Below are 72,089 nucleotides of genomic sequence, written 5' to 3'. Positions count from 1 at the left end.
TTTATAAAGAGAACAGTAAGAACCCTTCAGATGTAACGGATAACATGCAATCTTTCATTTCTTAAATGGAATTCGAACCCGTGACATACAGATTCAGAATGATGGTAATTATGAACTTGATTCCCTGTAATGTTGGTTTGTCAGGTTATTTTAAGACGCTATGGAGACTGATGGAATTACTTAGCATCGCATGATATGAGAGGATGATTATGTAAGGTGAACTGGAAAAGACTGGGGAGCAATCGGCCCCGGCCAATCGGATGGTGCTATCCTCACATTCGCAAGGAGGATCCGAGGAAAACAACGAAAGCTCTGTCAGTATTGCGAAACCCAATCCTGCTTTCCAACCTGCTACTCCCCGACGGCGAATAAGATTTTTACCCCTGTGCTAATCCTCTCGATTACTAAAAAGGGTAATGTTATCCCTGTAAGAGGCTGTGGAGGCCCATAGGGCTGTGAGACCTCGAGGCTCCCTCCTTTTCCAGATAATCGACTCACAGACGGGTTGTGAGCCTTACTCGCCGGCCGCCCTTTATCCCCAGGAAGATTCCTGATACTCATTCATGCAAGGTTAAAAGGTAAAGCTATTCCTCTAGCAGTTCGTGGAAGCCCATAGGTTTGTGAGACGTCGAGGATCCCACATTTTCTAGACAATTGGTTCACAGGTGGCATTACGTTTGTCAGCCTTAGTCGCCGGCCGCCCTTTACCTCGCAGGAAGATGTTTGATACTAATTCTATTAAGGCCATACTTCGGCTGGAAAGACTGGGTCAACTGAGAAATCCAATTACCTCGACGAGTACTGAGCCCGCGACCTTCCGCCTTGTAGCATAGTGTCTCAAGCAACTTCGTTACTGCGTGCCCCCGAACAAAGGGAGTAGACATTTATATTAGCGAGCAATTCACATAAAAATCCAATATATAAACAAGTTTTGACGATGAATGTGTTGTGACTAACACATCCGTGTACAAGAACTGGTCTCTCAGTGCTGGGTTTTTCTAGGTTGGAGAATTCTTCTGATCTTCTGACGTTAATTATACCAATTTATCCAGTGATGCTCATTACTGATTGCCCAACTCATCAGCACAGAATATTGAAGGCAGTTCATAGTAAGTTGCAAAATTGGTTTCCATTCATTTATTTACATAGAGTTCTATCTTATGGGCTATAACGCAGTATAGTCTGTTGAAAGTGAACCACCGTTTGGAACAACATGTCGCTTCCACCTTAGTGGTCCAAGAGTCAGCCACGCAAGAAGCAAGCAACAAGATCCGGTTTCTTGCTTGCCTCGCACTTGAACCCTGAAGATGTGGGCGACATATCCTCCGAAATGTCTGATTACTTTTCAACGGCTTACACAGCGTTATATCCCAGAAGTAAATATCTTCACATCCACCGCTGCGAGAGCCTGAAATCCAGCATAATTACTTACCAGGCAAAGATACACGATTCTTCGCAACTGAATGTAAGAAGTTGTCCATGACGCCAGTGGACATATAAAAGACAGGAAAGAAGCAATAAAACTCGTAATACATTGTCCTTCGCTGAGGGAACCGGTTTTGGAATGACGAAAAAATTATTACTCTATTATAAGACTTGAAACCTCGTCCCAGTAAAAATATTTGTAGATGAAGTCTTCTCAAAACATTGACTGATATTTTTACATCGATAATTGGAAATGAAAATGGCCGCGTCAGAAGGTATTCTTTCCATATTCCTAATAAACACAGATTCAGCAGTTATAACATCGTCAAATGACCAATAAATCGATCAAATATTAAATAATGGAAAGACATGAACTAACAAAACACAAAATAGGTTTTTACATTGATCTGTATCTTTATTAAATTTCACCAGTCTATAATGTATGGACTTTGGCGTACGCGATTTACTGTCGTGCGAAACCTAGACTTCCACTAATCAAATATTAATACTGCATTTATTATTTTGTCTATGAGAAATGAGTGTGGGCACGCAGTAGCGTAGTTGATTGAGGCATTATGATACAAGCCGGAAGGTCTCGGGATCGAATCCCGATCAGGTGGATTTTTTTTTAATTTACCTAATCCTTCCAGCCGCACTATGGCCCTAGGGTCGACTCAGCCTCTAACTGAAATGAGTACCAGGAATATTCTTGGGGATAAAGGGCGGACGGCGCGTAAGGCAGACAACCCTACCGCCATCTGTGACCCGATTGTCTAGAAAATCTGGGACTCTCAGAATCTCACAACCCTGTGGGCCTTCACAGCCTGTTACAGGGATACCTTTACTTTTATGAGAAAAGAGTCATATATATTAATAACAACCCTCTCATGCCATCCAGTGCCTTATGACATCTAGAGCTGACGGCGTCAAACAATGAATTGCTGTGATGATGATGATGATGATGACGTAACCACTAATAATCATCCAGAATATAACACTCGGATGTGAGTTAGGGTCAACCAAAGACTATCCTTAAATTTTACCAGGTAACTGTAATGTTTACGTAAAAGGTCGCAAAACGAAAACTTATTCAGTCCCGGAGAATGAAATGTGCCCTCTCTGTTGGAATATATCTGTAATGATTGACACGACCACTCATAGTAATTGACCAGATCATTTCTTTATGAATAAACACGTTAAAATAATCTGAGTGTTGTAATTCTTTCGAGTTTCATTAAATGTTGCATATCCATATTGTAACGTGTTTCGTTACTGAAGACGCCGTAGAGATCGTTAATTGGTTTGTTCAACAATCTACAAGAAACGGCTACAATTAATTATAACAATGTTACGGGTTTCCACAATTTACAAACCCTACAACAAAATCTCTTAACACTATCTTCAAGAGTCTTCACGTATTAATAACGCGGGAGCTATACAAGTCTCCCTGAATTACACACTCCAGATATGACTGGTTATCACTGATTATCGCACACGCGTCTGTAGCTCGTAACTTGCGAACTGAGAACTCGTTGATAACGCACTCTCACTCGTAACACGCCGCTGGCTAGTAGGCTTGCTCGGAACTAACTCGTAGGTAGCTGCATTGAGAACTCACTCTGAATAGCTCCAGGATTAACTGTGAATAGCCTTCGCTGCCCCTCATGTAGCCTCGATCGGACAATACAGAAAACGGCCACGTAATAAGCACCCTTGTTGCCTGGCGCTGTGTTGCCAGTAACGCTAGCGGTAGTAACCGCTGTTACCACCGTCGTCTCTCGCAATCCTGTTTACCCGTGCTGCCCTTGGTGACGTCATCGCTGTTGACTCGCTTTGCATAGCGACCAGGATGCTAGGACTCGGCTAACTTCGGCTCACTTCGGCTTCGCTCGGCGCATCACGGCTGGCGGGGGTGGGGGAGGGGCGTCATCCATAGCTCAACATGTCACAATATTAAGAAGATTGCATATTGTTCCGAGTTGGCAAAAAATAAAATGTGGCAAAACGTAAATGCTCTGGTGATAGAAACTTGTTTCCTAGGACTGGTAAAAAAGTAAAAAAACAAAAAAGGTAATCTTTAAAGCTATCCCTGTACCAGGCCGTGAAGGCCGATAGGGTTGTGAGACGTTGAGGGTCCCACATTTTCTAGACAATCGGCTCATAGATGGCGGTAAGGATGTCAGCCTTACACGTCGGCCACGATTTACTCCCCAGGAATATTATTTAATTAATTCCTGGTACTCATTTCTGTTAGAGGCTGAGTAAACCCCAGGGCCTAGTGCGGCTGGAAGGTTTAGGTCAACTGAAAAAAAAAATCCAATGACCTCATCGGGACTTGAACCCTCGACCTTCCGGCTTGTAGCATGATTTTATAAACCTTACTCCAAAGTCTTAAATGTTGAAGCACTGCCCTCGCATATGCCAGCAAGAATAAATATGGGTTTATATTAAATACTTAGAACACTGCTCCCGCATTTCTTGCGCTTTTAATATCAAGTGATATAAGGTAAAGATAAAGTTGTCCCTGTGCTTACTTAATTAAGCACCACGCCATGAAGGGGTATGGGGTGTTGAGGCATACCTCCACCATTCTTGACCTCGGCACTAGATGAAGGACAATGTAAACTTCATGCCCTGGCCGCTTTACCCCGGAGGAAAGAGCCTCTGCTACATAAGACATAAAAGGCTAGGCGCGCCCCAGAGACAGTCTGGACGCTGTGAAATAAAGAAAAGTCTTTTGCCTCTGCTGGGAATCGAACTCAAGCTGTCCAGCCAGTAGCCTTTCACTATACCAGCTGAACTATCCCAGCTCTCAGTGTTAAGGTGCTGAACGACATTTCGACAAATGAACTCGAGGGTGCAGCTTCGGCGTTTGCATAACCATCACAAAATATTTGCCCCTTATTCCATAATGCAGTAGAGTATTTACTGAATTGTCACACCTTAAGTAATTAATTTCTCGTTATACCTCGCGTAATATTTCTTTCAATTTTTCAGTGAACTACAACTTTAAAACTGTAGGTAAATTGCTACATTTTATAGTTGAAGTATGCTTACCCAAAGATTTAGTTCGAACATTTAGAATGGATATATGAAATTGAAGATAATTTCAACTATCACCGGTTCTACTAGCGCCATTTGTCACCCACATCAGCAAGCTGGAAAACAATACCTTGTTCTCCACGGCATACAGAGCCTTTACTGCACATCTAAAATTATTTATTTAACAGTTCGAACCTCGAGCTATTTATATGTCTGATTTCAAAGAACTGAAATGTTTCACAGTTCTTAACTTCCTCTGAACAACAGTATTCACAATGAAAAGAAACTGAATACACATCTGAAGCAACCCTCGAAAAATTAATAAGTATTGACCCGCTTCGCTAATTCGTGAAAGAAGTTGCCGGCTCCACATGGAGCTAGCAATATTGTCACGTGTTAGTGACTAGACAAAGGGGTTGGATTCACTGTTGAATTTATTAAATACTTATTACTCGTAAATACAAATAATTATGACTCTCTCATTAATTTAGGAAATACTCAAGTAACTGTAGCTGTAAAAACTCCCGTCTTTTCACCAGTCGTTGCTTGGTAGTGGGTAAAGAATACCGTGGCCTCTCTCAGTCTTTATTGGAAGTGTTAATTGCGGAATACATATTTGAACTGTACATTGGGTCATTGTCAGGTGTTATGCATCTCCTTCCATCACTTCCCTTTGCAATCGACACATCACTTCAGTGTGGCCCACACTCCCCGCTCTACAGACTCTTCCTTGACAGCCTTCAATTTTGTTGGCTACAGATCCAGAGGTCCGAGTTCGATTCTCGGCGCTACCAGATCTTTTCGGAGAAGTAGTGGGTCTGGAACGGGGTCCACTCAGCCTCGTGATGATAACTGAGGAGCTATTTCAAGGAAATAGCGGCTCCGGTCTAGAAAACCGAAATTAACGGCCGTGGGGATTCGTTGCTATGACCACGCGACACCCTCTATCGGCAAAATGATGGCACTAAAACTTCGCCGACAAGCGGCGGTCGCTCGGTCGGTATAGTTCACTTGCGGACTGAAATCACGGAGTTTCTCTGTATACAGGGATGGCCAACCAGTCCTGCCCAAGGTGATCCATTCATCTTCACTCATGTCATCATTTCTTCCCTTCTTCCTTCGAAATGAACTCTTGTGTCTTGCGGATTAGACGAAGAAGAAGGTGAAGAATTTAATAGTAAATGCTGATCTAAGGTCTCTCTCTCTCTCTCTGCTTCCTTCTGGATCTGATTCATATTCTTGAGGTGCGAATAATTTCTTCTAGGAATTCACTTTGGAGAAAACTGCCTAATGAGGAACGTCATAACGTATACTCTTCTCCATATCAAGGAGGATGAGGTAGACAGGACATGTTGCACGAATGGGGATAAGAGGAATACATATAAGATATTGGTGGGAAAGCCAAAAGGAAGGGAACCACTGGGAAGACCAAGGCGTTGGTGGATTTACAATACTGAAATGGATGTTAGAGATATAAGATGGGATGGGATTGGATTGATCTGGCTCGGGATAGGGACCAGTAGAGGGCTCTTTTCAACACGGTAATAAACTATAGAGTTCAATAAAATAAAGTATGGCGCTTCGTAAAAAGCTATTCCTGTAACACGCTGTGGAGACCCACGGGGTTGTGAGACGTTGAGGCTCCCACATTTTCTCTAGACAACCGGCCACCCTTTAACCCCCAGGAAGATTCCTGGTACTCATTTCTGTTACAGGATGAGTCGACCCCAAGTCCACAATGCGCATGGAAGGATTGGGTCAAGTGAAAAAAAATTCACCTCATCGGGATTCGAATCAGCGACCTTCCGGCTTTGAGCACAGTGCCTCAACCAACTACGCTACCGCGTGTCCCCTGTTTACAATGGTCTGGAAAAAAGGAGATGCATTATCGCCACTCCTTTTCAACTATGCTTTAGAATATGCCATTTGGAAGGTCCAGANTGGCTCGGGATAGGGACCAGTAGAGGGCTCTTTTCAACACGGTAATGAACTATCGGGTTCAATAAAATAAAGTATGGCGCTTCGTAAAAAGCTATTCCTGTAACACGCTGTGGAGACCCACGGGGTTGTGAGACGTTGAGGCTCCCACATTTTCTCTAGACAACCGGCCACCCTTTAACCCCCAGGAAGATTCCTGGTACTCATTTCTGTTACAGGATTAGTCGACCCCAAGTCCACAATGCGCATGGAAGGATTGGGTCAAGTGAAAAAAAATTCACCTCATTGGGATTCGAATCAGCGACCTTCCGGCTTTTAGCACAGTGCCTCAACCAACTACGCTACCGCGTGTCCCCTGTTTACAATGGTCTGGAAAAAAGGAGATGCATTATCGCCACTCCTTTTCAACTTTGCTTTAGAATATGTCATTTGGAAGGTCCAGGGTAACCAGGTGGGACTGAAAGTAAACGGGACACATCAGCTGTTGGTCTATGCTAATGATGTGAATCTACTGGATGATAATGTAGGTACCATAAAGAAAAACACACAAACCTTTAATTGACACTAGTAAAGAGGTTGGTCTAGAAGTAAACGCAGAGAAAACTAAGTACATGTTGCTGTCTCGTCACCAAAATACAGGGCAAAATCATGACATAAAGATAGATAACAGATGTTTTGAAAATGTGGCACAGTTCAGATATTTGGGAAAGCCGATAACAAATCAAAACCTGATTCAGGAGGAAATTAAAAGGCAGTTGAACTCGGTTAATGCTTACTACCATCCAGTTCAGAACAGTTTTTCCTCGTCTGCTGTTTAAAAGCATAACAATGAGAATATAAAATACTATAATTTTGCCTGTGGTTCTGTGTGGGTGTGAAACTTGGTCTCTGACATTAAAGGGAAACATTGACTTATGGTGTAAGATTTGAGGTTTTTACGGCGGTGACTATGAAGAAAGCAGTCTTTTGGGATGTGGCACCGTGTAGGTGTGGTGTTAACCGACATTTCGGAAGAACGTATCGTCTCCACCTGAAGATGACGATACGTTCCTCCGAAACGTCTGTTAACACCACAACTACACGGTGCCACATCCCAGAATACTATTTTCATCATAGACTTAAGGTGTTTGAGAACAGGGTGTTGAGGAGAATATTTGGACCAAAGAGAGATAACCACGTTAAATGGCAATTTCGTATTGGCACAATTGATGGTTTCCTTGTGCATTTTTTCGAGTCATTTAGGTGCTAATGATGTACAGTGGCGGAAATAATGAAACCCACATTTGTTAACTCTAATAAGCACACTAACAACCTACTTGCCTTTTATCACGAAATCGGCGAAAACTTTTTCTAGGGAATGCATGTCAAGGTAAGACAGTGACGAAATAAACGCTGTAGTATATTGGTAATATTTTGTTCTTCTGTGATTAGATATTCTACTCGAATATCGGCCATTATGGCTGAGGTTTTTGATAATATTTCTAATCGCTTCAAAAGAAAAAAATATTTCAAACGATATCGTAGTTATTCAGCACGAATATTTTTCATCCTAATTTGTTACATGGCATTTTTCCTTCCCTCCAATCTACTGACACGTCACTGTCACTACCGTTTGCCTTCAGTATTTCAACTCCAGCATAGAAAATACTTATCTCGCTTTTCACGGAACATCTTTGAAATACCCACGAACCAATCAACCCCAGACGACGCTGTTATATCAGAATAAACCCTTTCATCAATTCCGCTGTTGTCTCTTACACTTTACTTCCCCCAGCAACATTGGTAGCTGGTATTCGTCATGAAATTTCGCTTACGCGGTGTTGAAAATCACCTGAATATTTTCCTCAGAAACCTAACTACTGGAATAGTGTCAATGTAATACTGAATGCTGGTTACTTGCGTTGTAGCTTTGCGTAAGTAATGCGAATGCGTAAATAATAAATACATTATGAAGCTTTCGCCTTGTTAAGTACTGCTGCAAATATTCGATTATATTTCCTCTTCCAGTCTTAGAGATTTAATTATTGATGAGTTAAACTTCATTTTCACCCTTCGACGACTCCTGCATAAGATGAGTCTACGTCTATATCTTATTTATTTCCTGTGTTATTAAACGACGATTTATCCCCTAAATAAAATATAGATTGAAGAATGCCATCTTCTGTGATGTGGCGTCGTGTAGATCTCGTGTGAACCGACGTTTCGGAGAAATGTCGATTCACACAATATCTACACGGCGCCACACCCCAGAAGACGATATTCTTTATTGTCACCCCTGTGACTACAATTTATTAGCCTGGAAGGATGCGAAAGGAAGCTGTCGTTGTCCCTTTCGGCATTATCCCAGCAATTTTGCTTGCATGGCCTAGGTAAACCATAAAAATTCTCAGTAAAGTCGGACTCCGAAGCGAAAATCGAGAAGAGAAACTTGAAAATTATAAGAGTTAATCATTCAGCCTCTAGTTTCGATATGACCGAAATGTAGTACGTATTTCAGCATCATCTTGCACTATTCTCTCTCGCGTATTCTCCTCCCTCTCCCGTGTAACCTACACCAAAAATTTTAAAATTCAGAATTTAATTTTTAAAACTCTTAACTCTTTCAGATTGTTTGTCTTCAGTCGCCATATTTCGCACAACATGTTTCGGCCTAAAGGACTTTCATCAGGTACGTTAAAATCGGTTTGGCGAAATTGCTGCACTTTACATACTGTCGTAACGCTTTTTCGGATTTAATGATTTATTTAAAATTCTGAAATATTACCTTTCCTTACGCTGTGTGTATTGTTGTTTGGCGTTTGGTTTCTTGTGTGTGCAGTGTGTATTTGCATCTGTTGTGTTTTGTGTAGTTGTGTTTAAAGAAGCACCGGCTGTGAAGACGTACAAGAAGAGGATATATATCCCCACGTATTCTTAGCCTCGGAACTAGATGGAAGTGAATGGTCAACTTCGTGCCCCGGAAGTTTTACCTCCGGCAGAGGTGTCCCTGGTAGCCTCTGGGTAGGAGGCTGAATCAGCCCAGGGCCGGTTCAGCCGCTGTGGTAAGGTAAAACTAAAGTTGTCCCCGTGTTTACTTCATTAAGCACCACGCCATGAAGTCGTACAGGATATCTCCTCCATTCTTGATCTCGGCAGACTGAGGTGAGTTGTCAGCTTCAAGCCCCGGTCGCTTTAATCCTGGGGAGAGAGCCCAAGGTACCCATTGCAGAGGAAGTTGGGTGGGAGCCAGAGCGTGTATGGACGATATGGAGAAGATAAAAATCTCTTGACCCTGCCGGGAATCGAACCACGGCCGTCCAGCCCATAGACAGTCACCATACCGACTGAGCTATCCCGGCTTTTAGCTGTTGTGGAGGAGAAAAATGTCTCTGCACATGCTGGAAACTAAACCCCGAGTCTCCAGTTCTCCAGGCCGTTGGGTTGTTGAAATCCTTTAGGCATTGCCTTGTTGGCGTCTGTAAAATAACATTCAGCGATGTTTAATTTATGCTGTGCTGTCTTATCGATTAAATTCATATACACTAGGAAGATAAAACAACGCATGTAAACACAACGGGAAAGATAGAGCAAGCAATATAAAAAAATCGGTAATGCTAGTTAGGAGGAAAGGACACGGCATGTGTCGTCACGTAAGTCTGAGAATGACTAGTGAATGAGATAGCTCTTTTCTAAACGCTGTTTCTCTTCACGTGTCGAATTCATAGCCATAATTTTCATGACGTAAGTATTGACGAAATCTCTTAGCGACGTAACCTCGGCAGATGTTCACAATTTAATAATTGTATGTGAGGTAAGAGTGAGATCATGCGTAAGTCTTATTTTCTTATATCTAATTTTATGTTATTCCTACGTGTCAGGGACATCTGCTTTTAAAAGTTATAGTTATTTCAAGGTTATATTAGAGTTTTGTTTTTACGAAGAAGATACATGGAAATTTCAGGCTGGCTGTTTGCGATTGTACTCTTTACGCTCAAAGAAGTGTTGGGATTCGTGTCTGGTTCTTGGTCGGCTCAAAAAAGATGTTACCTGATCTGGATGCTTAGTGTATGGGACCGATGGGATTATGAACAAATGACTACCTCATATACACGTATTTATTTGCATTCTTTTACCGTCTCATATTCATCAATTCTTAAATTTAAAGTATTATATTGTATTGCTTATTCAACATTTGTTTTATTTTCTACATTTAAATCATTTGCACGTTTTAATATTTATTTTATTCTATATATTTCTTTATTTTTGTCTTATTTATTCTTTACATTATTGACCTTTCTACACGAAGCTTTATTCGCTTCTTTGTTGATGTTTCTTTTTTTCTTTTTAACTCTCTAGGTACTATGGCGTATTTGTTCCATGCAAGAACTGCTGAGCCATAGAAATAGTCGTTGCTAAGTAATACACGCACGCAACAATAAAACAACGGGGTTATACAACCAGTTTCTAGGCAACGGCTTGGTAAACACGCTTCCGCATAGGCAGTGACGTCACACAATACAACAACAGTGTTTTCTTGGTGTCCATGCATCTTGTGCCTGCTCGATGACACAGCAATAGATGATCTGTGTTTTCTGTGTGGTCCGTGTGAAGCCTATATAACGAAGACCTGTTGTAGCTTAGATTAGTTCAATCAAGAGAACGGGAATAAAACGGCACGCAGCAGTTCAGTTGTAGTTAAAGAGGAATTAGAAGCCGGCCTGTGAAGACTTAGTGTGTGATCAGAAGATTTAGTCACAGTGAGACTGTTTTACTTCCGTTACCGGGAAACGACTAGTGAAGACTGAGAATATATCCTATAACCATTACGACTTCCTATTATGGTCAGTGGTTATGAACCGGCCGTCGAAATAAAACTGTCCCGGGATACAACCCCTTCCACTTCATCTATCCACCGACACCTTTAATCCTGTAGATACTATTAGTTATTTGTGAAACGTGACAGCAGGACAAAAGAGTTATATCTTTGTTCCTCCCTTTTTTACTTTTTGTATTTGAACCATTTTAATTTCGTGATTTTATAGGATTGTAGTTCTGGGATGGCCTAAGAGTGAGTTCACTTTTGCTCTTAGTCATTACTGTTTATATAACCGGGTACGATTATTATTGTTATAACAGAAATGAAAGTTTTACATTATTAACAACAGTATGCGGAGTATAGTGAATACGAGTATACCAAATGCCAGATGAAAAGAGGCCACTGGGAAGGCCAAGACGTAGTTGGGTGGATAATGTTAAAATGGATCTTACGTAGATACGATGGGATGGTATGGGTTTGATTGATCTGGCTCAGGATAGGGAACAGTGGAGGGATCTTTTGAACACGATAATGAACCTTCCGGTTCCATTAAATTCTGGGGAATTCTTCAGTAGCTGCATAATTGGCGGCTTCTCAAGAAGAGCTCAACCCGATGAGTGAGTGAATACACCATCCCTGTACCGATTATCACTGGAATTGAAATTATTGTTTCTATATGAACAAGGAGTATCGATATATCTGAACGCAGTTTTATCCGAGATGTGTGGTCGTACATGTTTCAACTTTATACGTCATGTCCTAAAGTCAGAAAACTTACATCGTTAGCAGCATATTGGAATGGAGTCCTTCAGAATACTCCGTAGCCTCAAATGACGCAAATTCTGCACTCTCATAGTTCATGTACGAGTTACAGGTGTCATTCGAGGCCGCGCCATAGCTCAAGCTGTTAGTCGCTGACTTCCCACCGCGGCGGCCCATGTTCGATCCCGGGTCTGGTCAAGTGGGATTTGTAGTGGACAAAGTGGTGCTGGGGCAGGTTTTCTCCGAGTACTTCGGTTTCCCCTGCCAATCTTCATTCCACCAATTGCTCCACAATCACCCTCACCTATCATCTGGGGCTGGTGTACAGTACTGCTGGTGTCCGCAGTACAAGGGACGTAGTCCCACCCCACTAGCAATAATTCAATTCAATTCAATTCATGTTTATTTACGTGCAATAACTTAACAGCACAGTGGCCAATTACAAAGTTAGCACGAGTATATAAGGTACAGAAAATAATTAAAACAAAATACAAATATGACAAATAAATCTGTGAACATAGATCTAAAGAAGACTGAAATATATACATTTATGAAATATTACGAATGTTGCTAATACTGTTAGTAACTAAATACTAAGATAAGACCCCTGGGAGTGATAGCACAAAATTAATAACAAGTCAATAAATTAAAACCAATTACATAAGAAAATTAAAGTTAGCCGAGGTATACACATTTGTAGTGAATGAAAACACTAATCAAGTAACACCGTAAGGTTTGGTACATGCTTGTAAAATATGATTCAGAGAAACCGCTCCGTCTGCAAATATGTCGAGATCTTTACCCACCACGTTGGTAGCAAGGGCGCATCGAGAAATAATAATAATAATCGAAGTGTCATGGTGCCTACATTCTGTAATTTGAAATGCATCTCAGAAAGCGTTACTACATTCATGACATCTATTGCATTTTTATTTGCTCTACATTGCAGTACTAGTGCCAAAATGGAAGCTGCCGTCGGAACTGCAACAATTTGTGGTCAGGAGTCTCGACTTGTCAGTGTTATCTTGCAGTAGCCTAATTCTTGTTTCTTTTCAAATATTCTACAAAACCTTCTTCAGGAGACTCTTCTTGAACCGACTCCATATGGTTAGTGCTGATGGTTTATTTACAAGGTATGAAGTTGGGGAGCGGTCTCAAGTCTTGTGAAAAATGGTCTGTACCCATATAATATTGATACCTGTAGTTAAAACCGGGAACAAACAGATACATGCACATCACCGTGGCTCTGAGGAAGGAATTCTATTCCTTCTGAATCATAAATTTTGTTACTAAAAATAACCAGCCTCTTTATTCGATTTCGCAGTGAGTTGATTTCATTGAAGGTGCTGTAAATAAGAGGGAACAACTGTTGCCACATGTAGGTTTCTAATAGCATGTTATTTCACTGTGCTGCACCAAATGTAGAGGTTATTTGCAGTAAATACGATGATGGGAGTGAGTGGCAATTGAAGACGCATGTCAACCCCAATTCACTTTCATGCAGAATGTTATTTTCTGTTTGTATAACAAATTTTGATATTTTTAATTGAATCGTTGGATATTTCATTCATCAGTCAAATAATAGTGATAAATATGGAACTAACAACTATAAAATTACATTACTATTATTTTATAAGCTACACATATAAAATAAATAATGGATAATTAATTATGTTATTTTCCTACGTATATACTTATGGACCCGCATTAGCTCGGTAGATATAGCACAGACTACGATTTGGACTGTTAGATACAAGGGCCCTATTCCATTCAGGAGCAATAGACCTCTCATTTTCACATAATCTAGACCGGCTGTGAAATTTACTCAACCACCTCTCCAGTTAGTTCCGGAGGACCTTTCCCTAGGGTAAAGAAGCCGCGGCGTGAAGCTAACCACTCGCCACCATTTAGTGCTGGAGTTAAGAACACGCGAATCTGTTCCTCGTCTTCCCCATTTATTTTCATAGAGTGATGTGCAATTAATTACGGGCAAAGAGGACATTACCTTTCTAACTTCAGGCATACTGTTTCCCTTGGCACTACAGCCCCAGCGGGTCTAGGCCTACCTCCATGAACTTCTCCGTTCACTTCGGTTTTTCTAGATCTTACACATTCGGTAGGACTCATTGGGCGGGTGATCAGCTCGTCACAAAGCCTCTACCTGTACACAAACACAGAAAAACGCACACACACCAACTAAACATCCATGCCCTGAGTGGGATTCGAACCCACGATCCCGGTTTCCTAGCGAGCGAAGACAGTACACGCCTTAGACCGCTCGGCTACCGTGACCGCCACTTCACGCATATACATGATGTTAATTATACGTTTTTATAATGGTGACATGATCTTAAATTGCTTAAACGTATGTTCTTAAGCAAATTTTATGACTGCCACCTCCCCTTCTTCGAAAGCTGGCTGCCTCGCCGCACCGAAGTCATAAATGGAGACGTGTCTTTTATTCGATGGCTCATTATACTCGGGTAAACACTATATACAAACCCCCACCCACCAAAAAGAAATTATTTTGAATTTTTCGCTGAAAGTAAAGGAAGACATTGTAATGTTCCTCGGGCTACAAGAAGGGATACCAAGCAGATTCGAGTGTTTGTATGTCTGCGTTGAATTAAACGAGCCGTCAACGTCCTTTTATGAGCTTGTGGTAGTAAGTTTGAAGTGCAGGATATATGCATGAAATATCCTTACCAGTTTTACTGCAATATAGCTCATGAACAGAATGGGAAGGGATTGAGAACTAAACGCATTCAAGGAAGTTGCATGATCAGATTCATGTACAGCTTGAGTTCCCAAATATTTCCACCTGAATCCTGAACACTAACAGCTGCAACATTAGCGCCTCATGTGGAAATATTTATATGCATGTCTGGTTTCACGAGCCTGGGTCTGAGGTTACACTCCAAAGAAGATGTACCGTGTTTGGAAGGGAGCCAACAATAAAAGTGTCGCTGTACAAGTGCTTTAAGTAGTTTGATCAGACTAGCTGCATTCGTAAAAGGAAAAAATCAAGGAGACCGAATTTCAGGCGGATGAAATTCTAGCGCCTTTCGTTCGCAGCCCAAACAAATCAGAGGGGCCTTCTCTCCGACAGATACACATGTCACATGCAATAGTGCAAAATATTCTGCGGAAAAGTTTGAAATTGAGAAGTTATATTTAAGAACTCTTGCAACATGCAACTGCCCGGCATAAAAATCTCGCTGCTTGTTTTGCTGTGATTCTCAAGACTGGAAGTAAAAATTTTCACAGTTAAAATTGTCTTCAGTGACGAAGTAGCATTCCATTTATGGCGAAATATATATTGGCATAACGCAGTGGTTCTCAAACTTTTTACCTCTGAGTCCCCCCCCCCTGAGAAGAGAAAATACTCTCAGGCCCCTAGCCTGTTTTTTTTAATCAAAATAGAAGTCATTGTATGTTTAACGTTTCATTCAGTTTATTTTGTGTTTTTCTACATATTATTTAGCAGTTTTCTTACTTCAAATTAAAGTATCACAATACTAGGCCTACAATAAAAATTAGTTTTAACACTTGCAATTAACCAAAATATGTATTGAAATGAAACGATATTTAACTAACAAGTACAATATTTATTTTTTTCTGCCAAGAGAATCAAGCATTTAAATGTCAAAGTTCAGTGTAATGGATGGGCCTGCTTTTGAGAACAAAGTTTATCAAAACGTGGTGTAATATCAGAAATGGCCACTCTAACTTCTTTAGCAATATTTAGCCTTGAACGATACTTTGACTTTATAGCTGCCAAAGCAGAAAAGCCTGTCTCGCATAAGTAAGTTGTTGCGAAAGGAATCAGGATCTTCAATGCTTTTTGGCTCAAAGTTTGGAATTCCTTGCCAATATATATCCAGAACTCCAGCAAAGACAATTCCTTAAATTTACTTTTTAATGAAGTATCACTAGTGAGATCGATGAGTTGTTCTTGCTCATTTACATTCAGAGATGATGGCCCAGGAACATTTTGAATGGCTTTTTAATCCAATTAAATTTATCAAAATCATTGCAAAATTATTTTTCGAAATGAACTTTCAACATTATGAGATGATTAAGTAGGCAACTTTTATGTCCATTGGAAGCACTGGATTATCAGTGTCTTGTAACATTGACACCAGAGTAGGGAACATGTCTAGCGTGTCACTTTCCATACTGTTTTTCCAGAGCTCTAATTTTCTCATGAATGCCTTCACTTTGTCATTCCAAGAAAGTACAGTTGCCTCATTCCCTTGAAGTGAAGTGTTGAGGATATTTAGTTTCTCAAATATATCTGTGAGGTAAGCCATTTTCAATAAAAAATCCTTGTTGCTGAAACTGTCTGCCAGTGAGTGATTTTCTCCATTTAAAAAACAGAACACCTCATGCCTCAGCTGAAACATTCTCTTTAATACCTTGCCTCTTGAAAGCCATCGAGCATCGCTAAAAAACAACATAGCAGTGTGTTCGGCACCCATTTCCTCACACAGCATTTTAAAAAGTCTAGACTTCAGAGGATTTCAGAGGATGCGGCTGCTGCCGAACAATCAACGCTGTCTCTGGCATACGCGTTTTATAATTGCCGGCAAACAAAATAAGTATTGGTTATTTTGAAAGTCATGATAATTAAAGCCTGTACTCATCAAAAGTTTTTCTATATGTATTTCTATTTTTTGCTACTTTTCTAATTTATTTAGGGCAGTTTTAATTTTTATCTGTAGGAAAGTCTGCTGCGCCCCCCCCCCGGGGGTCGCGCCCCACACTTTGAGAACCACTGGAATAACGTGAGAATTTGGGCGAGCAACAATCATCGTGGGGTAACTGAACATATGAGAGAGAGCGACGGCTGCATGTCGGCGAAGTTAGTGCCAACTTTAGAGGATAGAGGGTGTCGCTTGTTCAGCGCAACGGATCCCCACGGCCGTCAGTCTCGGTTTTCTAGACCAGATTTAATGCTTTGCCAGAAAAAAGGAGGCTTTTTTGCCAAGAATACTATGACTCGGCATAGTGTACTTAGACATGAAGTAAGTAAGTAAAGTTATCCCTGTAACAGGCCGTGGAGGCCCATAGAGTTGTAAGATGTTGAGGTTCCCACATTTTCTAGACAATCGGCTCATAGATAGCGGTAAGGTTGTCAGCCCTACGCGCCGGCCGCCCTTTACCCCCAAGAATATTCCAAGAATATTCCTGGTACTCATTTCCGTTAGAGGCTGAGTCTAACCTAGGGCCATAGTGCGGCTGGAAGGATTAGGTCACTTGAAAAAAATGACATCATTGAGACTTGAACCCGCGACCTTCCGGCTTGTAGCATAGGGCCTCAACCAACTGATCCTGACGTCATGCATTTCCAAAAAGACCGAACGACTCCTCATTTCCACAGAGGAGGACGGACGTCTTAAATCACACGTTTCAACAGAAATGGATTAGCAGGAGCATGCTTATAACTTGGCCACCTCGTTCGCCTTACTTAAGCAGCTTGATGTATACGTGCTACCATTGGGTACCACTTTGTTGGAACTTGCTGCGAGGACGAGAGCTGCCATGGCCTTCCCTGACAAAGTGTGGACTAAAACGGAAATCAGATATAAACGTATCTACTGGACTACTCACGCTACCCACATTTAACATCTGTATATTGTAAGGTACAAAAATTCGACCATATCACCTACTCAGGTGGTTTACATCTTCATTTATGTGCCTTTTAGTTCATGGACAATGTTAGAATAAAATTACATAAATTTCATATGCACACCCTGTCTAAAGGAACCACTGTGTGCGTCATTGCTGTGCAATAAAACGGGTTATCTCACCGGAAACTTGTGTATGTATACGTGAGTGTTTGGCTTGCATTCATGAGACACAAACTTGGAATCTCTGCTAGGGAACCGGCCACGTTAACTTAAGTTTTCCTTTGTGTTCCTCAGTTCTTTCAGGCGAATTGTTGGGCAGTACGTTTACTTTAAAATGAGCCAGATTTCTTCCTCCCACATCAGTTTCGATCTGCTTTCATAATCGTCTTTTGAATTAGTAAGTAGGTTGGTGTAGCGATTTCCAGAGGTACAAGCTTCCATTACCGGCTGGGATACAATCAGTTCTAAATCAAATTATTCATGGTCAAAGTCACGCTGTTTTCAGAAAAATTCCAGAGTAACAGGTTCAAATACGCTATGGCCGCCTGCTCTGAGTTTCTTACGTACTCCTACTCAGCTTTCATGACCTCAACCCATCCCATTCGATCCTCTAGACACACATGACCCATATGACCTCTAAAGTTGAATCACCTTCGTTAATAACCCAAGAAGGAACGTCAAGTAGCAGATGAATCGGATTGTGATGGCGCTGTTCATAGCAAACAGAGGGTTCTCAGTCACATTTTTGTTTCTGTTCGCAGCCCTTCGAGGGAAAGAAGAAAAACTATTTTGCGATCTTCATATTATTCAGTCTTAATATAAAAGTACTGAGACTGGTTAAAGATAGGTGTAACGAAGAGGCACCATACCCGAAATTCTGTTTCAGTACGTCATGGTTAAGTTTATTGACCATGGTTTTTGCTAGGAATAACTTGAAAGGAAGGGGAACGCGGTAGCATATTTGGTTGAGGCACTATGCTACAAGCCGGAAGGTCGCTGCTTCAAATCCCGATGAGGTCATTGAATATTTTCAATTGACCTAATACTTCCGGCCGCACTATTGCCCTGGGGTCGACTCAGCCTCTAACAGAAATGAGTACCAGGAATATTCTTGGGGGTAAAAGGTGGTCGGCGCGTAAGGCTGACAACCTTGCCGCCATCTATGAGCCGAATGTCTAGAAAATGTGGGATCCTCAACATCCCACAACCCTATGGGCCTCCACGGTCCTTACAGGGATAGCTTTACTTTACTTACTTTTATAAACTTGAAAGGAATATTAATTTAGCTAATAATTTAGGACAAATTTTTCAAGAGAAATACACGTCCGAGTAGAAACCATTTGTGTATACTTGGCTTTTGAAATAAGAGAAAGGAAAATAAATTTTTGTAGTATGACGAGGCGAAGACGACAGTCACATAGAAGAGATGAAACATTACCACGCCAGTATTACGTGATCTTGAAAACCTTATAAGTCTAGCCTCTCTTGTGGCCATCAAATCGTTCTTCAAAGCAACAGCAGATTTTGCAATAGAGCCTTACAAGGCGTCACGTTTTCTTTCTTTGTATCTAATTACTAAATTCTACCTAAAATGAATGTCATATTATTCTAGATTCTGGTTATGTTTTCAGTAACAAAGCGTAAAATAATTTCTATATAAGTGAATACTTCATAATGCCAGTCAAGTAATTCAAAATGTACGCTACTTAAATTGTTGTAAACGGACACATTTAGAACAGGCCTCAAGAAAAAAAATCGGCAGAGATCTTTCCCTTCATCACAGCTTCCAGACCATGTCTGGGGGGCACATCATCCTACAAAGGCTGCTTGGGCTGTTTTCTCTGGGCTTATACAGCAGGAGCTTGAAGGTCCTCTGGATAACAATGGGAATCTGTCCAGCTGTTCTAGAGTTGTTACATGCAGACAGATATGTCGAAGTTATTAATCATATTCTCACAGCTTCATCTTTTTAACATACCGTAAATATCTCGTGAATTCTGCGTAATGGATTTTACCTGGCTGACAGCTAACGTTACAGAGCGAAGATGTTACTTCATGGATATCGTAAAATATGCAAACCGCCTTACAAACCGAACAATCATGGCCGGAAAAACATTTGTGCCACCATATTGTAGTGGGCTAGGTGGTGAGACAGGAGTTTCTCACGGCTGGCTACTCTAAGGATTTCTCTCTCCTAGGATGCCATAACTTACACTGATGGATGTGTGTGCAAAAATGGTTCCAAAGGACATGCTCACACGGCTCTCTCTGTGGGGAAGATTTTAGCTAGTAAACAAATAACTGTTCTGGATTACCCTTCCTATGAACCGAATCTAGCCTCTAGTGACTTTTTACTGTTCCTGAAAATAAAGGAAATATTGAAAGGAAGGCATTTAGTGATATTGATGACACAGAGAATAACACGACGGCAGCTCCGATGACCATTCAACAAAATCAGTTTCATATTTGTTTTGAAAGGTGGACTAGGCGCTGACATCGGTGCATAGGGACCACACTAATATTCAGCAATGAGGTATGTAGCACTTCTAACGCGACTTTATTGTCAGGCCACGTGTGAGACACGCAACACTGCGTAGAAAGGTGAAAGGCAAAGTTGTCCTTGCGTTTAATTAATTGAGCACCATGCCATTAAGAAGTGTTGGTCTGTACAGGTGTAGCTCCATTCTTGGCCTTGGTATTATATGGAGGTGAGTGGTAAGCTTCTTATCCTGGCCGCTCTACTACCGGGAAAGAACACTCGGTAACCATTGGATAGGAGGAAGGGTGGACCCCAGATCCGGTCTGAACATTGTGGAATGGAGAAGAATCTTGTCCCAGCCTGGAATCGAACCCTGGATGTCCAGTCTGTAGCTCGTAGCTATACTGACTGAGCTATCCCCGTTCATTCTAACACTATTCGACAATCTAAATATGTATGTATTTTACTCATGACACATCGGAGGCGTGTCCATGGTAGCTCCGCGTCCAAAAGGCATAAATATTGAACCGTAGATTCAGATTAGGTTCATTTCCATTCATTCGTAACGCAGCTGCCATGACTCAGGAAAGTGAGAGACAATTACAGGTTTCACGTCATGTGGCTTCATAGAAATGAACTTCAGTCCTTCATGGGAAAATAGTAGAACGAATTGGCTATTGTAGGCAACATGCGAGTTTGCCAGAATAAGCTATTCAGCTTTTTAATTTTACGATCTATTTCCACAGATGAAATTCAATTTCCCCTATGAGGAACTTGCAAGTCGAAAAAGTGTTTATATATTTCACGCCGAGCTCGTCTCTGCCTTTAGTTTATATTTACATACAGCTAGAGTATTCAGGGGTGTCTCCAGACTGGGGTGATTGTACCCGTCTGTTTGTGTGAACGTTATACGAGTCAATGAATCTGAATCAATGAAAACAAAATCGGTAACAGAGTAATAACCATGCACATGGTTTGAAGCGCCTGGGAACAACATAAACAAATACGAAAAATTATGGTTCGTGTTGCGAGTGCGAGAAGAGTAGATAATAGAAATGCTCGTTACCTTTCATTCCAGAACTATTCCAGTGAACTAAAGACCACGATATATAGAAAAAATAATTTTGTCACTCGTTTTGTATGGGTTTGAGGAAATGGCTCAGGAGACTATTCAGGTTTAAGAACAACAAATTAAGAGGGCAATTTAGCACATTACTTAACTAGGAACTTCGTGACCTGTATGGGCACATTTCATTTATTATTTTTATGAAAATATTGTTACGTGTAGGGGGTACGCGTGACGAAACGATGGGATCTAGTTCGGATTTTATTAGCAGCTTGGTTACGCACACTCTCTTAATTACACTTAAATACTGCGCTATCGCTGATTACATGCACTTCACAATTCACTGTTGCACGCACACACTAGTCCTCTCCTGGTTATGCAGTTAAAACACAGGAACTAGTGCTTCATATCACTCCAAATATTGTACACAATTACGGTCTTCAAATAACACTTTAAATCTTCACAAGTCTTCTACGAACTTCCTACTGCTGTCACTCTTACTGTTATATAAACACACTCAAACACTCAAATACTGAAACACACTCTAACACTCTCAAATACTCCCATCACTTTCAAAAATCAGAGTCACCTTGCGACTGACGGCCAGTCGGTCAGTAAGTCTTGGTGTCGGGCACTGTCTAGGGCTCATAGTGAGATATTTCTTACTGTTCAACAGTTACGGTCTTGTTTTTGTGGGGCGCCCTCTCTGACGAGGGGACGGGTCTGTCTTTTGTATAATCTGCTGCTACCTTGGCTCCTGAAAATATAATCTAGGAGAATATAATGCTTTGGGCCTTGGACGGGAGAGGCAGGGAAGGCATAGAGAATTTTGACGGAAAGAAATCGTTGGAAAACGGAAACTTTCTAAGACTAAGAAACAAACGCGAAAACAGAATTAACATTAATTTTAGGAAAATGGGTTTCTACGATGAGAGATTAGTGGATTTGCCATTTCTTATATGAAGGCGTAATTTGATTTTAGTGCTGCTGAATATTCGTGTTGTAACAGTAGATACTTAGTTACTGCTTTCTACAACAATACGAGTAGAAGTGATATTGTTGCATTGGTAGTAGACCCATTCTTCAGAAGCAGTGTTCTGACACTGTGTGAGGCTTCTCGTAAGCTGTGAGCATATTGAAAGAGAATCGATATGCAGACTTAACGTTCACGCTGCATGTTTCTGAGCGTCTTAAATTTATCTTTTAATTTAATCCAGATTGTACTTCGAAGGAATTTTGACAGTTTTGTTCATGTTTGTTAAGATCTATAGTTTCTGAATTCCATTACCCAACACTGTTATTCGTTTAAATCATTACAGATTGGCGAACAGATGTTGTGTACAATTTTAAAAAGGATTTTATAATCAACAGATTAATCCCAGAATGCCATAGATAAAAGGCAAGTTCATCAGTCAGTGATATTTAGCATCGAACCAACTAGTCCTAAATTCACATTTTGTATTATTCTCTTGAATTAAATCTAGTATACACTATACATTTACTCCAGTATTATTTATTTTGTCGGAACCTGGATAACTCAGTCGGTATAGCATTTACGTTACGACCGTGGAATCGGGGTTCGATTCATGACAAGGGCAACAGATTTTTCTCAGTTAATAGCGTCCAGATGGTTCTAAGCGGTTCTAAGGTCCACCCAGACTCCTTTACAATGGGTACAAATGGCTATTTCCGTAGGGGGTTAAGTTACAATGTGTGAAGCTGACCGCTAACATCCACGCAATGTTGAGGTGCGGCTATACCTCCACTTCCTCGTACGCCTTCATGGCGTGGTGACTGCTTAATTAAGCCCAGAGAAAACTTAGCATTTTCTTTTATTGTAACTTCATTGTAGCTCTTGGTCGTGCAGATGGTTCAGATCTCTCTATACTTCGACTTATCCCACATCAGCGCCCTTGTGACGAACACTGCATTCAATAAGGGGTGAGGGATTGGAAGGGGAGCTTTGGGTTTTCTTGTGTCCAGCATTCATTTGTTCCATAGATTTGCATTCCGATATGCTGTGACCGTATTGTTGCATATGTGGTTGAAAGTGTGAGAGGATTTGTTACTAAATTCTTCACACGAGAACAGCTCACTCGTATAATTTTCTCCCGCATTGATGATACAAACAGGAATATTTCAAGTTCCAATATGGCGCGAAGCGAGAATGGGTTGTGGTGCAGTGGGTATTCGATGTACTTGTCAAATGTGTAATCTTCATTATGTGAGTGCTACCCGATTGAATACTTACAACTGTTTTCATGTATTTATGGGCACTGGTAAAGAATTTTGTATGCGTGTCTATCGTAGAGTCCCCCAGAATGTTATTATTTAAATTTTCATGTTCTTGAGGTTAGAATGTGTTCGGTTGATATGTATTTTACTGTATACTGCAAGTTTTTTCTTTGCAGTATCCTTTTCAAATATTCAGTAAATAATGCACCTAGTGTTTTATTTAATCCGCGTGGATGCTAATGCCCACGATCAAATGACTGTATGTGAGACTTCGATTTTATTATATCACATGCCTATAATTTTGGTGTAAACAGTTCTTGCTTAATATCCATAATACATAAATGCAAAGAAGGAACAAATATGTTTGTTATAAGAAATAACTTTCAGTTTACCCCAGTAGGCGAACAAGGAAAGTTGAGTGTATCCAGAGTGGCTGAAAGCGATTGCAAAGCTGATATTTTTCAGCACCAAGGAATTACTCCGGAGTACATTGTTGTTACAACTAGTAATACAGATTTATTTTTAATGCAGTCCACCATTTAAAATTGTGGTTGTTTCCCGCTTGAAGGTTTTATTGTCATATGAGACGTTCCTCTAAAAAATTTTAAAGGTGAATGTAGCTTCCATAGTATTTAATTGTAGTCTGTAGAAGACTGTTGCAGCTCACATTAATACACATGTTGAGGTGTGGTATTTAGTACTGCTGAAACCTACAGTAATTACGGGACATGCAGTAAATTCATATAGTTAGTGAAATTTTCCAGTAATGCATTTTCTGAAGTGCAGGTTGTCAGATTGTGTCCCAAATTTACATTGTGTTAAGCCACTGAAAGGTATTTCTCTGGCAACAGAGTAAAGTGGTGTTTGTGTGTGTATTTAAATATATATATATGGTATTAAATGTATATGCTAGCTTTTACTCTTCTATTATGAAGATGAGGCATCAGGTTCCTCTGAAACTTTGATACCATTCAATGAAACTGCATGGTGTCACATCCCAAAAGAACTTCTTGAGGTTTATATTCTATAGTATATCTGTGCATTAGTATTTCACTCCCTTATCCTATTGATCTGTGGATGACTGTTGTGTCATATTCCATATTCGAAGAGTCCTGGTATGACAAAAATGCATATTCTGTTACTACTTTTCAAAATAAAAGTTAATATATTTTATTACAGTAGCCAGCAGAGATGAAGTGGGATATGGATGATAATACATTTGGGTTGTTCATGTAAAAGGAGAACAGCACTTGATATAACCGTCTTGGATTCCAATCTAATTTTGTGTGCCTACAGAGTCTGATGAGTAATTAATAAATACAAAAATTTCCTTTCTATGTCAATTAATTTTAAAATTATTTTTTAATTTCTGAATTTTCCTTATCTTTTCCCACACTCTGATCAAAATGTTTAAAGCTCTGGCCCTAAGTAAGACAGAGAGTTCATTCATCTAGTGATTCAAAGCTTTGAAGTGGGATTTTGGGGTAGTGTAGTATGCCACTCACAGTATTTTAGGGCATATTAACTCTTTGACTGTGACCTGTGACTTTATGAAAAAACAGATAGATTTATGCATTTTTTAAGTATTTTGTGATTTGGGAGTAGGGTAGAATTTTGTATTGGGACCTGGCTGGGTTGTTGAGCTGCATAACTGCATATAACTACGGGTTATCATATTGTTTGTCCCTTGGTTTTAAGATTATATAACTTTACACAGATAATGTTAAGATTTCTAGAATTAATCTGGAAATCTTAATAATATCCAGTCATTCAGGGGAGCAGATTGTGATACTGACCACTATCCGATGGTGGCAAAAGTTAAGGAGAGACTACCAGTTAGTAAACAAACAACTTACTGTGTTTGTACGGAGAGGTTCAATCTTTAGAAATTAAACAAGGTGGAGGATAAAGAGCAGTATCGTGTTGAAGTCTCAAATAGGTTCACAGCTTTGGAAAACTTAGACACTGAGGTGGATATTAATAGAGCTTGGTAAACTGTTAGAACATGAAAATTTCAGCCAAATTGAGTCTAGGTTATTATGAATTGAAGCATAAGCCATGGTTCGACAAAGGATGCTTAGAATTACTAGATGAAAGGAAACAAGCCAGATTGCAGTGGTTACAGGATCCAAGCGAAATAAATGGGGATAATCTAAACAATATAAGGCGTGAAACCAGCAGGCTTTTCAGGAATAAAAAGAGTGAATTTCTGAAAGACAAAATTAATGAGCTTTCAATGAACAGTAAGAACAAGTATATTAGAGACCTGTATAGAAGGATAAATGAATTTAAGAAGTAACTTAATGAAAATGAGAATGGTGATCTGCTTGCAGATTCCCATAACATTTTTAATAGGTAGAAGAACTACTTCTATCAGTTATTTAATGTACATAGGGTCAATGATGTTAGGCAGATAGAAATACATACAGGGAACTGTTAGTACCTGATCCTAGTCCTTTTGAGGTTGAAATTGCTATTGCAAATTTGAAGAGGAATAAATCACCAGGTAGTGATCAAATTCTGGCAGAAATGATTCAAGCAGGAGGTGAAATATTAATGTTCTAAGATCCATAAGCTAATTAATTCTACTTGGAATAAGTAAGAATTGCCTGATCAGTGGAAGGTGTCTATTATTGTACCAGTTAAGCAGAAAGGTGATAAAAGTGACTGTAGTAATTATCGGGGGTTATCACTGCTTTCAACCTCATATAAAATTTTATTCAATATCCTTCTCTCATTTCATTTCATTTCATTTCATTTCATTTCATTTCATTTCATTTATTCTTTAAATTCAGTAAATCCTTTTTGGCAAAGCCTAGGATGTTGAACAAGTCACAATGAAATCAAAACATACACAAGAACAGTTCATAAAATAGTACTCAGTCAACTTAGAACTTATTTATTGGGCCGTCACAACACAACAATCAAAGAACTTCAGATACAGTTCACTACATGTTTTGGCCACTAGTGGCCATCCTCAGGTGAATGCACTTCAACAAACATACACCACTGAACTGCAGCACGTAAAAAAAAAGGGTACTCAGTCACATACAGAACAATCATAAAATGAAATTATACATAGTGATAATCAAAACACAAAAAGTGGAAATTGTTAAAGTTAAAATCAATTAAATTACAACCCATAAAAGCTTATGCAACACCATAACATACGCATTTCACAAGATTTCAGTATACACAACATACACAAGAACAGTTCATAAAATAGAACTCAGTCACATACAGAACAGTCATAAAATGAAATTATTCATAGTGATAATCAAACCACAAAAAAAGTGGAAAAGAATCGATTAAATTACAACCCATAAAAGCTTACACAACTCAAGGTTAGGTCCATATATAGATAATAAAATTATTGAGGATCATCAGTGTGGGTTTTGATGTAACAGATCAACTATTGATCAGGTGGTTTGCATTCGTCAGATACTCTAGAAAAAATGGGAGTTCAATGAGACAGTACATCAGCTATTCATAGATTTCAAGAAAGCCTATGATTCCGTTAGGAGGGAAGTATTGTACAATATTCTCATAGAATCTGGAGCATCCATGAAACAAGATAGGTTGATTTTTAAAAAGCCTAACAACTTTCCATGCTTTTGTTGATTAAAACTCAAATATCCTTCTTTTATGTCCTTCTTTTAGGTTACACAGTGTCAGTCATTTCTGAGGATGAACTTTCTTGCCTTTTGAGTTGACAAAAACGTAATCTTTTCTCATTTATTTTATTTATTTATTTTATTTAACATCCATAACTGTTACATTATGTACAATTGGACAAGTCAGTTTTTAAAAAAATATATGAGATTAAACATCACATCAAATGACTAATAATATAAAAAACCATAGAAAAATAACATAATAAGTCCTTTAAATATGATAAAACAGTGGATGAGTATAATAAGGCAACAAAAGCTAAACTATAAATTACATGCAATAGCTAAAATAAATTACCTAAGTATCTTTGTTTTTTTATTAAGCTAATTCTTGTAAAAATATTCTTGAAGGGAATAAAAAGCTTTGCACAACAAGTAATCCTTTAATTGACGCTTAAAAACCTTGAACTCTTGAATACTTCTTATTTGAGAGGGCAAGTTATTATACAATCTTATTCCCATGTTAATCACACTCCTTTTACAACGTGAGGTGTTACATGGTTGGACATACAAATTCTGCTTATGTACTGTGTTATAACCGTGCACATCTGAATACGAGATGTTATATATCCTATTTTTCCTTAAAAAACACAACGTCTCAAAGATATACAATGAAGTTAAGGTTAAAATTTTAAATTCACCAAAAAATTCTCTACACGATATCCTGTTATTGACTCTTTTGATCAGTCATTAAACATTTTTTTTTTTTGATTTTAAATACAGTTTGAATGTCCTTTTGACCACAGCTCCCAAAAATAATACCATATCTCAATAAAGATTCAAATTTCGCAAAATACACACTTCTCACAATTGGAAGACTGACCAAATCTCGTAAGGATTTGATAAGATAGATGGTTTTGTTTAATTTTTGAACTAAATGGTGAATGTGAGAGGACCATCATTGCCATGATGCTTCTGATTTCATGAGACACACAAAATTGCTTCACAGTATTATGTGTCTCATGCTGCAGCACTTTCCATGATTTTATGTTTGGGTTTGACAGGATTCTTTCTGATTCACTAATTTCTTGGCAGTCCAAACCATATAATCTGAGTCTTTTCTTGGATTTTCCTATTTGACCATCTCTTGGGAAGACCTGTCAAAAGTTTAATCTTTTCACTCTCTTTTCCTGTTATGTGGAAATTTTCCTTCAAATGAGCTATCATTTCATCTTCACCCAAACTGTTGCTGTGATGGGTGTCTATTTATTTGAATATGTTTGTTTCTGTGGCTCCTTTCGTTTTCTTACTTTTTCCTTTGGATACTTCACTTGTCAGAAGTTTTTAGTGGAAAGCAATAAGTCATTTATTGACCCCAGGCTCTTCTTCAAGGAAGAAACAACATGGATCTGCTCAGTTTTGAAACTGCCTATGTCTTCCTTTTCATGATGTTCTATCCTAAGGTTGGTGAGATAACTGTTTCATTTCCAGAAATTTGAGGTAGATTTGAAATAGTTTTCCTGCATTTATTACAGATTGTATGTTCTGAATACTAAGAACCATTTTTATCATCCAGTCCAACATAAGACATTTCATATAATTTACTGATACTCAAGGGATTACAGTACTGTTTTAAAACATGAAGTTCTTTGACACATGCAGCACTAGGAATGATTTTAGATGTAAATTACTCTTGCAGTTGACAAATTTGCTGTATAATTTGCCAGACAAGGAGGTAAAACTTAATTCTGCTGGCATCAAACATGACCTGAAAGGCTGGTTGCATCATGATACCTTGTAGCATGTCTGTACAGGTCACAGCATGACTTGTTATGCATTATCATATTGCAGACAGACAGAAAATCATATCCTGTCACTTTCATGTCTAAGATGATACCCTCCAAAGATGCACTGAAATGATCGCAAAGTGTTATGGAAAATCTTGCATAAGTCAGGCTGTACAGTTTTCCATATACTACAGTCAAAGGCGAAAATCAGAATCAAAATGTTAATGCGCTATAGAATATTGTGAATGACATACAGAATGGGCTCTGTAACTTAATTGGGACCAGAGTTACTAGCACTTTAGTGAATTAGAAGAAGCAGAATTAAGGAGAGCTTAAACGTTCAAAATCCTGTACCTCTGCCTTTAATGGACACAGAAAGGTAACATTTTCTTCATATGCCAGTTCCTAAGGAAATGCAGTAGGCTTGCAAAATTTTATTAGGCTCAGAGGTGGTCATGAAAGTTTTAACTCTAAACAGTGTTATTTGATATGGAAATTTATAATTTGTGCAGCATACCTAGTGATTTTAGGGTGCTTAAAATCAAGAAGGGATGAGCTGGTTATGTTGCTCAGAGGGGGAAGCAAGGAAGTGCATACAGAACTTGATAGTGAGAAATATCTCTTGGAAAGCAGCCTCTTAGAACATCAAGAAGAAACTATATTATACTGAACTCCTTTTGAGGAAACAATCTGTGAGAAAGTTAAATTAACTGAAGTGGCTAGGGATCATGTCCAGGAGTGGACTTACTACTTGTACCATTGAATCTCTGGATTCTATTACTACCTCTGAGTTACTTAGATCTTTGAAAGAAACCTGGCAAACAAAACTTAAAATGATTAGTCTCATGTCATATTACTTACCTTACTGGGAAATTTGTGAATGACCCACTAGAGATGCTTTTTCTCTTAAGCAGAGTTGATCTGTATTCACACCTCAGTTATTGTCTCATAGGTTCTTTCTTTGTACAGAAAGAAATATCTTTCATTATAAGTTGTGTTTTATGACATCTAATTTGGATATATTTAGTGTGTTCAACTTTTTAGCATGTGAGAAGTTAGTTACAGTTGTCTAATTGTGGAAATCATTTAACTGGTTCTGTACAATTTCTTAAATCAGCCTGTGGTTTACAGTTGGTTTTAAGTGTAGGAAAGATATGCCAGTGGTGTTCAGTTAATGCACCCAGAAAATGTGATAATGTAAAATGCCAGGTTTAATGATCTGTGTTTTAAATTTCATTGTGGACAGTTGGCGTCACACAAGACCAATATCTAAAACAGTGGTTAAATAAATGTTACTTATAGCCAGTTATTTAGTTTTTTCTGTGGATTGCTTAATTAGTCAAATATTGGAATAGCTTTTCATCCCCTATCCCTTCAGGGCTTAGGAAACAGGAAGGTGGTTAATGAGAGTAAAACTTCTATCTTGGGAGAGCACAAAAATTTGAGCATGTGGTCTAAATTAAGAAACATTAAATCAAATAAGGGTAGGGTCTGAGGTTTGACTTTATGAGAAGTGAAAAAGGGAGAGATAGTTATGTGAAAAGATTGCCTCTAATCTGACTGGTTTTGAACTCAGGATCTTTTTCACAGAAGGACAGTTCCTTATTCTCAGACCACCGGCTTGTAGGGAAATAGGTTATGAGAATCTGAACTGAATTTAATTGACTCATAGTAGTATCCAGTATCTGGGTATGGAATCTTTAAGGATCTGTTACTATTTATGGCACTATGATATTTTTTATGTTCAAATTAACTTAATTTCTGTGAAATTTCCACGACTAATGTTTAACTGTCTGCGGCTAAGTTTTCATGGTTCCTTTTTTTTATTTCCAGGTGTTGTGAGTTTATTAACAGAGACATCCAATTGATACATAAATTAGTCAGATGCATTTTTCATAGAAAAATGGCATGAAATGGATTGAAATATGGCGAGAAAGAATGGTAAAATGCGTTCATTCAATGTGGCTGTGGTGGGGCTGTCAGGCACTGAAAAGGATAAGGGCCAAGCAGGGGTTGGAAAGTCCTGCCTCTGTAATCGGTTCATGGCAGCCCTCGCTGATGACTACAGTGTGGATCACATATCTGTTCTAAGTCAGGTAAGAAGTTGGGTTTCAGAGAATCAAATCTGAAACGATACATTTGCCTGTTCTAAAACTTTCATGTTCCTTTACAGACCGATTTCAGTGGCAGGGTTGTAAATAATGACCACTTTCTTTATTGGGGTGAAGTAACAAAGACATCAGAAGATGGTATAGATTTCCTATTCCAAGTAATAGAGCAAACAGAGTTTATAGATGACGCAACCTTTCAGCCTTTTAAAGGTTAGTAGAATATTTTTGTCACTCAAATTAATTTTATATAGTTAATAATATTGAACTAATTCAGTGATACTTGGATTTTCTTGCACAGCCGATAATTATGCACCTGGTCAAGAAATTCTCTGTTTCTTTGCTGAAGGTTCGTTGCCATGTGCATTCTCTTTAGCTTGTATGAATGTGTGAAGATTTCCTTTATGCCTTCTATTACAGCATTGCATGAAATATATATCTTCTTGGGGAATGTATAATTGTACTCCAGATGTTAAGCTTCTCGTAACTTACAGTGTAATCCCATAACTTAGCATGCAAGAGCAAAAATCATTGTTCATATTAAAAGATTTACAAGAAGTATAGATCCATGTATTCTTGACCTCAGCACTTGTTGAAGGTGAATGGTCAGCTTCATAGCCCAGCCGCTTTACCCCTAGGGAAACAGACCCTGGTACCCTTCAGACAGGAGACTGGGTGAGCCCCAGAACCAGTGTAGATGATGGACAGAGGAGAAAAACCTTGCCCTTACTAGGACTTAAAACTCCAACACCTCAGCAACCCAGCCCATAGTCACTCACTATATCAACTGCGCTATCCTGGCTCCTTGTAATACAAAATACAAACATTTTTACAATGTTTGTAAGAAAGCAGTGTGGAGGGAAAGGAAAAAAAAATTAGTTGTGACTGCTGAGAAGGCAGAAGCACAATATTTTGCACACTGAAAAATAAAATTAGTTAAGACTTCTAGACATACTGGTTTTATATAAGGCCTAAAATTTTATATTAATTTTATATTTTATTTTGTATTACAAGGAGCCAGGATAGCGCAGTTGATATAGTGAGTGACTATGGGCTGGGTTGCTGAGGTGTTGGAGTTTTAAGTCCTAGTAAGGGCAAGGTTTTTCTCCTCTGTCCATCATCTACACTGGTTCTGGGGCTCACCCAGTCTCCTGTCTGAAGGGTACCAGGGTCTGTTTCCCTAGGGGTAAAGCGGCTGGGCTATGAAGCTGACCATTCACCTTCAACAAGTGCTGAGGTCAAGAATACATGGATCTATACTTCTTAATTCCCTAGACATCTTCATGGCATATTGCTTAATCAGTTAAGCACAGGGACAACTTTACCACCTTTACCTTTTTATATTACAAGGTTATACTCATTGTTTACAGGCATATCAAAATGAATTTTTATTAATATTAATTTAGCGAATATTTATTGTAATTATATGACCTGCATTTTTGGTATTGATGTCTAAGTGTATTGTGTAGCCTCAACATCCACATGTTTGTTAACCCACACTACATATTACAACTAGACAGAATAGAGTAAATGCTTCGGAGTGCTTGTATTTTCTTCTGTTTTTTAATGATCACAGTATTTTACTGCCTTACCTGATCAATTCTGGAAGGTTCTTTAATATCCTTGTTAAGATTGTCTATGTACTTATTATATTTTGTTACAGGTAGTAAAATGGAACCGTATGCAAAAAGATGTAGTGCAACAAAGATTACTTCTGCAGAAAAACTAATGTACATTTGTAAAAATCAGCTTGGTAAGTGATTGTCTCTTTAACCCTCTACTGGCACAACACATACAACTTGCAGTAGTGGTAAGGGAAATTTAAATGATCAGCTTACAGTGAGCTAGATGCATTTGAATTAGCTATTTCTCTGTTTCAGTAGCTCCTTTTGTTAAAATGGTCGTGGTTAAAGATGCTTTAGATATTGCATTGCAACAAAAACATTTTTGAATGTTTATGAACCTGACAGTTATTTCTATAAAACCATTCATTTTATTTGCATTTTACAACTTTAAAATGTAAGGGAAAGAACGTTTGAGCAACATGTTAAAGAGAAACCTTTGTTAGGAAGGTGATCTGAATGTTTGAAGCAGAGTTGAGAGACAGAAACCTCTTGTGGTAACCACCAGCTATGACTAGATGTTAAAGGACTTGGGTTTTTATTTTAAGTGGCATCAGCCAAACTTCCTGTAAATCATTCTCAAAACTCTATATAAGGAGAATCTCTTCAGATAGTATTTCTGTGTTATGAATTCTTTAAGGATTGTTAGGTTGACTAAGCAGAAAAATAATTTTTCATCTAGTTCCTTGTTTTCCAGTAAATAATCCATTTATAACATTAAATGCACAGAGCTCTTGATGCATTTCTTGTTTATCCACAGAATGACATGATGAATGTTACTGGGAAGATTCACTTTTCCTCTTGGTCTACTATACACTAGGTGGCACTGTTGCCTCCTTTCACTTTGATGTGTAGTGTCCTCTTTCTTCACTCTCATGTCTGTCACTCCAAAGCTTGTTAGTTTGCCAGTTCTGTTGTGACAGATCTGTAAATGTTTATTTTGCTATTAGATAAGCCCAAAAAGAGTTGAGTTGATGAAAAATGGTTTTCCATGAATCAACTTGTGTCCAACACTGTTACTGTTAGATGGAGCATTGTTGCATTTGTAGGGGTGACATGTGCAGCAGCTTTTGCATGATCTTTCCCTAGATAAACTTTCATGTCATATGTGTATCCCTTCTTATCACAAAGCTTGTATAAAATGTTTTTTGCTTTTTCATAATAAAAGTAAAAAGAAAGTAAAGCTATCCCTGTACCAGGTTGTGAAGGCCCATAGGATTGTGAGACATTGAGGGTCCCACATTATCTAGACAATCGGCTCATAGACGGCGGTAAGGTTGTCAGCCTTACACTCCGGCTGCACTTTACTCCCCAGGAAAATTATTTAATTAATTCCTGGTACTCATTTCTGTTAGAGGCTGAGTAAACCCCAGGGCCTAGTGTGGCTGGCTAGGTCAACTGAAAAAAATCCAGTGACCTTATTGGGACCTGAACCCGCATAGCCTCTCAACCAACTACGCTACCATGTGCCCCTGCTTCTTCATAATATGTTGCTAAAACTTTTTTTGAATTTCACAATTACTTCATACTTGACCAAATTTTCTGTAGGGTGGTACAGTGTGGAATAATTGTTACAGAGGTTTTTATAAACTCTTCTGACTTCCACAGTCTGTCATACACTGGACACCTTGTCTTCCAGATATACATAATTTTTAAGTGAAAAAATCTTATTGGTTATAAGAACCAATCATGTCTTGTGACTTGACTAGAGTGGAATATGGTGTGAATTTTTTTGCTCCCTGTTGTGTATCGACACAATTATATATATATATATATATATATATATAATAAAAAGTCTACAGTTCCACTACATATTTTTCCTGAATTTGTTCATGAACAAGTGGAACTTAAACACATAGTATTTGCAGTATACTACTAATATTCCACATCAGTGAATAAAGATCTTCATATGAATTGATCCTGCTTGCAGAAACTATGCAGAATATAACAGTGTTATAAATGTTAACTAAACATTTTGACATATTACATTTCATACAAAAGTTAAGGACAAGAAATATGACTTATAAATGGAAATGAATTAACAATGTTTGTTCACAGTTACATATACATTATTACAGTCATCTCTTATGAGGTCTTTGAACACTGCTGAAGAATATTAGTGGTATATCATAAATACTGAAGATGGCCAGAACTTTTTATGTAACTAAATGGAAGAGAGTCTTGCTGAGAAGCGAATGGCTGGCATCTAAATTATTTCTGTGTGTGTTATAATAAAAGTGAATTGACCTCTGGTTCAGACTGTTGTTTTGTTTTATATTTTACTAGTAATACTCTGTTATTTGCAAAGGTTACATAGCCACAAAATGATAAATAGGATAATTCTGAGTTTGGAAATATGGAGGGAGTAAGTTGTCATTGATTGTTTTGAAGGTCCTTTCCTGTTGTTTGCTTGGCGAAACTGAACAGACCTCCCCAAGAATTTGTCAAGATAGCCAGGTCTGGCAAAAATGATAGTGAATACCTTCCTTAATTGAAGCAGGATTAACATCTGTTACAGTTAACTTTTGTGTATAGGCCATATTGTATTGACATTTGAATTGATGTTGTTGTGAGAAGTGTCTGAACAGAGGTATTGTTTTTCTTAATGGTGAATATTGACACTGATGATTTCAGGCATTGAAAGAGAATATGAACAGAAACTTTTACCAGATGGGAAGATAAACATTGATGGATTTCTGTGTGTTTTCGATGTCAGTTCGGTACCTTCTAGAACTATAGAGAAGCAGGTAGAAGCAGTATCTGGCATACTGAATAATCTAATGAAAACCAAGAAACCAATTGTTCTTGTCACTACCAAAAATGATGATGGAAATGAAACATATGTGAAAGAAGCTGAGAAGCTAGTCAGTAAGAAAGAGTACAAAGGAGGAATAATGTTGGTGGAAACCTCAGCGCATGAGAATGTCAATGTAGACATAGCCTTCATAGTGCTGGCTCAGCTGATTGATCGCACCAGAGGAAGGGCAAGGATCTTACCATACATTGAAGCAGCAAGGGTGAGGAAAGAGATTTTAGACCAGTCAACAGAAGCATTGCAGTTGCTGATACGTTCCCAGGTATCTGATTACAGAGCGACCTGGAGTCTGACATCGAAGAAATTATTCCAGCATAAAGAGTTCATGCACTTTCTTGAATTGTTTGGAATGGACAGCTCGCAGAGATTATTTAAGAGACACGTGAAGAAGCTACAGGATGAACATTTTGCTAAGAAAATTCAAGGTTATATGGATATGCTTCCTGACATTCTTCAAGAGATGTTTCCAGATGTGACAGCACTTCGAGATTTGTAAGTTTTGTCTCTTCTTTTTATAGAATTCATTGTCTCTTTCCTAATATATGTCAGTCATTGTGTTCCACTCCTTTTATGAATGTATTCAAAACACACTGTTTTTTGTTCTTCCCTTTCAATGTATTTCAGTTGATGTCAATTAATTTGTCTTGGTTGGACATGTTTTGCCATTTTTTATATATGTCCATACCATTACAACATTCTGTTTCCTACCTTATGCACAGTTTTTTTCTTTTGCACCAATTCATACTGAAATTTTTGTTTGGGGGAATTTGGTAGAGGAGCTTCATGGTATGATGTTACTTTGAGTCTAAGAGTTCCACAGTTGTTTAATATGCAAACCAGCACTTTTCTTTCTGGAAATGAAACACTGATCAAGTGTGACTGTCCCCCTCACTGAATAAAAGAAGTGGAAATTCTGAATTTACATTAAAGGTGAGTTTGATTTTCTTTATGAGTGAAAATTGTTCCTTTGTATGTTCTTAGTTGAAGCCCCATGATCATGAAACATCTTACATAAGTAGAAGTCTGTACCATATATGGTAAATTTGTACCCATAATGATGCTACATTGTCTGTATGCACTGATTGTACCTTTTGTGTTGTACAGTAAAACAAAAAGTGCTTCATATGCAAGTTTCATTCAAATTTCTGTAATCATAAACCTTTTCTTGAAATAGTTATCCTAATTTTAATGTTCACTAGTCATAGAAATTTTTGATACTAGTAAATGGTTTTAATTTTGTAGTTTACAGTCATTCTATAATAATTTAATTAAATGGTTATTTCAGGGACTGGTCATCAGTTCAGTTGCGTATCAAAGAACACCCTGATTTCAATCAGTACTTCTATGAGAGTCCTGAAGGTATACCATGGACAGAATGTGATTTTGATGAAGGGAATGAGACAAGAATTCCATATGATGTTCTGGATACAAGTGAAGCAGAAAAGACTTATAAAAGCCACGTTAGTGGTTTGCAGCAGGAACAGAAAAGACTGGAGTAAGTTATACCATTGAACTACATTTTGGTACTGAACTTGTAGTAAAATATTTTTTACCTGAACACTTGACTCTCCTATTACTCAGTTCTTTTGATTTTCAAGTAATTTGTGTAATGTAAAAATTATTTGGTTATAATCCAGTGTTTGTAATTGAAGTTCTCATTGTGCTAATACTAATTAAATAATCATAATCCTTCTTGTATATCTCTGAAATATAAATTTAGTACATCAATTGTTTCTCTCTTGGAAATACTAGTATATGTAGTTTAACAAAGCTCATATTAACAGTTGTACGTCTTATTTCTCTGTTTGCTGCAGATTACCTCAAAGGTATGTAAAAGTTAAAATGTTTAGTTGCTTGAATCAAGAAGGGTCCTTAGGTCATTCAGTTTCAGCATGTATCAGCATGAACTACACAGTGAACCTTACATTTTTCCTATAAATAATATCATTTATAATCCTAGTCAATGTCCAGTATATATAACATACTTATGTGTACAGTATGATGATTTGTATTTGTAATGAATTATGGATGTAAGCTGGTTCTACAGTCTCCTTTTCACCTTATTATGTTGTTTTCCATTTCATGTTTATAACCATCTCTCAATATGCTTAATTTCCTTGATTCTAAGATGCCATGAAATGAAAGGTGCATCATTGATTTTGTTTCACTGCTACTTCATAATGGAACCAATGCAGGGATGTTGTACAGTGACAAGTACTACAGTATGTGGGGTTTTAAATTTCACATACAAATTTAAATACATCCACGTATAGCACTGAGCCTAGCCATAATTGAACTGAGATGATAACTGAATGTTCAGCAGTGCCTACAATACTCACTCCTCCCCAACTGAAGTGTTGATTTTAAGAAAGGTTGTAAGATTCAGCAATGAGCATAGGTATAGCACATGATTAGCTAATATTAGATCTACCATATAAGCCCAAATATAAGGCAACCCCTATTTTTCCAATGAAAAATTTGGGGAAAAAAGTATTTTTAACAGATTATATATATCATTAGTTCTGAGGGTTGTAAACAAAATTAAGTAAAAACTTTTCTTTTAAGAAACAGTGAATTCAAAATTTAATACCTTAATTATAATTCTGGATATTTTCACAGATATGAGTAGAATTAGTAACTGGAACACCTCATCTTTTTCAAGTTTATTCTTAAGGACCCCAAAAATAAAGCAGCCCCTTTTTTCTAAAAAGCAATATTGTGTGTGTGGGGGGGGGGACCATGCGTTATGTTCTGGCAAATACGGTACTTGGTATTTTCAGCCTTCTAGCCAACGTCAGGTGCTTTATACAGTATCACAAGTAACAGCATTTTTAACAGTGGAATATATGTATACTCTCAGGTTTTCTGTTTACTGTCCTATGACCAGTATTATGCATATGAAGATCTCCATAGCACTTTAGTCATACAGTATAATTTTCCTATGTTGATTCTCAAATGTCATCAATTACAAGATGCACTCTGGTTTCAGAAATGTTAAAATTTGAAAAATATATTTCTTAGAATTGAGGAAATACAGTGATATATGTTTGAAGGGCAGTAATACTGAAGGGATTTTTAAACAGATATGTCTAGACAGTTATAGCGTGTTTAATGTTGATCTTTACCCATCACATTCTCCTTGCCTGGCAGACTGACGTGAATGAATTTCATGAACTGTTCTGTGCCAGACAGCAATATGTTATTTAATAAAACATTTCCATGACATAAGACATGCAGATGATAAGATGCATTGTGGATGACCTTCACTGTTGTGTTCCGTCTGCAAAACATTGGTGGAAGTTTCTAAGAAAGCTTGCTCGACATTTTGGATTATCATACCAAAATGTGTGTAAGGTGACAAACATTTGGACATTTTAACCTTATTGTATGCATATCAGGTGCAAAGTAAGGGAATTTGGCAAATTGAAAATACTGATATTGCCACTGGTTTTGAAACTTAACCTGAGATGGTGAAGCCATTCAGGATAAAGTGTTACTTGATTCTGTATCAGTGGATATGTTAATAGCCCATGCTGTCAAATTTGAAGTTCTGCCACTCTGAAAAGCAATAGAACAATTTTGGTAGTAACAAAATTCTCTGTCAAGATCAAGAAAATATTTTATAATCTAATTTCATCAGATATACCATGAGCAGCTCATTACAGTCATAGGAAGCTGAAGTAGAGTATGAAGTTTCATGTGAGCATGTAATTGGCCCCATTTTATTCACTGAGGTTCCAGATGTTACTAATAATTCACCTGTGTGCTCATTTAGCTATTGCAGCTGTAGAGTCTAGCCTACTGGCTTAAACAGACTGAAGCAAGTAGCTCATATCACAAAGTCTGTAATGGGAAATTTTCCAAAAATTCCTTGGTTAATACATTATAATTTGAAATGTGTGGCACCCCAGATATACGAAGGGGGACCCAAAAATAACCGGAAACGACCTGTTGCGCGCGCATGCTTTGTAGTTACGAGTTGTGCTGCTAGGTGGTGTTAGCTGGGGGTCTCCCGCGACTGTTAGTGAGCTGGCGTCAGTCTGAGTTAAGTGGTTTGTCTGTGGTGCTCTGTTGTGTGCGTTCCTGTTTCAACCCTTTGGCGATTAGTGAGATGGCCGACCAGAAGGAACAAAGAGTGTGCGTGAAATTTTGCTTTCTGTTAGGGAAAACTGCACTTCACTCTTCAAGTCGCGGCAAACATTCACGTGGTTTTCTCTTTGGTCATCTCCGAGCAAGCGAGGAACAAATTTTGCAGACACCCGTCTCATGTGCAAACCTTCGGTTAAAATTCGCTGGACCGTGCTCCATGAGATGTTCGTTTCCTCAGAAAGTTGGTCAATGGTCTTTCGACGATCTTCATCAATTGCACGTTTGATTTTGGCAATGTTTTCGTCATTTCTTCCTGTCGAAGGACGCCCGGGGCATGGCATGTCTTCTGTTGACATGTTGCCAGATTTGAAACGGGAAAACCACTCGTAGACCTGTGATTTCCCCAAAGCATCATCATTAAAGGCTTGCCGAAGCATCCCAACAGTCTCGGCTGCAGTTTTCCCTAACAGAAAGCAAAATTTCACGCACACTCTTTGTTCCTTCTGGTCGGCCATCTCACTAATCGCCAAAGGGTTGAAACAGGAACGCACACAACAGAGCACCACAGACAAACCACTTAACTCAGACTGACGCCAGCTCACTAACAGTCGCGGGAGACCCCCAGCTAACACCACCTAGCAGCACAACTCGTAACTACAAAGCATGTGCACGCAACAGGTCGTTTCCGGTTATTTTTGGGTGCCCCCTCGTATGGATATTTTTCATTTAAAGGAATTACTGTATTCCGCATTGCATAAAACATGCAGGAATAGATAAATGCATTCATCCCCAAAAGTGGTAGTTGTTTTCACATTTTCTGTGATCAGCATTATAATATTTTGGTGGAGAGGGGACTGCTTGACTTTCTGATTGCTGTGTATGTTGTATGTGGCTGACTGACTACATGTTTGCTGTCACAACATTTCAGTCTTTGGATTATATACACCTTTTGCCGAATTATGTCATACATATCATTATGTATGTCTCTTCAGGATGCATTTACATGATTGAACCACTGGCACAGAGAAGTGATGATGTAAATTTGTGATTTGTAAATGTAAAGTCACATCATCCTTGACCGTTTGTAACCGTCCAAACCTTTTAATATTCTTTAATGGACACTGTGTTCCACTTAGTCATTTCAATAGAGTGACTGATTTATTAGGGAGACCCATCCATTAAGAAGTTGACATGCTTTTCACATTTAGACAGGAACAACTTATTTTGATACCTGGACCTTGGGTGACCGTTAGAGGGTCGAGGCAATTATGAAAAGGATATGTTTGTTGTCTGCCCTAAACTAAGACATAAGTGCTTTCACATGTAGGGTCCAGGGTTCAATATCTCTGGATCTCTTCATTCTCAAAGTTAGTAATGTGATTGTCTTGTACTGATGGTATCATGATTTGGCAGTTAAAATCAGCCATTAGAGAGAATTCTTGTCTGGGAGAAAGGCCGTCGGTTCAAATCCTATACGGTAAGAAGTGACGCTCCCGGAGATAGAGTGGGCAGAAGCACTTGGCGTTCAGAATTCACCAGAGACAGACGTAGAGCGACTTGGCACTTAGAATTCACCAGAGGCAGACGTCATTTACCTGCTCTCTCCAAGTTTATCTAAATTTAACAGTATTTATTTGGCTCGATTAATCTTTGGTACATTACTCCCTACTCGCCGATAAAGTTATAGTTTGATTCTGAATTAAACAATATTGTGATTAAGCAGAAAGAGAGTATTTATTTGTATCAGTGGACTAGTTTTAAATGTGCAGTCTCCGCGTTGCCCCAGTTATTACCGTGGCACAACCCTGAGAAGAGTCAAAAGTGTTCTACCGAAGCGGGCAAACAAATAAATAAACATAAAGATAGATAGGCAACGGTCATAAGAACTGACGAACAACGGTTGTAAGAAGTGTTCAGGCCGTGTGCGGTTATACGTTGGTTTATGCCATCACTGATTATTAGAGAGATCTTGCTAAACGTTTATGGAAATCTGTATATTAAGATTATGATTTTACATATCAAAATAAAAGCCTGCATCACTGAAACCACTCATTCAAATTAAATTTTTATAAGTATGCATGTATAGTATTCCCATTACATATTAAAAGTTCAGACAGGCAGTTCATCCTTATTTTGCTGACACATGTTGTCGTCGTCTTCAACATTGTTGTTTGGGGTGGCACCATGTATGTTATTATATTAATAAACATTTTACCTTTACATTCAGGTGGAAAAAGCAGTTCAAACAACTTTTGGAAGATACAGGTTATGTAACTCCTGGAAAAGCTTTATCAGAAGTTAGAGTTCTCTTCATGGGCAGGGAATGTTTTGAAGCATTATCAGAAATGGACTGTCAACACATTTATGACCAGCATCAGAAGGAAATAATAGAAAAGGCAAAACATAATTTTCAGGTTAGTCATATTCAGAGTACCATCTTGCTTCCGAACAGCTATTTTTTTGTCGATATAGTTTGTGGCCTGGTTCTGAGACAGCATGTATTTTGTAGCACCAATGACTCCATGGACCAGGTTTGTTCTTGGGAAGCTGATAGTCACTCAATCTAATCTACATTGTTATACCTTATATCCTTATAAGAAATAATGCAAAACTTATGAAATTAAACATTTGCTGTAACAAATTTTAATATCAGGGGATTTTAATAATGCACTATGTGATATATACATTTAATTATTAATTCTTGTCTTCTATGTGGATGTTCTGAGAGTGACACAAAAAACACTCATTTTCTTTATAATCTTATGTATTTCTCAGATGAAAGTAATTCATAATATATGATTTAAAAAACATACAAACATGTGTACCTATGTTGGTAGCCATACTCTTTTGTGGACACACAACGTAACAGCAAAGAATGTGGCTTGGTATACTCCCAGATTAACAGATGACTGTGCAGATATTAATAGAGACAAAATTTCTAATCAGCAGTACCAGCCAGAATGTGAGTTGATGAAACTTGGTACAGATGCCACTTCTTCACTATTCCTGTTCTGTGCAGTAACTATGAATTGAAACTGCTGATAATTCACTGGCTATTTAACATTTTGAAACTTTCTTGACCAGTAATCTCATTTGATAATTATATGCATATAGTACTGTATAATGTGTCTCTTTTTATTTAAGTTTATTGTATTGTTAAACAGTGTTTTTGAACTTGTGTTACACATCACGAGAGAATATGTTAAATGACATAGTAGTTTTTGTATGTGTTTGTACAGGAATTACTGCTGGAGCATGCTGATCTGTTCTATCATTTCAAAAGTATTGCTCCAGAAGGTACAATCACTCAGGATGATATTAAGGAGATAACCGATGCTTTGCAAGATGATTCAAGGTAAGCTTAGGATTATCCCTTATGCTTGCATGTTCACAGAAGTTGTAGGATTTGAGGTTCTCACAGTGGTGGTTATGAAGAGTACCGTCTTCTGGGCTATAATGCCATGTAGTCTATTGAAAGTTGATCAGTGTATCGGAGGAACATATCACCTCCATCATCAGTGTCAAAGAATAAGCCAAGCAAGAAACTAGTGTGAAAGCAGGTGGAAAGCAGAGCTGTGCTGTAATGGACACACACACACACACACACACACACCCCTCACCCTCCCTTTTTCCTGTTGCTCCCACTTCAGAGCATAGGTCATCTGTGAAATGCTTTGTTTCACTTCAGTTTCTTAATCCTAAGACAGTTGGTAGGATTCCTTGGACGGGGGATCAGCCTGTTGCAAGGCTGCTACCTACACAAGACAACACAAACACAGAATAAACAAAGACAGACATGCATGCCTTGAATGGGATTCAACCCCATGATCCCAGTGTTGAATGGGGGCAAGACAGTTCATGCCTTAGACTGCGCAGCCACTGTAATTGGTGCTGTCATGGACTACACGGTGTTATATCCCAGAAGATAGTACTTTTCACACAAGTTGTTCCTGTTGTTAACATATTTGAGTGAAGACATTGTTCACAAAATACAACCACATTTTTACAAAAATTAAATTATCTGAAGAACAGTATGCCTGTCCATCCCTTCATTCAGTTACAGACCTGAATATTTTAGATTATAATTGACTGATTTGTATGGAACTCTGAACATAATCCCAGTGAATGCCACTTCATCTCCATGCTTTTTAATATCCTGTAGTCATTAAATGCAGCAGTAATGTGAACTTGTCAGATGTGAAAAACATTGTCATTCACTATATGGTGTCTTCTGAGAGGTGTGTGGAATTCATATAATTTTTATGGCTTATTCTGCTTCCTTTTCTTAGAGAAATGGAAATCATGCTGACTGTGTACATAATCTGCTGTGTTTAATGCCTGTTATCAGCATTTTTTCTTTCTGTGAGGTTTATTAATTAACATATGGACTTTCCATACTTTCTCCTGCTTGATTTTGTCTTATTTCGTGCAAACTACTCCTGCCATCCACATTATTCTGTTGATTAATTTTTTGACTTGCGAGACTTTTGCCAGATTCTTATTGTGCATATCTCCCAGCCAGAATTGGTTGCTCTTTTTATGTGTTGTCATTTGCAACCAGAACCCACAGTGTAGTCATTTCACATGGCAACACCTTTAATCTTCCAAATTGCTTCTGTGCCTACTGATGAAGATTAACTTTGTATAATGGAACCAACAGAATATGGTTCTCTCATTTGTGCTTTACATGGGGAGATGTAACAAATCCCCAAAATATAATATGTAATGTTCAGAATTCAGTATTTTAAAAGATGAGATAAAGTCAAAATGCAGTGCTATAATGCTACATCATTGTCAGATTTTAGAAGAACATGAAATGGAAATGATTCTAGGAAAAGAAGGAGACAGTATTGCCATTTTAAAATGTTTGTGTTATGAATGAATGTAAGTATGAGGGGCAGGCATTCTCAGCCCTTGCACCTAGACCTACAGTGGTCTGTTGTGCTTCGCCTTTTGATTATCCTCTCAGCAATCCTGCGCTTCGAGTGACGCTCAGGATTTTGTGGGGGCATCGAAATAGTCATTTGGTTCCATAAATTAATGACCCAAGTGATGTAATCTTAAATAAGCTAAGGCCTCACATTCACACAGGATATGCGTGGCTGTTTCAGTTTCTTCTTGACACCTCTCACAAGTGGGACTATCACTTAGTCCCAGTTTGAAGAGGGGTCCTTTAAGGTGACAGTGTCCTGTAAGTAGTCCCACCATCCATCGTAGTTGGTTCCTGTTTAACTTCAACAGTTCCTTCACTCTCTTAGCTGAGGGTCCTTGTATGAGTCTCTTTGCTTGCCTGAGTCCAGTAAAGGATCCCCAATATTTCTTGTGTTTCATGTTTGTCCAGTCCCTGATTGCCTGTCTGGCAACTCCTACACAAAGGCTGGTTCAGGTCCTATGAACGGATGTTCAGCTCCAATCTTAGCTAATTGGTCTTCTGTTTCGTTTCCAGCAATACCCTCATGCCCCGGCACCCATATCAGTTGTACCCTGTTATGTTTGGCCAGTTCCATGAGGATTTGGTGGCAATCCCAGACAAATTTTGAGTTGATCTTGTGTTTGTCAAGCACTTTAAGTGCAGCTTGGCTGTCAGATAGAATGTAGATGTTCCTATTTCCATAGTTCCTATCTAAATTCTCCATAATACATGCCATAATGACATATACTTCTGCCTGGAATAGTGTCGTGTACTGCCCAAGGCTGAAACTAAGTTTCCGCCTTGTGCCATAGCAGTACACACCAGCTCCAGTGCCCTTATTTATCTTGGAACCATCTGTATACTAGATCAGTTCCCCTTTTCTATCGGGCCTAAACCCGTCTTCCCATTCACTCCTGTCAGGAAATCTGACTGTGAAAGGTTTTTCATATACATGTCTCAGTATCATTTTGTCAGACCCAGTTTGTAGTATGGGTTCTCTTTTTGTGTCCTGAGTTATGTATGCATGGCCGAAACCACCGGATCCAGGTTTCCATTGATCACTGCACTGGAGACGGTAGATTCCTGCCCTGGACTCTGCCTCCAACTGTATATGCAGTGGGCGGAGTCCAAGGAGTATCTCCAGTGCAGCTCTTGGAGATGTTCGAATTGCTCCTGTGACACCCAAGCAAGCCAACCTTTCCAATTTCCTAAGTTCTGCCTTGCTTGTCTTGAGTTTAACTCTGGGCCACCATACTGTGGCACCATATGTATTTATCGGTCTTACAACCACAGTGTATATCCAATGCACAACGTGCGGCTGAAGTCCCCAAGTTTTACCAAACATGCTTCTGCATGTAAGATTTGAGGCTTTCACGGCGGTGACTATGAAGAAAGCAGTCTTCAGGGATTTGGCACCGTGTATATGTGGTGTTAACTGACGTTTCAGAGGAGTCTGCTTTTACCGGTTCTCACGGTCTCTCCGCTTGCAGAATTCTTATATTTTTTCTTCTACCCTGAAGATGGAGGCCATACGTTCCTCCGAAACGTCGGTTAACACCACATATACACGGTGCCAAATCCCAGAAGACTGCTTTCTTCATGCTTCTGCATGTCTAAAAAGCCTTATAGGCTTTGTTAATGACCTTCCGGCTGCTTCTTCCATGTCAATCTCTTGTCTAATTCTAGACCAAGGTACTTGATGTCGCTGGAGAGCTGGATTGTCTTATTGAAGGTGGTCGGTTCCTTAAGGCCCTTTATATTTCTCTTCCTAGTAAACAGTATAATTACTGTCTTATTGGGATTGATGGAAAGACTTGTTCTTTCATACCATCATTGAACCGTGTACAGAGCTGTTTGAAGATGCTCTGATACGGTCGAAAGGAATTTTCCATTTATGAGGATTGCTATGTCATCAGCATATCCTACTGTATAATACCCATCATCATTAAGTTCCCACAGGAGATTGTCGATGACCAGGACCTACAGCAGAGGCGAGAGTACACCCCCCTGCGGACAACCCCTAGACACGGACACCCCCAGGGTTTCTCCTGATAATGTAGCAGCTATGGTTCTGCTTTCCAGCATAGCACTGATCCACCTGCATATTACAGGCTCTGTGCCATGCTTTCCAGCGGCCTGTTTGATTATATCAAATGAGGTTCTATCAAAAGCTCCCTCTATGTCAAGGAATGCTCCTAAGGCAATATCCTTGTGTTCAATCGCACTTTCTATGCGTGTTACCACATTATGTAGTGCACTTTCAGTAGATTTACCTCTTTGGTAGGCATGCTGGTTTCGGTGTGGAGGATATGTCCTCAACACCCTGTCCCTGATATGCCCATCAACTATTTTCTCCATTGTTTTCAAAAGGAAAGACGACAGGCTGATAGGACGACAAGCCTTAGCCTCGGTATAATCAAGTTTCCTGAGCTTTGTAATAAACATCACCTTAACTTGCCTCCAGGCCATGGGGATGAAACCATATGCCATGCAGGCTCTATATATGTGGCATAGGTGTGGAGCTAAGAGTTCTGCCCCATGCTGCAAAAGTGCTGGTACAATTCCATCTTTTCCCGATAACTTGAATGGTCTAAAGGTATTCAGTGCCCATCTGATTTTTGATTGGTTAATTATGACTTTGGCCAGGTTCCAGTCTGCCCTGTGCATCTTGCTTTGGCAAGTGTCCAGGTTTTGCTGACCCTGTCCATCATCCAAATTATCAATCAATTTTGAATCAGGGAAGTGAACCCTGAATAATTCGTTCAGTGTCTCCCTTCCTTTTTGAGTATACTGCCCATTGGGCAGCTTAATCATGTTGACCTTATTGGTTGCCTGTTTTGCCACAATCTTCATGAGTCTGGCACCGCCTGGTACATAATTGATCTCCTGTCATTGCCTTCTCCATGAGGATCGCTTGGCTTTCTTTATTTCTTTGTTATAACAGGTAAGGGCTTCCTTGTAGGTGTTTCACTGCCCTGTTCTTTTAGCTTCATTAAACAGCTTTCTCGTTTTGGTTCTAAGCCCACTCAGCTGTTTATTCCACCAAGGCGCTCTCCTTGGTCCGCGAGTGGTCTTAGCTGGACAATTGCAATTAAAGGACGAGATAATAGCCTGTTGCAACTGGTCAACAGACCGATCAGCATCCTTTATTGTGTGTATATGTCGCGAGATGGTCTCTAGATTTGCCTTTAGGTCATCTTTGTAAAACTCCCAATTGGTTCTCTTAGGATTCCTATAAGTAGCTTGATCCACTGTAATGTTACTTATTTGAAAGCATATATATCTGTGATCTGATAGGGATGGCTTGTCAGATACATGCCAGTTACTTACCAGGTTTCCTATGTTATTTGTCCTTAGTGCCAAATCAATAATCTCCTCCCTATTGCAAACTGCAAAGGTAGGTTCGTTACCATGGTTTAGAATATTCAGGTTAGAACTGACCAGAAATTCCATAAGGTCTCTCCCCTTCGGTTAGTGCCGGTGCTCCCCCACAAGATGTGGTGCGCATTGGCATCACACCCAATGATGAGTTGCTTTTTCCTGCTACAGCAGTAGTCTATGATATCCCTCATTTCCGTAGTTGGTGGTGGTTCATCTGAGTCATATGGAAGGTAGACTGAAGCAATAATCAGCTCCCTGCTGTCTCCTCGATACATGAATGTTATACTTACTGCTGTTGCGTCCCTAGAACAGAGCTCCAGCAAAGGCAAGGTGTTAACATGATTCCTGATACAAACACAAGATCTTGCATTATTATTGGGTACAGCAGAGTAAACTGTTCCCCCTGTGTTAGTTAAGCCCCTTATTTGACCCTTGTATAACCAAGGTTCCGAATAAGCGCTATATCTGCCTTACCCTCAGCTAGTTGTTGGCACAAAGTTGCCGTGGCAGCTTTGCTGTGGTGTAGGTTAATTTAAAGAAATTTCATGGTGTTAGTGATCTCTTCCAATTTGGGAGGGGTCAATTTCCATCTTATGTCCCTCCCTGTCCTTGGACTGGGTTCTATGTGAAGGGGTCCCCTGATCCGCTTCGCTTTGGTCATCCAGGGGGCTGGGTATATCATCCCCTTTCCCCTCAGAGACCAAGTTAGAAGATACTGTATCTGTCACAGGTTCTGCCCGGTGCTGAACTTCAGGATCATCCAGCACCTTGACAGTCCCCTGTGAGAGTCCTGTAAATAGTTTGTAACTGGTCCTCTGTATAATAGTATGGGAGTCCCGGTCTATGAATAAGATGAGCCTTTGGCCTTTCGACTCAGATTGCTTATCGAGTACCCTCCAGTTCTCAGTATGAAGTCCTGGATTGAGGTCTGCAATCCATTTCAGCAGCTCTTCCTGATTCTGGGAAATTTTGTCCCTAGTCCAGAGAGCCACTTTTAACAGGCATGGGGAGGTTCCTGGCATCAGTAGCCTTCAGCCTGGCCCCTGATTCCAGCCTGTGGTTGTCAGTGGCTTTGGTGAGCCATTGACCAGACTGTTGGTCAGTGCATACATAAATAAGTACACCTCCCACTAGTCTGTAGGATTTCAGGTGTAGTAGTCCTACGTAACACCTCCAGTGCTTCCAGAATGGAATTTTGGTCATCTTCGGTAAGCTTATCCTCAGGATAAGTTTCCTTTATATTGGTCAGAGCCTCCTTGGAAGTCCCTGGTCCGGTAAGAGTCCCTGGGCCTTTTCGGAGTTCTGGTCGTTTCTGTAGGGGTACTGCCCTCTGACCTTGGCCTCTTAAAGGTGCCGGTGGGGGTTTCTCCCTTCTTGGATGAGCCTGCATTTCCTGGTTGGTGACTGCCTCCAGTTCTTGCTTTGCTTGCCCCAGCTCTTGCCTTTCTCAACTTCCGTCTAGCGCATCCAGACAAGGCTTTTTTCACTAGACGGGGTCCACCTATGAGCCGTGTCCCTTGACCCTGTGGGTAAAGAACCTAGTTCTTCTACCCACTTAAACCCGTGAACCCCTGCTCAAATGGGTAAGGGACAGGCTCATAAGAAACGACTTGCTTGTACGTGATGTACTATGCCTCCCCAAGGTCGAGTAGGGGATCTCGGGAGAGGAAAACCACTGTCGGCACTATGGGCCAAGCTGGACGGATCGGCTAGTCCGAACTGGTAGGAAACACACTGCACAAGTATACATAAATACAACTGGCGTTTCCAAACATATAAATAAATATATATTGATAACGTATGTATACAAGTGGACTCTGCCTGATGGGCAGGGACTGGTCAGAACATGTGATAATAATTAATACAAAGCTACACTGTGCCTAGCCGCTCAGAACTCAAGTCAGGCTCGCCTCATGGCGTCATTCAACTTCTCCAGTACAAACATGTACTTACGCAAGCCTTGAGGGCACAAGGAAACATAAACAGGTTACAAACACACCTGAGGGGCGATCTGCTGTTTTACACAACCTACAACAAAACCAAATTATCTTACGCCACGCAGCGTTCATAATTGAAAGGAAACCATCTCAAACAGTAAGTCACCTACTTGCGTTTCCTGAATTACAACACAAAGTTTTACCTCACGACTTGATCCAGGCTTGATCACGTAGTGAGGGCACTCTTTCCCCTTCAGACACTGCTGCGGGCCGAAACCGAATTGACAAGATCAATTCAACATAATGAAACTAAATTTGGACGCAGCGATGTTACCTTTCCGAAGTCAACGGGGAGAGAGAGGACGATACATTCGTTTTACTATACAGGAAACCTCGCACTGCGTCCAGGAGGGGGGGGGGGACAAGGTCAGCTGACCTGACGTCAGCTAAGACTTTAAGTAGAAAGAAGGAGGAACGGCTCGCATCCTGGCGTTTCGGGGGGTGGGACTCCAAGGAACTTCACGGAGAAGAACCGTTGCACGGTTCACCTACTCCAGAGACTAGGTGTCCCAGTCCTTCTCCTGCTGCAAGTGTGTTAGAAGTACTAGCTCCCTGCAGTGGTGTGTCAGTGCTACTGACCCCCAGGAGAGTAGTTTTGGTTTTACCTCTGGCAGGTTTTGAACCACTGGTTTGTCCCTGCCTTTGGCTGAAATTTCACAATCAGGTTCGCTGGTTGCAACTGGGCCCCTTAATGGTTCACCAGAGCTTCCAGTCCCCTGCTGAAGCATTTCTCTTAGGGATCCCTTTGTAGGGGGGTCCCTCTTCAGTTTAAGGTCTTTATGACCAGTTGTTAATTTGGTTCCTTTATTCATTTTGGTCCACGAGTTATGGGGATTTTAAAGGTCACCACCCACAGCGTCTCATACGGGTGGAAGGCATAAATACAACGGGTTCCTGCCTGGTGCCCTGAGGGAATCATTCAAGACACTGGCTAATTACCACCCCAGTGCCATGCAGCCCTCAGCACGATGCCTCACACCTTGGCTCAGGTGGTTTGTTCCTGTAGTAAATGCAACCCTCACAAGCCTCCAGAACCAAGAGTGCCTGTTTGGGGGGAGAGGGTATTCCCAGATGATAAATGGGAGTGCGACACCAGTTAGTCATGAGGTTGCGACCAGGGCATCCTACACTAGAAGGTCGCCCCTGGTGGTTGCTTATGAGCTCCCCCATTCCCACCCCTCCACATGGGTTGGTCAAACCGTTTTAGAGGGTTGAGCCCGAAGGCTTGTGGCACCTTATCGATACTCTAGGGAGACAACTCAAATAGCCAAAGGTACCCCCATAGGAGTGCTCTTCTGCATTCATCCTGGGTACATCATAGAGACACCCAAGAGTCATGCTGCCGCATGGGAGGCTCTGGTCATAAAGCCATTGCCCTTCATGGGAGCTTGGCCGCCAGCGCTGGAAGGTCATACTGATCCAGACCCCCAAGACTGTTGTTGCCTGGCTGGACCACGAGTAGGTGTCCCAAAGCTGTGTCCCAATGCATCCCTGGTCCATGATACGTCCCCACCAAAGACACAGCCGTGGCTTGGCCAACTTCACCAAGGATGGCATCATTACCACCTGTAACATGTGACATAAGAATGCCACAGTTACCCTGGGATCAAACCCGGGCCGCCATTTTTGTGGTAAGAAAATGAAGGATGAATATTATAATTGTATGAGTTTATTTTGCCATGCTGTATCCTGTTTGTTTTTCAGGTACAAGGCGTTAGATCGAATAGACCAGGATAGAAAACTGATGCTGTTTCAACATTTGGGATTTGTTCATTGTCCAATAAGAGAACATTGCCCAGCCTTTCCTAACTGCATGGATGCACTTATTGAACGAATACTACGCACAAGGGCTCACAGGTATGTTGATATTGAATGCTGTTAGTCTTTATAGACATGATGATTGAGCAAACTTCAGAAATTTGGGACAAAACACTGAGAAGGAAATCTGTAATTCCTAGTCTTGTACCAGAATTTAGTGAATAAATTTTAATAAAGGACTCAAATAATGAATTTTATCCAGTGTACCATTTCTCTGTCTGCCACTCAAATGAAGCTTTGCAAGTAACATCATATTACTCCTTATATTCTTTTCAGGCCTTCTTCATGGAATCATAGCAGTCAGTGGCGATTAAATTCTGACAATAATCAGTTGAATTTAGTTATTTTAGGAATTGATGGTTTGGCAGAGGAATTGGCGAGTGAAATTCGGGTATGTATGCGTTTAACCATATTTCATTCCCACCAGCACAATCCATTACTTAACATGTTGCTTCTTTATGTTTGATTTTCATTTACCAGTACTTTGTCCAGTCATATTTGACCTAGATTGGACAAGTCAAAATATTTCTCGTCAAAAAGGCACTTCAAGCACATAGCTTTTCTCTGTTGCTAGGTGATCCATGTAGCTAACTTCTATGGTTTTATGGATGTACATAGTTCATTTTTTTACTGCAGAATACTGCAAACTGNTCCTTCACCTGAGGACGGAAACAGATCCAGTTTCCGAAACGTCGTGTTTTTATTTGTTATCTTAAAAACCAGGACGATGGATAAAGTCCAAAATCCCAACATATCAGTGTGTTATACACCATCGTCAGAATCCTATAGTGACTACTTGCAAACTGTTAGTTTACTGCTGAAAGTGGCAGGACTGGAGGTAAGTCAGTAGCAGATTTATTGAGAGTAAAAGTGTTAATTTCTCCTCCTACAACAAGGCTGAAACAATAGGATGATCGGATATCATTGATTCTTAAATGGCCTGTATTACAACCAAGTTGGATTTGGTGTTACTACCCTCTTAGTACTTAGCTGGATTCATCTAGCTCATAATGGAGACCAGTGGAGGTTCCTTTGGTCATGGTAATGAACCTTTCGGTTCCTTATAACAGCCTGGAATTTCTTGAGTAGCTGAGCAACTCTTAGCTTCTCAAGGAGGACACTACTACATGTACAAGGGGGAACCCCAAAAAAACAGAATTTATTTATAAAAAGATTCTGTATTTATTTTTACATAACAAAACTTTAATCCCCTTCAAAGTACTCTCCATTTGATTCAGTGCACTTGTCCAAAAGTTTTTTCCATTGCTCAAATATTTTTTGAATTCATCGCTGGTGATGCCTTTTAGTGCTTTGTCATTTTTCTTTTTCTTTATGTCTTCAACATGTGCAAAACGTTTTCCCTTGAGGTCTCTTTTCATCTGAGGAAATAAAAAGAAGTTGCGCGGGCCAAGATCTGATGAGTACTGGGGGGGCAAGGGTGTCATGCCATTTTTGGTCAAAAATCACTGCACACCGAGCGCTGTGTGGCCAGGCACGTTGTCATGATGAAAGAACCATTCACCTCACCACAAATCGGGATGTTTTCTCCTTAAACTGTTACACAACCTTTTCAGAACTTCCAAATAATAACTCCAGCAGTCTTCTAGAATGATTTGACAAATTTTTGTCATGTTTTCATCAGTTCGGGCGGTCGAAGGACATCCACTTTGAGGTTGATCATCAGTTAACATTTCACCACGTTTGAAATGGGAGAATCATTTGTAAATTTGTGTTTTACTCATGGTGGCTTCCTTGTAGGCTGTCTGTAGCATAACAACCGTGTCTGTTGCTGTTTTTCCCAAAAGGAAGCAAAAGTTCACAGCAGCACATTCGTGTGAATCAGCCATTAAAAATTGACGAATAATAAAAAAGTCACTTGGAAAAAATTCACCAAACACTAACGAAAACTTTAGGAAGATGCTGCAAACAGCCGCCTAGTGGTGGAAGCCTGTACTACAAGCTTCTAGAAACAAATTCCGTTTTTTTTAGGTCCCCTTTCCTAATCGCTTACTACCTTTACAATATTCCGGATAACAGTGTGATATTCATAAACATTCTGTTCTATTATAACTCACCTGTCACCTCAGTGTAGTCTTACCAGGATTTGATGATCCCTGTCCGTCTTCATGTGATGTAGCAAATCGCAGTGTGGGCAGAAGGATGTAGTGCTGCTGTCAATCTTCATTATAATATAATATGGTGATATGTGCAACAATAAGGTCAAGTGGTTGAAGTACACACCAGGATACAACCAGGTACACTGTGATAGTGGAACAGAACTTGCAAGCAGAACAGTGCCATGCTTGACCAACATGTGGCTGTCAGCCATTGCCATTGATGGTGGACAGTGCTGAGTGCTGACATGAGGGATCATCAGATCCAGGCAGGCCTGGTGTTGACGTAGAACTAATTTAGCTTTGCAGGTTACTGGGAACAAGTAAGAAGCTTTTCTTTCTGAAGATAAATGTTATAAATTGCATTTTCAGGTTCAGTGTGATGAAGATGAATATGAATTAGATTGTCATCTATATACTCTTGACTATAGAATCATTGATGGAGATGTCAGTTTACCAGAAAATTCATTTAAAGGGACAGACTTTTTGCCAAATGGTGAGTGGATATTGTTCTTGATGATACAACAAGACTGGAAATTGGACAGTCATGTGAGACCAGTTGCTGATAGCAATGAAATGAGATAAGAAGTCTTTACATTTTCTTTGTTCAGGATGGATAGGAAAGTACACAAACTGAACAGGAATGTAGGAACTACATTAAAATCATAAAGCAGATGTCACCAATTGGATTCTTTTTCATTTTATAAGAATTAGTTGTTTGTTTCACAAAAGTTGATGTTTTCTTTTTGATTTATTCACAGGCTGCTTTTGTGTATATTCAAATCCAGAAACATTTGAGTATGTGAGAGATAGTCTTGAGAAAACATTGCTGTCCAATTTGGAACAGGATGACAGATTGCCTTTCCAAGGGTTGCCAATTGTGATCTTGTTTCTTCCTGATCCATCTGTCGATGAAAGTGAGATACTGAGGCTTCGTGAGGAGGGGCAGAGTTTGTCTGACAGGTATATAATGATGTATCTCGGCTGAAGAGGGATAATCTTTTATAAAAGTTACATTTAATACCCCATGAAAAAATATACATCACATGCAGATAAAGAACACAGTGGGAATTCCTTGGGATTGAAATGGTCTGATTAGTTCACAAAATGATACAAAACTGTAATGCTTAAGTGAGAAAAAATCCTTACAATGCCTTTTTATTTCAAAGTTTATTCATTAGTTATGTAAAGGTAAAAAGGGTAAAGTTATCCCTGTGCTTAACTATTTAAGCACTACACCCTGAAGACTTATGGGGGAGTGGATGTATAGATCCACATTTTCTTGACCTCAGCGCTAATTGGAGGTAAGTGGTCAGCTTCATGCCCAGGCAGCTTTACACCCGAGGAAAGACCCCCTGGTGTACATTGGATAGGAGGCTGTGTGGGCCCCAGAGTCAGTCTGGATGATGAGAGAACATTTTTGACCCTATCAGGAATCAAACTCCAACCCCCTTGCTTGTCCAGCATGTAGCCAGTTGCCGTGCCAATTGTGCTGTTCCTGCATCTTCATTAGTTATGTGTAATGTTCAAATCAAGTAATTTAAAACTCAGTTTTGAATGAAATACTTCAGTGTGTTATTTAGTGCCATGTATTTTCGTATATCTATAAGCCAAAGAAAAATCCAGGTATCAGACCAGCAGTTAACAACCAGAATATGATGCCTTTTGATTTTTTATAAGTAGTTTATGAAACTTATACTGCATACTGGATGTTGAGCAATGCATCAGTGCAGAATTATTTTTGTACATTCTTAGTTTTAATAATTGATCACTGATTATTTTATAATTTTTGAACATGAGGTAACTTGAAGTAACTTATTAGGTATGTTCGACTTTTTTATTCAGTATGGCACTGGTATGTTTCACCATGTATGTCATGCATCTGATCAACTTTTTGACCACTTTTCCAATTGCTGCCATTTGATCACCTGAAACATACATAAAACTGAAAAAGAATTTAAACTGGCCATATATGGATGGTAACTTATATAGGATTGCACCACATATTTACAATGTATGGCGCACAAATTGAGGAGTTTGCTGTATAATAGTTACACTCTAATTTTCTGACTGAAAAAAAGTGTGACAATAAGTGATAATGGTAGATGCAATATCTTGTTTTTACAAAATGATACTTAGTTTACAGTGTCCCTTCATTGATGTTTCACTGGAAGATATCATAGCTCCTGGGCAGCGATTCACACCACCCTTGATAGCTGAAGCAATGGGACAGCTCATTCAAAGTATTCATCATCGGGCTGTTTTTCTTAATGTGTATCAGTCAATTTTGGAATGCTCTGAACCAGATATCAGGTGAGATCTTTTACATGGCTCATCCAAGGAAAGGATTCTGATTTCCTGCTGTATATCATCTAAAAGGCTTTACTGGCCACCATCAATAGATCTTAGCCATTGCAAAATTTAAATTTTATAAAAGTTAGTATTTTTAAATTGAAGCCAGACAGAACAGATCCCAGAACTGAAGTGGAAAATAAATTGAAGAGATCTAAACAACCTTTCAGTCAAAGACTGAATGAGAATATTGTTTTTAATTCTGCAGAGACTGACAGGCCACCAGGCTTGATACTGTGTAGTCTTGATCCAAAGAGAGTTGTTAAATAATCAACTTAAATGATATGAACTCCGTCCCAAGTGCAAACAATATATTATATGTCCTTGATCTTGCTCTCCTTTACACTACATATTTCAGCCTCAAACGGCTATCATCAGGTGTATACACTCATGTTGCTGTTACACTGCGCTGCACACCTGATGATAGCCGTTTGAGACCGAAACATGTAGTGTAAAGGAGAGCAAGATCAAGGATATATAATATATTGTTTGCACTTGGGACGGAGTTCATATCATTTATCGTATAGAGTGCAACAGGATGCTTAAATATAATATTGTAACCAACTTAAAAAGTATACTAAGAAAAAAATTGCCAAATAACCATCTTAAAAAGTACACTAAGACAAAAATTTACATGTGTAGAGAAAGTGCTTTTCACATTTATGTTAATATTAATAATTTTATTACATTTATTTAAAGTTTGAAGTGCTGGATGCATTATATTTTTCTGTTTATATGCAATAATAATTACAAATCTGTGTGTTTTTATTCCTACTCCCTGATGCCAGTAATGAATTGGCCTAAGCTATATTCATTTAAATCTGGAATGCTATCAAGTGCTCCCTATTTCAGTTTCGAAATAGATTTTATATGTTCTTTGTATCTGGGAGCTGGAACATTAGTAGAATCCAAACTGTGTAGTTGGTGGTGAAGATGGTCATGCCATAAATTGCTGTGTATCATCATGTCTGTAAACTATAGAAGTTATGCTGTACCTAAGCACCATGCCATAGGCCTATTAGTGGCTGACATATCAAGTGGACTAATCTCATCACATCCCATGAAAGAAAAAAAGCGCAATGCCATAGAGGTGTATATAGTGAGTGGAAATAAAGTTATGTGAAATGGAGGGGCATGGTCAACTTCATACCCCAGCTGACCAGTTTTTGACCAATAAATGAAAGGTTGGGTTGCCCCATAGTTAGTCAGAAGTTTGAACGTCTCAAGAAAAATCTCTTCCCAATGCCGGAAATTGAATGTTGGACATAACCCCATAGCAGTCACATTACTAACTCAGTAATCCAGGCACCACCATACCTACCAAGATATTGTGACATTTCCGCTCAAAGCCAGAATTGTGGAGCCAGAGGAGACGGCCATTGCTAGGGAATTGCTCAGTAAAGATGTCTGCTTGGCAACATACGTACATGACATTACAAGAACTGTTGGAGGCAGTGTTTTCTGTGCATTCCGTGCCGAGGCTATATTCTGGGGACCAAATCTCATAGTTCTGAGCCAGAAATGCATGCTAGCTGGTGATAGTGAGTGGTAGCCAGTGGTGGTCAGACATGGGTAGGAGTCAATGGCCAGGAGTTATGGTCATGAGATGAAATACAGTTGCCAGCCAGCGAAGACTGGAGCCATGAAACATGGAAGCTGAGAAATCTACATTGTTGTGGGAGCTGTTACCTGGTGACTACTAGTGAAGATAGAGAAGACTTGGTGTGTGCCATAGTGAATTCTGATGTGTGTATATTAGTGAAACAGTTATAATTAATGCATTTATGGTTTGTAAGAGTCCAGTAAACCCAGTTACCAATCCAAATCCCATGTCTTGTCACTGAATACATTACAGTATTCTGTTTTATTGCAGGATTATTATGTGCATGTTCTGTGGGGACCCATATTCTGTAGAAAATGTTTTGGGTCCTTTACTAAGTCATCAGTGTTGCTTTTTGAGTGGAGACCGCAGTATCATCCTAGAAACATTCCTTGATGACTCAAAAAGGAAGGTAGAAGTGATCATTTCATCATTCCATGGTGCCAACGCTTTCCGAGAAGAATTGGTGCATGGATTCATATTAGTATATTCAGCCAAGAGAAGAGCATCACTCGCCACCCTGAAGTAAGTGTGTTGCCTTGAGTAGAGAATGCACTGCAATATTGTAAAATTAAATGTTTCATACCATACTTAATGGAGGCCTACTTCATTGTGGTAAAGAATAATTCTGTAATAACATTAAGGACACTTGTTATCAAATGAAAGCTACAGATAATGAGAACTTGTTCAAGTGGAATTTGATTTGCATTTAATTTTATAGAATGAAACAAATAATATTTTTTCACTGCTAGGAGGTTACCCATGCAACCCACTTTGCTGTTTTATCACAGAATCATCAGATGTTCAGTATTCATGAGCAGTTCCTAGAATGTGATCAAAGGCTATTGGCACCCCATGAGTTCTGAATGAAATAAGATTTCTGATTATTCTTCCTAGTTTATATTAAGGATAGTATTCACCCACTTCCCCATATGCCTTCATTTTGTAGTGCTTAATTAGTTAAGCACAGAGACAACTTTATCTTTTACCATTCAGAAGTATATCATGTCAATTTGGATGTAGATTCTCACAGATATCAACCAGTGAAGGTAAAAGTAAAATTGCCCCTCTGTTTTACTAATTAATCATTATGCCATGAAGATGTAGGAGTGGATGTATAGATCCATGTTTTCTTGACACCAGCACTAGTTGGAGGTGAGTGGTCAGCATCACGCCCTGGTTGCTTTACCCCTCAAGAAAAGAACCCCTGGTACCGAGTTGATAGGTTGGGTGGGCCCCAGAGCCTGTCTCGACAATGTGGAGAAAAGAAAATTCTTGACCCTACCAGGACTCAAACTCAGACCCCTCAGTTGTCCAGCCCATAGCCAGTCACCATACTGACTGCACTATCCCAGCTCCTTAGATATCAACCAGTAACTGCATTAAATGAATATCTAAACCAAAAGAATCATCACAACATAAAGCAAATAATGATCTCATGATCATATTTTAGTATTATTATAATACTCCTATATTTATTTTCTTGTAGGTAGAGTAATAGGGGCATGCTGTAGAGTAGCCGGTTGAGGCACTATGCTACAAGCCGGAAGGTCGCAGGTTCAAGTCCTGATGAGGCCATTGGATTTTTTCAGTTGACCTAATCCTTCCAGCTGCACTATGACCCTGTGGTCGACTCAACCTCTAACAGAAATGAGTACCAGGAATGTTGGAATATTCTTGGGGGTAAAGGGCAGCTGGCACATAGGGCTGTCAATCATTCCTTGCAGCATATATGTAAATTTTGTGACACATTCTAAAATTCTGAAGTGAGTAATTTTTTGTGTGCTTACAGCACACCATATCACCTTTTGCATTGTGTGGTGGCACTCATTGAATGGCACAGGGATTTTAATTTTTCCATACGTGTTTAGTAAGGCCTCAATAGGTATGAATAGGAGCTGTGAATCCACATCTCTGTCATGCACACTTTGCAGCCTTCATTTACACAAGATCAACAGGCCAGTGTTGGTTATAGAGAAGTGGTAAACAGGCTTGCATAGTGGTTGTGCTTCCACTTACTCTGTGTGAGTTGACAGCTCAGACTAGATACAAATTAATACCCATAAATTTTATTTTAGAATTACATATGTAGTAATAGTTCCACAGAATAATTTACAAGGAACTTCTAGGTTGACTGAGTGAGAAGATACTATAAGATTTACTAAGTACTGTATCACTGGAAATCAGATACTGTTCGCTACTCCATGTCAGTAAATCTTATGGCTGTGAGAGATCAGGAAGAATGTGAACTTTGGAATGCCATATCTTATAGTGTCATGATGTTTAACTTCAAATAACAGCAGGAGGAATACAGCTAGCTTGTTCATCTTGCTCAGTGTATTGGTGAAGCAACATACCAATATACCAGATTTTAAGCATGTGAGGATATCTATGAATATCCCTACAGTGTCATGGTATTGTCGCATCTTTGCTAGGCAGCACAACAAGGAATTATGTGGGTTTCGGATTTGACAAAGACGTTTATTGGACCATTGCTTTTTAAAGTATAAAACTAACCTCCATGGCTCGAGTCCACAAGCAAACTATACCAACCGAGCGACCGTCACTTGTCGGCAAAGTTACTGCCAACTTTAGAGGATAGAGGGTGTCACGTGGTCAGCGTAATGGATCACCACAGCTGTTAATATCGGTTTTCTAGACCGGAGCTGCTATTTCCTTGAAATAGCTCCTCAATTATCCTCATGAGGCTGAGTGGATCCCGTTCCAGACCCACTACTTCTCAGAAAATTTGGTAGCGCCGGGAATCGAACCTGGACCTCCGGATCTGTAGGCAGGAACTCTGACCACTAGACCACAAAAGGAACTATCACTTTTTACAATCATAAATACAATTATTCTCAACTTATAACATCATCAGACGTTTCCTCTTCACTGTTACAATTACTTGCACCGTTAATCTTGGTGAAGTGTCTTCTGCTCTGCTTGGAGCTCAACTGTCCTTGGTCCCTTGTCGGATATGAACTCTACTGGTCCCTTGCCGAATACAAACTGGTATGTTATATCTTGCACTTGGACTGAATAGGGAACACCTTGTCGACGGGTTAATTTCACCCGCTGCTATGCAACGAACATGGGAATATATGTCTGCCTCAAACAATTCATTTGTAAGGTGGAAACCCTACTCTTAGACTTTCATTTCTGGGACAACGATTTCCTAGGCTTTGCTGCCTAGGAATTGCTAGCCGTTGACTAGTGATGGACATCTTGTAGTCTGGCTTTCAGGCAGCACATCACAGTATTATTGAAAACCATTGAGTTGTCCTGTTGCTACCCATGACTTTATTACTGCCCAATAACAACTTGACTGTAAGAAGTTTTTTAGTGAAGTTGAAGGTGCATAAATGATTAGTAGAGTGAAAGAGGTGTAAATGACTTTTCCCAAGTAAAACGGATACAGAGCAATGACCCCTCCACAGTAATGGTATGGAAGTTTGTCTGTCACATTAAGGGAAGAATATAGATTAAGGTCTGTGAGCACTGCAACACTGTAATGAACCTTCAGGTTCCATAAAAGGGAGGGAATTTCTGGGCTAAATGAGTGACTGAGTATCCAGTATTTGGTTTCTGAGAGTGACTCTTGTTTTATATGATTATTTTTCAGTGCATTTTCGATGAACATTCCTAATTTACCAATCCAAGTGCTAGCAGTGACAGATGCAGGAGGTGCAAATGCTTTCTTCAGCAATGACTTGAGTCACCTTCTTATAACAGAAGGAAATGCCACAGCAGATCGTTTGAAAGCACATTTCATGACATCTGTATCATCAGCTCAGCAGAAAAGTAAGTGCAGTGAGCAAGCATTAACATGGCCGCGCCATAGCTCAAGCAGTTACTTGCTGGCTTCCCACTGCTGCAGCCTGGGTTCGATCCTGGGTCTGGTCAAGTGGGATTTGTGGTGGACAAAGTGGCGCTGGGGCGGGTTTTCTCCGAGTACTTCGGTTTCCCCTGTCAATCTTCATTTCACCAAATTCTCCATCATAATCACCTGGGGCAGGCTACAATAAGCCAATCAGTGGCCACTGTGCCGAGTGGACCCAGTTTGACTCCGCCCCCACTAAGAAAATTAAAGGCATTAACATGTCTGATGTGTAATGATTTCTTTATTTACAGACATTGTTTAATATTTGACCACACTATTAATTAAAACATGGACAACAATCATGGTAAATGTATTTAATCCAAAGTTCATCAAATTCTCTGAGTATTGTGGCACCAAAAATATTTGTTGTGGTGTGGTTCTCTTTGAAGCATTATTCTAAAATGTTTCTTGGTTCATATATAAAAAGTGTAGAATTTTTGGCATGTAATTCAGTTTCTGTTATGCCCATTTCAACTTTAACCAATAGCAAAATCAGAAGCCATTATGTTCAGTTGTGCCATCAGACAGAAGAAAGGTATGGAAAATTTTGTGTAACTTAACTCTTATTAGCCATACTTTGCATTCCTTGAACAGAGCATGCACTCATTGCAGTCCAGACCAAGCATTATAATTCTCATTTTTTTAATCATGCTGCAAAATTTTAAAATTTACTTGTTTTATAGTGATGGTAGTTGATAAGTACAGTAATATTTAACTGCCTGTTGATAATATGAGAAGGTGTTATTTCACAAGGAAACTTTTTATGTTTTAAAAGGTGACTGCCAGCAGCACTGATTAGAAAGAGTAAATGATGAAAATGGCAAAAATGTGTGTCATCTCTGTTGTCATTTTGGTCATAAGTTTTACTCATCCATTTACTACTGAATATGGAGAACATTACATTTCACACTGCTGCAGAAGAATATATGGTGGCAAGGAGACCCGTTGCTAGGCAAAGACCATGAAAAATGACTAGACAACAGCCATTATATGCAACAGCTTGTAAACATCAACAGAGGAACATTTTCCATGCAGTCCATGCTGAGATATTATAAGGAAGACAGTTAGTGAGGAGTGAGTTCAGTCAGGCAGTTGAGTTGAGTTGTTGAGTAACTCAGTCAGTCAGGTAGTGATTGTGTTAGAGAACTGCTGAGGTTCAGTCATTGAGAGCTGTTGCTGTGAGAAATTTGTAGCTGAGCCCAGGAATTATTTGGGAACCCTGAGGATAGGGAATGTCTGCCATTGACGCAGCTACCAAACAACGGCTAATGAAGACATGACTGTGGACACAGGAGAGAGAGAGAGAGTGTATGAGAGAGAGAGAGAGAGAGAGAAATTGTAAAGTGTAGTCATGCACTGTATCAGAAGAGTCCAGTAAATCCAATCATAAATCCAAAACCCATCTATTGTCACTTGAATGCATGACAATATATTTATTTTCTTTATTTATTATATTAGTATGCAACTTATTTGTTGTTGTAGCTGCATTTTACACACCTTTCTTCAAAGAAGTGTGGGAGAAAAAACCAGAAATAGAGCAAGCGTTTCACATGGAAGAGCCTATTAGTTTTAATACTTCTGGTGAGAGTACACTGGAAATGCCTCCACGACAACCACGGCCACCTCCAAGACATGAAAGTTATCATATTAAACCAGGATCAAATGAAGGGTAAGAACTTGAGAATGTTTCTCTTTTCAGGGTGATGAGGATAGAACTATGTTCCTTTATAACCCTATTTGCGAAGTGCATGTTCATCTCCCCCATGTTTCAGTTATAGACATCAGATTATATCCACTGACTGGCCGATTTTTGTGAAACTCTGTATGAATGTCATGCAGTTGAAGACCATCCGTCCTTCATGCTACTGACAAGTAGCCATGAAAATTTGTGAGGTATGAACAATTCTAGTGCCATTTAGTGTAGGCTCTTTCAGTTTTATATGATGATAGATTTTAAATATAATTCAGTATTATTGGATACGTTCTTTTGTAGGGTAATGTAAAATAGCAACATGGCTCCTACACAAAAGATCAATGATGAAATTGATAAATGGTGGTATATTGACAGGAAATTTGTGACATTAACACGTTTAGCAGTGTTGCAAGTGATAATAAAACATACATAGTCCAATTAGAACTTTGTTATGCGCAGCAGCAATGTCAGGTGCTTTGAATACTTGTGTGATGAGTGGTCTAAAGTTATTATAAGACATGTTTTGCAATAGAACAAAATCTCTGAAGGTATGTGGTCGCAGAAAGCTTTTGGTTGCATAAATCATATATGCCATGCATTTGGTAACTATTTCTCAATGGCCTTGGAATCAGGTCAGCAGTATGCATAAAGGCACAGTGCATTTTATATTGAATAGGGGGGTCTTTCCCAAATTAAATTTGAAATCAGCTTGCCTCTTGCCATTTGTCTCAGCTCAGTGATAAAGCCTAGCTCTATCTAATGGACCTCACAGAATAGGTATCTTTCCTGTTACTTGCAAGGGAGGTAGGCACAGCCCCCTAAATGTGTTATGTGTTTCTGATCTAGACAGTGGATGTCTGAAAATAATTCTTCTCTACTCATAAATGTTAATCACAAATCTATAGAACCACAGAAAAGGTAACATATATTGCTTCCATAACGGTATTTATTAGTAGTAAGGCCTTGGTTCACATCATTTTCATTATACTGCAATTTCATCCTTTACTTGTATTGAATTAATGTATTCTAGGAGTGGATCAGAAATTTATGAGATCCAGCCAAATGATGGCCTTTTGGATGACATGACAGAACTGCTAACAGCAACAATTCCTGAAGACAGGCTAACCAGCTCTAGTGATGAGAGTTACATCTACTCTGATGTGGAACTCAATGGTGATGACAATAGTGAACCACTAGTCAAACAAAATGAAATAAAAATCAATGACAGGTTGCACCATGGTAAATATTATAAATGTAGAATGTCAAATGGAATTACTTCTACTTTACTGTGATACACAGCTTTAATACTGACTGCATTGGTTTGTTTTGACAGTAAAGAGAGGACGCAGAAGGCGGATCAGGAATTAAGGAAGAGGGTATTGAAGAGCAACCAAATATATTCTGGGAGCAGTTAAATTTGAATGACTGCTTGCTTGCTGTTATTCATGGAGACCTAACTTAGGATGAACCTGGGAAGCTCTGCTGATTAAATCTTTATGCTAGTCCCACAAAAGAAGCCATATGAATAGGGCCCCTTTTAAATATTCTCAAGTATTCTTCATGCCATTGATTACCCCAGTTTTCATACTCTAATGCTTGGACATTTTTGTCCTACAGTTTGTATTAAATATATGAGGTCTTTGATACACCTTTGCTATGATCTGAGTAGAAATAGTCATAACCAGTAAGTTTATTTAAGATGTGTATGATGTACATAAAAATTAGGGTTCAGAAGAGTATCGTTTTATTAGTGAGACAGATTTTTGTATTTCCGTTCAGTTACTAGATTTATATAAGTTCAGTGTTTCTTACACTTCACAGAAGTGTGGGGTTTAGCTGGGATTATCAGAAGTGTGCTGTATTTAAGTGGTGTTTAAGAGTCAGGAATTACACATTGAGGTGGGTGCTAATGAATGTTTTGCACAGAACCAGGTACTGTTACACATAAACTCTTACTGATGCAGTAATGCACACAAAATTAAATTATTGACAGTCCTGGCTGTAGCATTAGTGTACACAGTATGTGTTAGCTGGTTATGGCCAAAAATTGCCAACAGTATAGAATTTAGAGGAATGTGTTCTCATCCCAACACTAGATGGAATAAAAAAGAGCCGTGCTAAAATAATGTAAATGTTTGTAGAAATGTCTTATCCTGCAAATAGCATAGGTGCACACAACCATTATTATATCTTCCCCAAGTCAACTCCTTTGGATGCTGTAGAATCTTTGCTGCTTTAGGCTGGGGCCACACGAGTGCACAAAATGCATCTGTTGTAACGAACGTCGTGACATCCGTTGTAGATATAAATAAGAGAGGCGAATGCTACGCTTTCTTCTGGCTCCATTGCAGACAAAAAACTACGCACCACATTCTGCAACTGTGTGGTGTCCTCAGCAACGTCCATCATAAAGTACGTTTGTTGCAACGGACGTACTTTGTGCGCTTGTGTGGCCCCAGCGTTAGTCCAGTTACACACATCAGATTGCTTGTCTTCAAGTAACATAGTATCCTGTTGTCTCTGTTGCAGTTTAAGATTCACTGTGGCACAAGATACAGTTGCTATTACATTTTTTAATATGTGAAAGTTCCTTATAAAAATGCTGCTTCACCTTTAGATCAGTAGGGTTGCTTGTGTGTTTCGCTCATTTATGGGTCTCTGGTGAAATTCTGAAATAGGAGTTCTATTGTTACATAGCTTTTATCTCAGATCTATGCTTTGTACTTGCACTGCCAAGAGATACAGTGTTTTACAGCTTATGTTTACATGTCACGTTTACATTTTTAATGTGAATCAGTGTAATTATTGACATTTAAGAAGGCCAAATTTTGTTTGATGTCAAGTGCCCACACCATTGATGGGAATTACCATAAAACAAGGATATTCCAAAACAATTTTTAACATAAATTTTACTTTTTATCTTGGTGTGTACTTCATTACAGTGTCCCTGTTTTGCCCCGTTAAAACAGACACGTGCTCTCTCAATTGCACTTTCAAAATTATATAATATATCTAAACTTTCCAGTCAGCAAGATTGATCTTATAATATTTGTGATGTTAGTAGCTACAATTAAACAGTAGAATGATACTATGTAATTGCAAATTATCGTAATGTGATTGGGCAACATTGCTGATATCTACAGAATTTTTGATTAGAAGAAATTGTGAACTGGTGAATTTCCCCCAAGACTCCATAACACATAATTCAATACAGGTACAAGCATTTTTTGATGTTACTAGCTGCAACGAGATACATTGTACTTGAAGCCCACTTTCCTATGGTAAATTAATTTTAACTGTGCCAAACATAATTGTCAATACCTGATGATGACTGTCTCTTGATTCTGATGTACAGAATTATCAGTTGTATGTCTATATTTTGAGAATGAACATAGGTAAAAGCTTAAGTAGGTCTATTTCACTGCAAGCTAGTGTGGATGGATTAAAGTTTAATGTCATACATGTTTTACAAGAATCATGGAAAATGTTATATTTGTGTCATGTACACAGTTTAAAATAAAGGCACTGAGACTCAGTAATTTGTATATGAAATATTCATTTATTGTCCTATCATACAAGTGTTAATATATTTTGGATGGGTTTTGGCACTGCAGTGCCATTAATTGCTTTAATGTTTATTTCCCCAAAATATTTGTCCTGCGTTGTAATATTATTTCTCTTGAAAAGATTAGTTAGCATAATTTCACAGATTCCTTATATAAGGAATACGGACTACTAGTTTTGAGTTCTCATGGCAGTAAATATTATTAACATTATTGTCTTCTGCGATATGATGCTGTGTAGCCTGGTGTATAGGTACTAATGTTTCAGAAGAATTTACTGCATCCATCTTCACAGTTTAAACATAGAAGAACATTAAGAGCTTAGCTCATTATAGTTGCAGTTCTATGAATGTTTACACTGAGGACATAAAAAAAAAGCATCAGTTAGATTGATCCAAATTCTGTTATTCTGGATTGATGCATGGAACTACTGTACAGTGGTAGAGATGAAAACCAGTAAATGGGAGGAATATAAATGTTTTCTGCCAGAAAAATACATAGCATTCATTTCATCCTAATATGTACAGTTTGAAAGGAAAAACTTATATTGTTTTTCCATTAACGGCATCTCTGGAGACTGGCACAGAAAGGGTTACCAGTAATCATTTACTGATATGTTGAACACTGAAATATACAGTTCAAAGTAGTAAAATAAGATTTGTGTACTTGTACTTGATGTTTCAGCCACCTTCCTTTCAGGTGTATTGTCCATTGTACCTCTCACTTATTTATTTCATATCATATCCATGGATCATTGTACATGATATAGGACAAGTCAAATACTTTACAATACAATAAGTAATAATAATAACAGTAATAATAATAATAATAATACAATATATAACACAATGATATAATAGTATACAAAGATAATAAAATTATGATTCGAATGATATATATCCTGGGTGGTTATGGTTATGGAGAGTTTTATGGTATGAAGATTAAGAATGAAGAATGGTCACTGTTGACCATATCAATTTTTAACAGAATATTGTTGTATAGACTGCATACTCTATATGTCTTATTTAGATTAATTCCATGGCAAACCCCTGCCTAGCGTAATGACAGCTTTGTTGTATCAGGTTGTGCAAGGTGGTGCCTGTATGCTTCAACATATGCCTACACTTGCAGGCTTTTGAGTCTACTTGCCATAATGTCCCTGAATTTGTATATACCAAAAGTTATTTTTTTTTGGCTTGTAGAGAGGGGTGTGCAGGAGATAGTTCTATCTAACTGGAACCTAAAACTTCACAACAGATTTCAGTAGTGCCCTGGAAGCAAGACTAACCAGGTTATTCATCAAAAAGAAAATGCAGAACATAAAGGACTAATTATTAGGTCCCTTTCCATTCCACAAAGTATGCTTGCTGCCTGCTACATGCAGTTTTCTCCTCCCTCCCTCGACCTTGAAGATGACTGCGATATTTTCATCCGAAATGTCAGCTGACTATCGCCGGGCTACGAGGCTTTATTTCCCAAATGATGGAATCCGTCACGCTAATAAATTTGACAATTGACAGTACTGAGCGGCATTGAGTTGCATCCCCCTGGTACTGAGCATGTGAACCTGTAGTTATGTTTTGGCACGCATCCCTGGTTTTTGGGCGCGTAACTAATAAATACAGCTGTCAATTTGTGAAAGTCTATTCTGAGCAATTCTGTAATTACCTCGTTCTGGTCTACATTCGCTCAGTACCGAAGATATCCGATTGGATCACGGTAACCGATGCAAACAGTCTACAACGGTCTACAAGATTCAGCCAATTATTTAGTAACCTTGCCCATGCCCAGACAAAATGGCTGCCTTATGACGATATTATAGTTTGGTTATTTGAGAATTGTGCAGTTTATGTTGTGCGAAGTGTAAGTAGAAGTGGATGCGTGCCTGTGATTATGGGTTTATATTTTATTTGAATTAAAGATCGGAACATGTAGGCTTTTCGTTATTATGTTAGATTATAAAATATGTCTTGGAACCCTGTTTCGAGGAGTAATACCGTATTTTAATTATGTGACACATATGGGAGTTCTTCAGTTTTAGTTGACCACCTTTGAAGTTAATATATATTATATTTGCCCGGTTAGTGCTTTGCATTGAGGTATTTTTAGGTCTCGTAGGAGATAGTAAATTGAACATAGTGTAGTATTCTTTACACATAGGTAAGAGTAATTTTGATTTGTTGGTGAGCGGTGTTGTGTTTTTAAATAATGTTCTTACGGGACAAGTGTACGGAGGAGTAAATTATTTATATGGACTTTTTGTGTTTTTTTCCAAATCCTGGAATTTGACATATTTAAGGCCCGTTATCACACAAAATTTCAGAACTATACATGGGGAAATAACATAGATGTGACTACCACCTTACTAGTTTGAACAACCGCAGTGCTCATATTTCTGATAGATAAAGATAAAGCTATGGTAGCGTGAAATTCACACCAAATTTTGTGAAAATTTGTTACTTGAGTCATTAACCAGGATCCTCGGACACATGAACGTGATACAACAATAACTTTTCATTTTAATAAAAAAAAATAATCTGAAGAGAAATGATGTTTCATGTGCAGGATGAATGGCTCCATTGGGAGGAGTGGGAAGCTGTGACTTGGCTGCTCCACCAACAAGAAGCTCAAGTCCTGTGTAGTTCAGCAATCAAACAGTTTCTAGGTAAATTCACAATACTGTTTGTTAGACTGACCAGGTTGATATTGCAGTAACGCTGTAGACTTGTATTTAAGAGATGTCAGTTTGAATTTTGGCTGGGAAACCAGTTGTCCTGACTAAGGTGAATAATAGGTTAATACCTCTGTTAGGCTGCACTTGCTTCCTTCATTTGCTCTTATTTTGTTACAGATGGTCGTGGTGAGTGGTGGCTGGGTCAAGTCTGTGGTTTACCCCAACAGTGGAGATGTGATAGCTACTAGTAAGATGGCTGCGAAGGCTGTTCTCATTTGCCGACCAAATTCCCATCCCTTTCAAGTAATAGTTTATTGGAATTATGGAAATAAGTGGTGTTTTGTGGGGAGAGGGTTGCATATTCAAATTTGTGGTAAGCTAGGCCATATAAACAAAAACTGTTGGTTTAAAGATAGGATAAGGCAACAACAATCAACACAACCAAAAATTTAAGGGCAATCAGTCTTGTAAATCAGTTAATAGTACTGATGAAAATAAAGAAGGATTTGATCAAAGGTATAATGAAAATAAATGGAAAAATAAGACCAGTAAAAAATCCATGTATGTGGTATCTGCCTATCATTTTAAAATTAAGGATGATACTTGGGTAAGAGACTCTGGTGCTTCACACCATATGACCAAAAATAAGACTGTTTTGCAGAATTATAAAACACATGTTTCTAAGGAACATGAGATAAGTCTTAATAAAGCAGGGTTAGATTGAACACTGATTCTTACTTATCATTCGATCCAGGAAGAAGTAACAAAAATAACATGTATATATGCAAGTCATCACTAGCAGCATGGCTGTTAGCATCTGAAAGAGTATTCTGCTGAATGGAATTACATTCATTTATTCACCTTCCATAAATCCTGTTGAGAATACATTCTCACACGGATGTGGAGATCGTCCTAGTTACAGTGACAACTAAGAATTACAGTTGTCATCCAATAGCATACACATTTGTAGTAGGATACTGATAAACATATGCAATATAATAAATAAGTTTATTTTAGTAGTAAAAGTAATGGCAAACATTGTACAATTTGTACAGTTTTATACAAGTCTATTAATTAAAAAATTCAATAGTTAAAACACAATGTCATTAATATAGTTGTCTACTGGCTAATTTTTTATCTTTTGAAAGAAATGTGAGAAACCTGTAAATGTTCAGAAAGTGAAATAAAGTGGTTGTACCTTCAGTATAGTATTCTCAAAGATGCTAATGGCTCAGAGTAACCTAATTTTGTCATTTATCCATTTTATTATGTGTTTTGCAGGAGCGGTCACTGACATTGGACCAGCCAGTGAAAATTGGGCGTTCAGTGGCTCGGGCTCGGGCAACACCTAATAATGCCATCTTTGACTGCAAAGTGCTTTCCCGTAATCATGCTCTGTTATGGTATGAGAATGGAAAGGTATTCAACTTAATCATTATGTGAATTAGAAATTAATTCTTAGTTTACTTTCATTTCAACAGTATATTATATGTGTGCCTTACATTCATTTGGTAATTGCAGTATTGTAGTACATGGTTTGAGCTTTACTGAGAGCAAATTTTGAATACAACAGTGAAATTATCCTTGTGCCTGTTGCTTTGCAACATATATGAATAGAGGGCATATAGCTAAAGGTCCATACATTCTAGACCTCAGTACAAGTTGAACAGAGTGGTCAGCTTCATTCCCTGGTAGATTTTTTCCTTGGGAACAGGGCACTGGTACTGAATGTATTTTTTTTTCTTGGCACTACAGCCCCAGTGGGCCTAGGCCTACCTCCATGAACTCTGTTCACTTCAGTTTTTCTAGATCTTACACGTACGGTAGGACTCCTTGGGCGAGTGATCAGCTCGTCGCAAGGCCTCTACCTGTAGACAAACACAGAAAAACGCACGCACACAAACTAAACATCCATGCCCTGAGTGGGATTCGAACCCACGATCCCGGTTTCGAAACCAACGAAGACAGTACATGTCTTAGACCGCTCGGCTACCGTGACTGGCACTGAATGTATTTAGGGCGTTCAAAAATGATTGACACTCCCTCCTTAACTCCGGAAAAGTAACAGTGTCATATGCAAATCAGTGTATGTGGGTAGACATACTGCAGTGCCACCTATGGCCACGAGATGACGCTACTGCATGCAGGTTGAACAGTGCTGTGTCATTCGTGGTAGTGTGCAGGTGCAGTCATGGACACCGCTCAGACAACACTGAAGCAGACAATCGTGGGCAACAGTGGACTGTGTGGTTTCTATGGAGGGAAGGAGTGACTGCTTCACACATTCACACGAGGTTAGCAACCATACGTGGGGAAGCATGTGGGGTAAGATGTTCACCTCCAATGACGAGCTTCAGGCAGTCGTCCAGCAGTTATGCCGGCACACCTCCAAAGAATGATTTGCTGTGCAAATACGGAAACTGCCAGTATGATGGCAAAGGTGCATAGACATTGGTGGGGAATACCTCTAGTATAATCTGTATGTATTTTGTTCCAGTGAATGGTTACTGTGAAAAAAAAAAAAACATTTAGTGTCAGTCATTTTTGAACGCCCATATAAGGGTGGATTAGGGTCCTAAGCAACTATAGGCAGGAAACTTGCTACCTGCTGCTTGCTAGTTTGTTACTCGGCTTACTCTTGAACCCTGAAGGTGACAGCAGTGTCTTCTTCTGAGTTGTTAGAGAACCTATACCAAAC

At 39.1% G+C, this 72,089-nt stretch overlaps 2 protein-coding genes and 1 long non-coding RNA gene across 8 annotated transcripts in view; all 3 read left to right on the top strand.

Moving 5' to 3' along the window:
• LOC117282548 overlaps positions 1-11,621 on the top strand; it is a 79,448-nt gene extending 67,827 nt beyond the window's left edge. The window contains exons 2-4 of the long non-coding RNA XR_004513336.1: positions 9,012-9,073; positions 9,255-9,451; positions 10,741-11,621. This is a non-coding gene — a long non-coding RNA (uncharacterized LOC117282548). The remainder of the gene's footprint in view (positions 1-9,011; positions 9,074-9,254; positions 9,452-10,740) is intronic.
• An 11,470-nt stretch (positions 11,622-23,091) lies between these two features.
• LOC111867085 (rho GTPase-activating protein 190) lies at positions 23,092-65,465 on the top strand. 5 transcript variants are annotated; one of them, XM_023856582.2, is made up of 19 exons: positions 23,092-23,364; positions 30,607-30,869; positions 30,947-31,094; positions 32,545-32,634; positions 35,138-35,810; positions 36,604-36,813; positions 37,133-37,144; positions 41,635-41,821; positions 42,647-42,762; positions 51,402-51,554; positions 51,792-51,906; positions 54,002-54,125; positions 54,391-54,592; positions 55,769-55,942; positions 57,855-58,106; positions 61,204-61,382; positions 62,944-63,130; positions 64,185-64,393; positions 64,488-65,465. In XM_023856582.2, exons 2-19 carry the CDS (start codon positions 30,699-30,701, stop codon positions 64,520-64,522), a joined length of 3,237 nt encoding a protein of 1,078 aa, XP_023712350.1. In that variant the 5' UTR covers positions 23,092-23,364; positions 30,607-30,698; the 3' UTR covers positions 64,523-65,465. The 5 variants fall into 5 exon arrangements, with proteins under 5 accessions (XP_023712350.1, XP_023712358.1, XP_023712383.1 ...); XM_023856590.2 differs by having other exon boundaries at positions 23,092-23,419; XM_023856598.2 differs by lacking the exon at positions 23,092-23,364 and adding an exon at positions 23,474-23,492.
• A 2,298-nt stretch (positions 65,466-67,763) lies between these two features.
• LOC111867107 (sarcolemmal membrane-associated protein) overlaps positions 67,764-72,089 on the top strand; it is a 78,058-nt gene continuing 73,732 nt past the window's right edge. The window contains exons 1-4 of one of the 2 annotated variants that reach the window (XM_023856630.2): positions 67,764-68,580; positions 69,283-69,382; positions 69,569-69,694; positions 70,673-70,810. In XM_023856630.2, coding sequence (XP_023712398.1) covers positions 69,569-69,694; positions 70,673-70,810 — 264 coding nt within the window. In that variant the 5' untranslated portion in view covers positions 67,764-68,580; positions 69,283-69,382. The remainder of the gene's footprint in view (positions 68,581-69,282; positions 69,383-69,568; positions 69,695-70,672; positions 70,811-72,089) is intronic. The other variant, XR_002843291.2, reaches the window with a different exon arrangement.

This window comes from Cryptotermes secundus, unplaced genomic scaffold, assembly GCF_002891405.2.
Source record: "Cryptotermes secundus unplaced genomic scaffold, Csec_1.0 scaffold277, whole genome shotgun sequence".
Taxonomy (NCBI): Eukaryota; Metazoa; Arthropoda; class Insecta; order Blattodea; family Kalotermitidae; genus Cryptotermes; species Cryptotermes secundus.
This window is presented reverse-complemented; position numbering and strand designations above follow the sequence as displayed.

What these genes read in the sequence shown, in the direction of transcription:
- LOC111867085 (XM_023856582.2), top strand. Translation starts at nt 30,699, where the DNA reads ATGGCGAGAAAGAATGGTAAAATGCGTTCATTCAATGTGGCTGTGGTG. An exon ending in AACCTTTCAGCCTTTTAAAG is followed by an intron (nt 31,095 to 32,544) that starts GTTAGTAGAATA and finishes ATTTTGTTACAG; the next exon opens with GTAGTAAAATGGAACCGTAT. An exon ending in GCTTTGCAAGATGATTCAAG is followed by an intron (nt 42,763 to 51,401) that starts GTAAGCTTAGGA and finishes TTTGTTTTTCAG; the next exon opens with GTACAAGGCGTTAGATCGAA.